At 42.1% G+C, this 72,089-nt stretch overlaps 1 protein-coding gene across 1 annotated transcript; it reads right to left on the bottom strand.

Annotated features, from left to right (window-relative positions):
* Positions 1-23,639: 23,639 nt before the first annotated feature.
* On the bottom strand, positions 23,640-70,584 carry NUAK1 (NUAK family kinase 1). Its single transcript, XM_084205339.1, has 7 exons — positions 70,233-70,584; positions 47,405-47,525; positions 36,989-37,140; positions 35,627-35,692; positions 29,269-29,388; positions 28,846-28,978; positions 23,640-27,768 (listed from the first exon to the last, which is right to left on the bottom strand). Exons 1-7 carry the CDS (start codon positions 70,530-70,532, stop codon positions 26,615-26,617), a joined length of 2,046 nt encoding a protein of 681 aa, XP_084061465.1. The 5' UTR covers positions 70,533-70,584; the 3' UTR covers positions 23,640-26,614.
* Positions 70,585-72,089: the final 1,505 nt, after the last annotated feature.

Genomic DNA, 72,089 nt, shown 5'->3' with positions numbered 1-72,089 from the left:
GTTTTGATTGGTTGACCAATTAGGTCAAAGCTGTGTTGTGACTGTAAGGGTCACGGATTTTTCTTTAGTATAATGTAGTATTAATGTAGTATGTAGTATAATATAGTATAGCTTAGTAAAGCATTTGTTCAGCCTTCTGAAATCACAGAGTCAAGGCTCTCTATTCTCCAGCCGGGGGTTGCCCTGCCTACAATATGCCTGCACCCATTTTGTTGTGCCTTTAGCTGACTTTGTACTCAGTGTTTTCTCCAGTCACCCCTTTGAACTTCCTGTTGATGCCTGAAGTGTCTGCATGTCAGGCATGTTTTCCAGCCACAGTGTCATTCTTCTTCCTGCACCTATTTTTAAACTTTCTAGCTCCTTTTGATGGTGGGCATGGCATTGTTCAGTGCAGTAATGCAATGGCAAGAGGAAGACACAGGCAAATGAAGCATCTTTGTGGTAAAGCTAAAGTAACTAAACCAGCCTGCAGTTCCTTTGCAGCAGTTGTTTCAGGTCTTCTCCTCTCCCAAAGTATTCTCAAGATAAGATGTTGACTTGGCTATTTATGTGACAGTCCCCAAAGTCCTGGTCACTAAGGGTCCATATTTGGGCTTATGCTTGGCCCTTCAGGCAGGACATCCAAGAGATGCCCAGGGAGTAATTGTATACTCCTTGCACAAGGAGCATGCATATAATTATATATTCCCAAAGTGTACAATGCTTGGTAATTATACACAGTAGACCCAAAAATATCATTTAACACATGTGCTAGTTTTTAGGGCAAAAATACTGGTGAATTTACTTTGTGATTATATGGTCCTTACCACATGGACTTTCTTCCAGTATTTGATACTTACTATGCCATGAAGTGGTCAGCAATTGCTTTGGAGGCAAAGACTGCTTGGAAAATTGTTCTCTGCAAAATTGAGCATTATTTAAAATCATTAACATTTTCCACCACAGCATTTTTCCTAAGGAAACATATACAAATCCTGCAATTCAACTTCAGCCTACATTCTTCTAGAGATGTGTTGTGTTCCTGTTATTCTGAGAAAGCATAATGATGTTGCTTTCAAACTTTCTTAATCGATGTTTCTCTCTGTCCATTTTCCTCTTTAGGTCCTTCCCTCCTAAGCTAGAAATAAAAATTGAAAGCTGATTTTAATTTTAAGCAAATAATATCCCTGTTCCTCCTGAAGCCAATGGATGTGGCATAGTTCCCACTGACTTCCTGTAGTCCAAGTTCTGTTTTAGGGATTCTTGCCATGTGGATGGAATAACTCCACCAAGGTCAACGGGTTTGCACAGAAATGCCTGGGCACAATAACAGCACAACCCATCCCAGTGATAGGAGGATCTCTGCCAGTTTCTTCTGAAGCAGCATATCTATAGATGCCTGCACACACGCCAGAGCGGTGCTTGCAGTCCACAAGCTCTCTTCATATTTGCTAGCATGGTATGTTATTTTGTTAGATTGCTGGGCTGCAGCACAGAAACCCAAATCAGCCCAACTCAGCTTGATTGAAACTTAAGGAAAATGTAGCCTGAAAGAAACAAAGAGGTAACTCTAGTCAGAATATTCTATATCAAGACCTACAGGGCTCTAACTGGAGTAATTTTTATGATGTAAGGACTAAGTTCCTATTTAGCTCTTCTGCTTTTGCTTGAGTTTTCTATTTCTTCCAAGGAGCACTGAAAATATTTAAGTGGTGATTCATAACAATATGACACCAGTTAAGTTCTGAGGCTGGAATTCACTTGTTTTCAGAAGCCCAACAGAATGGCTGTACGTTACTGCATTGTCAAAATAAAGCTCAAAGGAGGCTGGGGTAAAGCATGTACCCCATTCTGGCTGCCCACACAGGGGAGAGTTTCATCCTAGTTTGCAGATCTTTACCAGCATGGCATTCTTCAGGACAAACTGTACCCAAAAGCAATGTGACCATGGAAGACATGACTCTCTTTAGCTTCTGTGGTTGTGGGCAAACAGGATCTGTAAATTTATGATGGCTCCTTACCAAATCTTTTTTTCAGTCCTGGTGAAAGGAATGAGTGGTTTACAGAAGCCAAGACCAAACAGCTAAGGACAGCTTGGGTGGAAAAGGAAGACATGAACACAGCACCTGGGCCACAGAATTACTTGCTGGCTGGTAGGTGCAAACAAGTGATTTTAATAATGACACTGCTGGACCACATGGTACAGTTCAAATGCTAAATGTCAAACTAAAAATGTTTTGGGGACCGGATTCTTTAGCAATAATAATAATAATAATAAAGTATTTCTCCTCTGAAAGCACATGCTTTCTTTAGCCATTTTCCTTTTGAGGAAAACCACCCCTTTTCAGATGTTTCTCAGCTGACAGACTGCTACATTGCCTGCCTTAGAAAACAGATGCCTCCTGCCTGTGCATGCTTGTGTCATAAGAGTGAGTTTGAAAATAGCTATCCCTACAAGAAGGACCTTCTGATCATATGACAATGCAAAGATATTTCAGGGGTTCAAAGCAACTATACCCGTCAGACATCTTTGTTCAGGTCCAAGTAATATCATAATCATTTTCTCCTGGAACCTCTATTTTAATTGCCTGGGGACAAGCATTTTTTTGGGAACCCAGTATGGCCACAGAATTACTGCCCTCAAATGCTCGTTACCAGCTGAGATAAAACCTAGGGTTTTGGGCACCTGTATTTTATAATACTACTAAAAATACTATGTGAGTCTTTGGGATTTAGCCTTTCCCAGGTCATAACATCCTGATTCTCTCTGCTCTCCCACAGAGAACAAAGTGTACCTGTGTTTAACCAGCAAGAAAATCCAAAAAAAATCTCTGCAACCTTATCTAGCAGCAAAGCCAGTAGATCTGCTCTGAAAATAGAAGCAGCAAAAGAGAAATGGGTTATGACTCACAGCTTAGCAGTGCTCTTGTTTATAGTGGATTAAAACAAGAGTAACTCCCTTGACATTGGTGAAGTTAACACCCTTTCAAGTAGCCACACTTCTTGGGTCATTTTAGATCAATCTACACTCATTCATCATGATTCAGCTTTAATATTGGATTGACTCAACTGGTTTACAACCAGCGTAAACCAGTGAGGCTGCAATGCATCTGATCAATCAAGAGTAATGAGAGAAGCTGAGCTTATTTGTACAAGTGCAAATCATTGCTTGGGTGACACAGGCCCTGCATCATGCAGTCTATGACTTCCCTGGAGAGAAGCTCCCCTGCAGTCATTAGATGATACTAGTTTAAGACAAGTGGAAAAGAGTGGGAAGAAATCTTGGCTGAGAGATGAACGAGTGTTTGTTGGTTTCTTGCATTTCCTAGGCATTACACAATACAATTTTTGCAGACATGGCTAGATTCCTTCCTGGAGGAACTTGCTGAGTACAAGGGTGGGCTGAGGATTTTGCTTGTCTGTTTGTTTTCCTCCAAAAAGCAGGTTTCTCATTAAGAGTTTACAGGAAATGCCGTTATATAAAGGTGTTTCTGTTTTAGTGAAAATATTTACTGGGGAAAAATGTTTCTCATCTGTACTTTCAGTTCCTGAAAAGAGATAAGAAAGGTGCCTGACATCCTGTGGGAAGTCCCAAAAGAGGACAGTATCACACATGCAAAACAACCCCAAAAAAGTTCGGCAACAGACATAGGGCAATCAGAGGTACAAGAAAAGCTCTAAACAATGCCCCAGTTACTGAGCTATCTATTGTCATTGCCTATGTAAATGCTGATGGAGGTATTCTGCTGATCCAACAGTGTGTTATTCTCTGGCCAGACCCCCCACTTAGATTTCTGGGCCACCCCACTGCAAGCAAGAGAAGTTATCAGACCTTGTTGATTGTCCACTAAGGAGTGGAAATGAAAACAGCTAAACATCTGCTATTCTTCACAGCAACATTACAGCGCAGCTATGCAATCCACCTAGCTCACTTCCATGCAAACGAAATGTGGTGCCAGCATTTCCAGTATTATAAATCAAGGCTAAAATATAAGATGTTGTGAGAGATCCTATGAATAAAGATAAGTATATGTGGGGTGGGGGTAAAGATAATAAAAAAAGATCCCACATATGTGGAGATTTCTGCTAATGCTCAAACAAAGAGATAGGATTCAACAGGCACAGCTGTTCCTTGCCTGTTACTGCCTCTATCCATTCATTTTAAACAATATTCATATTAAATTGAGTAATCTCAATGATATTTTCTCAAGTGCTTTTGAAAGGTCTGTTTGGTTCATTCTCCTTGGCACCTTTATCCTCCAGCTATTCATTTCCTTATTACTAAGGACCCTATCACTCACAGGAGGTCTAGGTCTTGACCAGTCCTGCATTCAGTAGATTTTAAAGCTGACGTGGCAGCATATTATCCATTGTGACATAATGGCATTTTAAAAAGTAATTACAGCCAGCCTTTAAAGATGCATGCGAGAAGTCAATGCCTAGGTTTTGTCCCCTTTGGAGCAGCAGTCAACAGCAACCAAGCACCATGCAAGTGCTGTTCTGTGCCTGCCTCCACACCTGCTTTTGGGTTCATCTCTGTAGTAATTTGCTGACAGCAGAAAACAGCAGCTTTTGGCTTTCTCTGCATTTGGCTACTGCACTGTGGAGCTGAAGCCTAAGAAAAAGGACGTGTGGTATCTACCCAACTGTGTGCAGAGCAGACAGGAGCTGGGACAGAGCACCAGCTTGTAACCCCCAAGGAGGGCCCTTGGCGCAGGTTGCACATGCTGGATAAAGGGGGCTCAATCTAAGTCTGGGCTACATTGCACGGGTCTGCTCTGACATCCTGGAGGAGCCATAGCAGGAGAAGGAGAGCCCAATCAAATCCTCATATATCTTCATAACTTCTGGATGCTAAGCCATGCTGCTAAGCCATGCTGCTAACCCACTTTAAAATCAGATATACAGGGAGTATAAAAGGCAAAGGAAGCCAACAACATCTGGGAAATGAAGCTGTTTTTACAGTTTAGGGTTGCTTTCGTTTTTGCTAAAGCACGGTCAAGTCTGGTCTGTGATCTACCTGTAGGCATCAGGGCACATTAAGTTCTGGGGTGGGCACTGCTTCCCAGCCAGCTCTTGGGAGGGAGGAAGGTGATGGGGGACTGCTGAGATATCCCAGAAAAGAGAAAATCTGGTACCCAAGGCATGTGGTGCAGACACCCCAATGTCACTGCAAGTAATCAGCCTGGGTCATTCAAGATCAGCTCCTGGCAGGTTGCCAGCATTTGAAACTACCTGAGCCCAGCCAACAGCGGCTGGCAGACATTGCTGCCCGAAGGGCCCTGGACTGAGGAGGTTACAGAACACCAGCAAATAGGATGAATGAAGCATAAGATTAGCACAGATAAGTGCAAGAGATTGTCTAGTTCTCCTCAGAGGTGCATTGTCTGTTAAAACCAATTAAATTTTGCTCAACAGAGTGTACAGTTTCAGGACTTGTTCTGGGATAACTGAATAAATTCAAACAATGGAAAGGAATCACATAGCAGTTGCAGACAAAGTCAGCATGAAGGTAACAGACTCTTTTTATGTCTTTAGTCTTATGGCTCTTTCCATCAATTTCAAAGCAGTTATCAGCTCTTTGAAATTCAGTAGTGCTGAAGGGCATGGCCGAGCTGTGGCCAAGTAACAGGATAGAATTTTAAGGAGAATGAAGACATGAAGCAGTGGGACAGAACAGTTCAATCTGCTTTGCTTAATGCATTTCTGCAGGCAATAGAAATGGCTAATGCAGATCAGAGGTAGGGGAAACATTTAAAATCTGTAAATTAAATATTTATATTAAAATAAATATGCTTGTGTGCCATAAAGTATATAATTAAAAATTGCTTGCTAAAATGTATGGTTAGCAATACTTAGATGTAATTGCTATGGCAGGGTTATGTTCTACTAGCAATACCATTACATTCCACTTAGTTTCCCAGGGAAAACTTGGGAAATAATTTATTACTACCTAGATGAACACAGGAGAATAAATTATTTTCACAAGCTGGATGTTTTTAATTGCTCAGAACTAAATGCAGTGTCATTGACATTTGTTTAATTTTGAAATGCCACATACTAGGAAAGCATAGGAAAAGTTACCTGATAGATTTTGTGCATATCTGCAAAGGAAGACTCCTTCTCTTTTTAATGGTCTAAAAACCCCCAAACCCACTCATAATCCCAAAATGGGATTGTGCAATTAATCTAATTATGCACTAGACTCTGGAAAATCCTGAGAGTTTCCTGTTATGCTGTTTGGCTTTATCCTTCATCTCAGCTGAAACCTCTGAGCTCACTTTGAGTCTCTGTGACACCATGGATCTGATTCAGCAAAACACTTAAGTATACTCTCAGCCCAAGCACTTTGAGGACTTGCATCCTTGCTTGGCAGCACTTTTAAGCACTTACAGGATTTAAAGAGTATACTCAAGTCCCTTCAACTTCATTAAAGCATAAGATCTACTTAAGTATTTTGTTTAATGAAAATATAAGTGATTAAAACACCACCAATGCAAATGGATTTTTCTCTGGTTTGCACTGCTCACTTCTTTTTCAAGTAGCCCAGCTTATCAGACCTATTTGTTTGCACTCACTTTAAATGCAGAGCTGTGTGTGGAAACTCTACAATTAATTTCTCCAATCTGTTTGATTTTCCCCTGCAGATGGAGGGTTCCCAGCTTTTGTGGGAAGCACTGCTGCAAAGTATTTAGCACCATGCTGAAGTCAGAGCAGAGCTACAAGTCAGGTTCACTGCATGTGACAGAAGCAGATGAGCAAGCTAAGCTCTGTTTCAGCCCTCTTAGGCAAGATTTGTGCATCTTTGACTCTAATCTTGCAAGCCACATATAAAGAAATAATCTTCATCCTCTCAAATATATCCTTGAAGTTGGTGGAAGCAGTTGATGCACAGAAAGCTTGCAAGGACTGATCTTTTTTTAAGCCAAGAGAAGAGAAAACAGTGCAAACCCAATTTGAAGGGGATCATGTGCATCTGCCACTGGAGTTGGTGGCAATTCAGCACCAATTTCAGCTTCAGCAGGCACAGTGCTAAGGGCAGGGCTAGACCCTTTGCTATCTGTGCCATCCACAAAAACCAGCAAAAAGATTGCTTTTCCCACGTTATTATGGCATGATATAAATGGGCTCAGGCAAGACCATCTATAAACCTCCTTCTCTGCAGTCTCTTTTATAAGGCTGGGTAATTATATAGGAATTACCTCTCAGCCTGATTCTTCAATGCCTCCTGAAAAATACAAGGAAGGTATCTGACTCTATCAGAAAGCAAGTTTTGTACTCCAGAACTGTTGTGTTATATCCATGAGAAGAGCCCAGGCAGCACAGCCTATGTGTCAACCAATTTCCTACTAGTCCTTCCCTTCAGCAGAGGAGTCCATCCTAATTTCTCTCTGAGAAAGAGATGTAGCTTATTTCCTAAAGTTACAGGATAACATGCCAGCTGCTGGGAAATTCTGCATCTGTGATGAAGCAGGAGAAATCTTGGCACTGGCTTGTGCCCCACAGGGGACCAGTTCTGCTTGGCAGCTTGACCAGAGAGTTTTAAAGTGGGATCTTTTCTAAGGACATACTTAAAGAGAAAAGCCACCTTAGAGGAGGTAAATGCAAGTCGTAAAACTGTACCAGGTTCAATAAACTATGTTGACAGAGACATTGATCTCAGCACCAAAATGAAAAGAAGAATAATCTAGCTTTGGTGATGCTAATGCACAGGGGAATCAATTAATACAAAGGGACTGCAGAAACCCCTAAAAATTCTCACTATACAGAATTCTAGTCAGAAGGTTCTTTTCTAAAAGACCAAAACACCCAGGAAACGAGAAGCTTTTAAACAGAGAGAGGTCCACACACAGAGGTCAGCCAGAAAAAGAAATACTACTTTTTCTCTTAGCTTTGAAAAGTTTTACCCTTGAACAGAGCTGGTCAGCAATACCAAAAACAGCTGTAAGAGGAAGGGTATCTAAGCACAGGACAGGCCTCGAGGACGCACAATTTTATAACCATCATCTTAAGTAGGATCTCTTAAACCTGATTTCATCTCAGGCATCTTGAGTAATTTATCTGAAACATCCATATGAAGTGCTTTTATGGCCTATGATCCTTTCATAGTCAGGAGAGAGGGTGATTCAGCTTACCTGTTCTTCATGTGCAGACTCAGGTGATGGTCAAGGGAGTCACATCAGAGAAAGGACTTAAGCCCTGTGAATTGGGACAGGGCTGTTTGCTAGTCTTACACATTCTTCACAAAGAATAATAACTCTTGATACTACTCTCCCTTTGATTTCTTTCTATTTGATTTTGAAGATGCTTTTTTCCTGCCTGAGACTAGATAATCATAATTTTTTCATAATTACTTTTCAACCAGTGGTGGGGCAGGATGTGAAAGTCCTCGGACAGCACTTCCACAGAGTGGATAAGCTCTCCTTTCCCTGCTCCCCTCAGGAAGAGCAGGAGAGTGGCAGGGCCTGAAACCTGGCTTCCTCTCCATCCTGTCCACCCTGCCACTGACACCCCAGGGCCACCAATCACATTAAAAAAAATCTAATTTTCAGAACTGCCTGGCACCAGCAGGAGCTGCCAGCGCTCTTCACACCGGCAGGTCAAACATGAGGCCCGCAGCAGTGGTCGGCTCCAGCCTGGTGGGGTTGGAATGGCGGTGTACCAGGTAAAACCCTGAGTATCCTCCCTCCTTTCACAAGGAGAGAAAAGAGACAACCTAGGGTCCTAAAGCAAGCCTTGAAAATGCCTGTGGAGGAGCAGCACCAGCCCGGCCCAATCCCCCGGGTCGGCCTCAGCACGGCCCCTTCAGAGGAGCCACAAAACCCCTGGGCCCGCCTCCTCCTTCCACCCGCCCGCTGCCAGGTAAGGCCCCGGGGCTGAGCTTCTGCACCTCAGGCACTTCACCATGGGTGGCCATGGGCTCTCCAGGCAAGTGGAGACGCCCAGGGCTATCTAGGATCCTCCCCACTGCCACAGGTGCCCCTTGGCAGGGCGCTGTGGGGTCCCTCACGGCGTGTGGCTCCGAGCAGCCATCGTTCATCCCTGCTGAGGCAGAGTACCTTATTTAACCCTCCTGAGGGAAACACCAGCTCTTTCCCCTCTCAGCATTTGTTTTCAGTGGCTAATCCAGGAAACACACGTCCTTTCTCTTTACTTAGAAAAGAATGAATAACAACCATGTTCCTCCCTGGTTTCTTCCCCCTCTCGGGCCCTCTCCTCACTCTCCTCCCCACCTTGCTATTAAAATGGCAACCTCTGTGCTGCAGACATCCCAGGCTGCTGGAGCACTTGAGAAACGCCCTGTGAGCTGCAGCCATTTACTAGGTGCGATTGTTTCTGCGGGACCTAATAATTCTACCATTGTTATTACAACACAGTGCACTAATACAAATGAGCTTGTAAATAGGGGTCCAACTAAAATAAAACCATTATAATCACAGCCCAGGCTGTAAATCACAGACTAGTGTATTCTGCTGTGGTTTGACCCTGAGCCAGGCAATAGTCAAATAATCAAACTGCAGATGTTAGGATAGCAAATCTGCTTAAATTTAAACAGTGGCAAAGATCTAAACAACACGGAGGGGAGAAAAGAGTCCTTTTCACAATGTAGGAATTTCCCCCCCACCACCCTTCTTGTTAACTGGGTCTATAATGTAACCGGACACATTACCCAATATTAGTGCTGCTCCTTGGCAGCTTGTGCAGCCAGCCCGGGCTCACAGGAACGATGTCCTCAGAGCATCTGCAGAGGGGCTGAGAATCAGCACTATCTGCCACACTTGCAGGGACATCCCTCCTGACAGTCCAATGGCCAGTGCCAATAGTGAGATCAAGCTCTCCAAGCCTTTCCAGGGGAGAAGCCCAGGGCTACCCAATAATGTTCTGTACCACGAACTGTGTTGGAGTTACCCCAGAAATAAACGATGCAGAGTCACAGATTGACTCCCTCTAATTTCATGAGCTTCTTGGTACGAGTAAATCCTCTCCCTTCTCTGTCTTGTTCTGACGTCCCTATTCCCCCATGATAAAACCCAGCACACAACTGCAATCTGGACTCTTGCTCAGAGAGTTCACCGTGGGCACTTAGCACCCTATGCTGGGCCGAGGGCTCATCTCCCCTACCTCACAACATCCTTGGCCAGGGCACACACAGAGACCTGCCCAGAAGTGTCACGCTGAGAGTCATTTCACTGAGCAAAGCAACATGCAGGGGGCAGCAGGGACACCGTGCTGCAAATGTGGGGCAGCTGGGAAGAGGATCCATATGAGGCTGTCACGCTCTGCCAGCTGTTTCTGTTCTGTGGGAGGTGCGGTGTGGTCGCTTTTCCTCCAAGCCAGAAAGCAGGATCTGTGTCGGTAGTACTCACGGGCTGTGTGTTTTTGTCTGGAGAATACAAGAGCCTTGGCTGTTGCCCCATGACATTTAAAATGCTACTATAAGCTTCTTTAAGAAAAGTCCATGTCATTTGTTTCTCTGACAGCCCAAGGCAAACAAGTTGAATGGGTCCAGTTGCTCATCACGTTGTCACACGTGGTTGCAGGACTGTTAAATGTGACAACCTCCTTGATGTAACTTCAACTTACTAGGAAGGAATTTTTTATGCTTCTTTTTTTTTTAAATGTAATATTTAAGCTGCTACCAAGCAACAAGTCATAAGAACAATCAATCACACAAACAGATGCCATGAAAATACATCTTTTAAGCAAGTAGCTCAAGAAGTCATTGAGAGGATAAAATAGTGATCTCTCCAGGGGAAAATTAGCAAAATGAGCTCTCCAGTCTTGGATGAAGGCTGGACAGGATACAAACCAGCCATCCTCGTGAATCTGCTTCTTCTCTATGGCACTGACACAACAGCTGTGAATATTAATTTTATTTCCCTAAAACTTTTTGACTAAATTCCACTAGCAGAACAATTTGCCCTTCCTGCTCAGGAAATATTTGCTGCTAAAATGACTTGAAGGGAACATGAACCAAGCTGGGGGCACTCCAGAAGGAGATTTTGGTTATAAAAAGGTCATTCACTTTTTTGGAACATTTTCCTTAGAAATTGAGAAACCAACTTGGATGAAAGTTCTCTTTCCTCCTTTTTTTCCTCTATGATTGGTTCTTTTTAAGGGACAATCTATCTCCTGGAGGTAGCAAACCTTTCTTGGCCTCGGTCTCCTCCTGAAGTTATACAATGTTAGAAGCAGAAAAATGTGCCAGTCCAAGGACGTACTGCAAAATTAACACCTCAGTGTGCACTCCTTGAAAAGTCCAAATTTTCACAGGTTTTCCTGCTCCATTTGTCAAGGGCACCATTTTTAAAAAGTGCTATTTTTTTAGCCTTTGATTTACAGTAAGACCATTGCTCAGAGGAAGCCTGCAGAAAGAGACCAGTTTCCTTTGATGCATTCCTAAGTGTCTTGGTGAGAGGAATTGTTCTGGTGTGTGAATCAACTCTGCTTCCTCTGCCTGTCAGAAAAACAGTGCAGCCTTGTACTGCTGATATATGCCATGCTGCACAGGATGTGGTTGATCTCCTCTGCTGCTGCTGCTCTGCAGAGATCTGTTTCACAATGTGAGCAGTAACCAGATTAAAATCAATGCTGGAGGTTGTTGTGAACATTAAGCATTAAATAAACTTCAACATTGTACCATAATTCCTCATGAATGATTAGATCATCCTGCTGGGAGTGCTACCATTATACATAAGGCAAATGTCACTGGGTGCCTCATAAATTTAGTATACATATTAGGTCTGATTCACTACTGCCTAGCTTCAGTTTATCCTAGTATGAGGCAGAGGAGTTACATCGGCATAAATGTGCAGTGAAATACTGGTTCCCTTCTCATTTTAGGGGATCAGCTGTTTCCACTGACTTTCCTAACACTGATGCTAAGTAGATTCACAGTTGCTGCACTCCAGTTATGTTAAGTCTCAGCTGTGGCAGATCATACAGGGGATCCAGTCTGGGGAAAAATATAGGCTGGTATTTCTGGCATAGAAATGCAACCCCTAATAGTGAGGGCGGGTATAGATTGCAAAAAAATAATGTGCTCTGGAGCTGGGCTGACAAAATCAAATTAGCTGATTTAGAAGAAAAAAAAACAGATTCAAGGCAGATTGGCTTTTGACACAGGATAGCTGCTCAAGTGCAAGTTTTGAACAGGAGCTACATACATGATCTAAAATCCAGATTGTCTCCAATTCCATGGCACTCCAATGAGGGCACTCCTGTCAGCTGCACTGAAACTTTCCTGGGGACAGGGAAGGTTGGCACAACACTATTTCAGTGTGTTCCACTGCTCCCATTCCAAATACAGAGACTTTTCTCTTGATGTTTTAATTTTTTTCCATAAAAAGATTAATTTCCCTCAAAAAGAATTTCCCTCCATCTACTGTTTGGCAGGGAGGCTCGTGCCTCAAAAACGTTGTTGGGAAAATCTTTACAATCATATGCTATTAACAGCAGCAATAATGGAGAATCCTTTCTCACTGAAGGATTATTCCCTGCAATCCCCTTCAGTACATGTTGTCCAAGGTATTTTTTTTAATGAGGTGTTGACTAATTCCCTCGGGAAATTTTTCTGCAGTCTGACAGGTCTCATTGTTAGCATTCTACCCAGCCTAAATTTTGCTTTACCAGACTTTGTCTCAAACTATTTCCCTATTTCCTTGGTGTATTATGCATCTTTCAAATATTTGTAGGCAGTTATCATATCCCCTTTTTTAGCTGTCTGTCAGCCAAGTTAAACATAATTAGCTTTTTTAATCTTCCTCCATAAATCCAGCTTGCTTTCTTGAAATCCAGTCCCCTTCTCCTACTTATGTGTCTTTTCGGTATGATGAAGCTACATATTTTGTGGTTACTTTTCACACCCTATCACTGACCTACCAGAAGGAAGAGGCATCAGAAAATCAGACAGTAGGTCAGGGATGGTTTCTAGTCCAGGTAAATTTTTTTTGTTTTTGTAACACAGACTTAGCTCCACTGTCAAATAATTGAGGGTTTCCTTTGAATTTTTACATCAGTCAATATTCACAAAATTCAAACACTGTACTTTCAAAGCTAATTGCTGTAAGAGATTAATTAGGAATTTTGTACACATTCTATGCTTAGACTTGGAACAGTAGAACACTGCTGGAAAATAAATTTAATTGTCATGACAATGTGTTCACTGATGTGGAAAAAATTACTTTTTTTTTCCAAAAACAATTAGAAAATATTATCCAGGAATTTTTGGGGTTTTTTTGGTTTGTTTGGCACTAGTGAAACAAGTGTTCCAATGTCCCAGCACACATTTCCTAAGCATTTGCTACAGGAGGCCAAAACCCCATTTTTCAGATCTAAGTAAACAACAGAGAAGCATTTCCCATCATATGCATCACACAGGACTGTATGGAAGCTTAACCAGAGCATTGTTTTGCATTTACTGATTCTGGACACAGGCAGTCTCTATTTACTCATTCAGTCATTATTTATACATATATATATTTATGTGTGTGCATATGTATATGCATATATATGTATGTATGCAACCTTTGGGAAGAAAGAGATGGGATTAAATGCACACAGCAAATATGAACTGAGATCAAAAGACTTCAGGGACTTAATAGCATTTTAATGTCAGCTAGGCTCTGGAGGTGCACTATCAAAATGCTGAAGAAATTCCTCCATATGGAGATTTTAAAGATGAACTCCAGGTCTTGGTTTGCTCACTTCTCAAGGTGATTCTGAAAATCTCAGCTTCATGTATTAGTAATAAATGACTAAAACAATTTCCCAAGGAATGCGATTGATTCTTCATCCACTGGAATACTTGTACCAAGGCTGGTTATTTTTTAGAAAAGTTGTAATTTAAACAGACACAGGTAATACCTGGTAAATCTGTACAACTTCTGTTTAGCAAAATGAACAGATTAGAATATAAACCTTTGTCTGCCCTTAAGCATATACTAATACCTCCTTCCTCTGTTGTATTCACGCAGATTTATAGATTTTCACTTTGGCTCCCTCAAATACCATAGCTATGACAAAAAGTGTAAAGAGGCAACCTACTTGTCAGAACGCCTTCAGGGAAATTAGCAACTGAAGCAGGAAAATCCCTGCTGGAAGAAAATCCCCTGAAGCAGGGATAGAAGTATGCTCAAATGTAGGCCTCCTTCAACATTAATATCCTTCCTGAGGGCAGACATCTTTGTTCTTGGGGCCTCTTATGTAAAAATGCTCAAGTCTCCTCTAAATATAATTGCAGAATGACTGATCTGCAAGGCTGCTTGAAGTTTTTGGCATTTTGAAATTTATATTAAGTGCTCTAATTATAAATTGAAGGGAAGCTGGGAAAAATTTTCTTTTTTCAGCATCTTATAGTGATTTCACAACTTTTCCTATGAAAATGTGTCTGTACCCAAAAGTCACTGAGACAGTGATTAGGTTATGTAGGTCTCCACTTTCTCTGGTTTAGCTCACAGTAAATTCATAAGGAATTCAAGTGTGGAAAAGCTGAGAGAAAGATCCAAGTCCAAGCAAATGAAAATTAAAAGAGAGGGAGCTGCTTTTGTTAGAACAATAGCTCAAAATTTCCTGAACTGCAGATTTTGCTCACTGACAGAAGCAAAAATCCTTGCTGATTTTCATTTCTTTTGCTGATGATGGTACTTTAGCAAGATCGCCTCACAGTCATCATGAAAGTGGAACAAAAGAAAGCCACCATGAGACATCTGACATGAGTAATCATGACATCAGTGATCAGAGTTGTGCTCAGTGAAGGACTGTGGGATACATGCACATAAAAATGGCATAGCTGTGTGTGTTGTCATATATATAGAGTTAATTCATGCTATTTTTATAAATATGTGTATATAAAATATTGTAAAAATCCAGCTCATGTCTTTGACCACCCTGGCTGGGAGCAGAATACTATTTCTATTCAATTAGTTCCCGGACAACGCTAAAGATAATATCAAGTCCCTCAGCTTAAGAAAGAAGTCTTCCCAGACCATGAGCATCGACTTCCCAGGAATGCCTGAGCCTTTTACCAGGACCTGCACCTGGAGCAGATTGCATCTGTTATCTCCAATACTGGCACCACTCGGTTACATGGGAAAGAAGGCTACCCAGAGGAAGTTCAGACAGCCATACTGATGCCTGGACTGGCTTTAGCATCCGTATGGACCCAGTGATACATGTGAGAGAAGGCCATTCTGGAGAAGCTCAGACAGTCATTGGGACACCTGGACTGGCTTTGTATCTCTATGATCCAGCTCTACATGTGAAGGGACACAAAGGACATTCTGTCATTGCGGCCCCAGGTGGAATATATGGGATATAAGCTGGCTGTATGAGACAGTCGGGGTGAGCCACCAGGGAAACACTGGCACTCTGTCAGTCAGATCCAGGTTCACCCAGCGCCAAATTCTGCAGTTGATGCTGCCTTGGCTGTGGTGGGTTTCTTGAAATTATATTTTGTTATTGATCTAATAAATCTTTGTTAATTTTTTTTTTAATTTGGCTGCCGATTTGATCATTTATAACATATGTGTTGTACTCCCACAATGTATTGCAGTGTGCCCCACACAGACAGCAGCAATCAAACAGCATGGGAAATGTAGCCTGAAGTTTGATTTTTTTTTTTTAGTTCATATTTTTAAAAATAAAAATAACATTACTGGTTTTTACATATAGGAAAAAAGCTTGATGAGCAGCCAGGAGCAGACGCTCGACTGAGTGAAGTCCACCTGGATGCAGCAGGCGGGGCAGAGCCTGTGAAATCTGCAGGTTAGTGCAGGTCTGAGGTGCACAAAGTGACTCTCCCTTCTTTCTCAGGAAGCAGGAAAGATTTTGTTCATCCTGACAGGGATTCCCAGCACAGAAACCAACTGCTCTAGTCCCCCCAGCCACTCCTTCCTTCCTGCTCTTGGTTATCGACTTTTAAAGCAAATTGCCTGTGCCAGCAGAAGGTGTGAATTAGCCTTGTCTAAGGGGAAGGAACTATGGGGGGGGGGGGGGTGGGATAGCCAGTTAAGAATCAGTCTCTGATGTTGTCTCTGCAAATACACAAATCAAATTAGCTTGAACAAACTGGAGGGAAACACATGATCCAGGCACCCTGGCCCTTGAGTAGCAATGAGCAGCAGCAGGCTATGCTTCAAGGGGAAAAAACCAAAACAGTGGTGGAAGTGGGAGCAAAAACACCCTTCAGGGGATCCATGAAGTCATTCAGCTCATGGTGTGTGTAGTGCAGAGGATATTTGCAAGGGACAACACTACAGGGATCCTGGAGGTTTCCTGGGTGTGATGGCACTTTTGGAGCAAGGTGTGAGTTTGCAGGGAGGCTGCTGCTGATGTGCCCAGCCTGTGCCGGTGCTAGAAGTGCTACACAGCCCATGGGGCGTCCGGGAAACCCAGCATGAAAAGAAGTGGGGAAAGACTCCTTACAATATCCATTTGCTTTGAGCTCTGACTTTGCATCTTCTTTCCTTCAAAGACTGTTCACTTTATTCTGTCACCTAAAAAGAAATCAAGCAGGTTAAATGTCAACTTTATTATTTTTCTTGGGTTTTTAAAGAAGTTTAAACTATAGCCTAAGGAGCCTTCCTATGCCATTTGGGAAAGAAAAATCAGCACATAAAGCCAGTCATTTTAGGTATCCACTACAGCAGGGAAGATTTTATGGGCTACAAAATCAAATATAACAGTGACCCTGGATGTACTGGAACAGCCTCTTCAGTTTTTGTCTCCATTACTAAGCTTGATGATTTAATTCCTTCTGAATCCATAATTATATAAAAGAAGATCAGGGTTATCATTATTATCTTGCCAAAATGTTCATTCCTTATGCAATAACTCCTATAATGATTCTTCTAGAAATAGGGAAATACTCTTCTGGATCTAGGATAGTTTTATGAGGGGCTATCTGTAGAAAAAGAAAAATAACATCTCTAGGGGCTTTGCCAGTAACTTGAACAAGAGTAGAGCTAGGTTTATGCTGACTGTTTTTGAAAATTTCAGCTTTGATTTGTTAATGACCATTGGTATGACAGAGTACTGCAAGCCATTTATCTGCAGAAATACTCAAAGTAGAAGAAGAAAACAGGACATAGCCAGGCAAGCTGGCTTGTACCAAAGCTTCATGTTTGCAGAAAGACAAATATATAATATTGGTCAGTTTTTTCAGGAAAACCACTACTGAAGCATTTTTGCCAAACTTTTTGAGTTCACGTAAAAAAATAATACTGAAAAGTGACCTTTGGGGATTTTCCTGGGTAGCATTTCACTGTCAGATAGAAAGTCATGGCCCTGAGTCAGCAAGGAACAGGCAGACTTACCTTTAAACATGTGAAAGTTATTTATAGGAATAATTTAGTGAATCAGGGTTCATAGGAGAAAATTTCATTTTAAAGGCTAAACTAAAGGAAAGTTACATTTGAAATGTAACATAAACCCTCTTCCTACCCTCCTTTTAAAATGAATTCATTAGTTGCAGCAAAACTCTCCCTAATAAAAGTGGTAGTACTTTGCTGGAAGATGGACTTAACATGGTTGCTTACCAACATGATAGTACATTCATGTTAATGATGGAGTATGAAATCCAAGCAAAGCTTCCAGATATCAACAGAGAACAGGTTATGGAGATCTTTCCTCTGCTAACAGCTAGCTGAACTCATAGTTTCCTGAATGCTGACAGGCACCACTCAAAGAAGCAACCACCAAGACCTGCAAGGCAGAAGAGCGCCTACTTTTGCTGTGTCCTCATAGGAACCACTCATTCTCTAAAAATCAAACCTCCCCAGGGCGCCTCAAGTAGGACACTCAGGAACCATGATAGCTAAAGCTTTTATAAAACCTCTAGCCTGAAGCTACAATGAATTAGTCCAACACAAAAAGAGATATTTCGAACAAAACCTTGCCTGTTCTGATGAAAGACAGTATTTGTAATCACTGGTAAGACGACCACATTTGTTTATTTTTTCTAGTTCTTCCTCACCCCTTGAAACAAGCTGAAATGACCTTTCAACAACGGTCTGTTTCTTCTTGGATTGATCTGAACAAAGGCTTTCTATTCACATGCACGTGAAGGAGAGTATGGATGCTTTAGTGGTGAAAACCCAAATCTCTCCTTTGAGCTTTGCAAGCTTTCTACTGTCCTCTCAAAAATCAGTCAACCAAGGGTTTGTGTGTGCTGAGGACTATATACCAGGGCAGGGGGCTAAATTAATTTACAGCCTTCTGATGCTTCCAACATACTTTGATTTAGTGGGCAGTTAGTCAGTCTGGCCTCGCAGTATTTCTGGGAATTTGGCATTAGACTTGGAATGTTCATGCAGGTAGCGTGGACAAGCTTTGACTGGTCAAAACTGATGTCACTTTTGTTCCATTCCTCAGACTGACTTGAGCGTCTATAACTGGAGGACCTTGCTTCAGCTTTTGACCAAGCTTCTCCAGAAGAAAAGGTTTAAAGGGAGAAGGCAGATAAACTAATGCAGGAATTCCTGTCTCAGTAGTATCAGCTTTGGCAGAAGTAAAGCCAGATAACTTTGTGGTGGAACAGTACAGCTTTAATTAAAGTTTAGTGAGTGTGATGACAAAAAAGGCTTTTCTGCTGTTTGAAGCAATCAGGTCTGCTCTCAACACGTGTATTTTCTGAAATATTTTTAGAGATGCCCTCTATGGCTAGGGTGCTTTTACAGGTGTTTGGGAGCGTGTTGATGTCTGAGGGGAAAATATGCAAATCTTCCTTTGTTTGCATAGCAGAACTTCAACAAAAGCTGTCCCTGCTAATTAAAGTGCCTTGAGGGCTCTGATCCCTCTCTCATGTGGAAGTTGTCTTTGTCCCAGGGTTGGGGAAGGTGGGGGGGGCTCTAAGCTCTGTGGGCTCTCCCTCAGCATGTCAGCTAGCAGGATCCTATTCTCAGTGCAACTGTGATCCCACTGCAAATGGTGACAAGGAACAAATCTGCATCTCTTGTGAGCAATACTTGTACTTGCCCTGGGAAAAGAAATAAGGAAGGTCCAGTAAATCTGCCCCAATTTCAGCTTGGAGCGGTAGGAAGAAATTAATTTATTCACTTTTATCCAGTGCAAGAGAACAGATTATCCCTTTATTCTCTTACCAAGACAAAATGTTGCCCTTACCCTGCCACGTTTTCTGTAATCATCAATAGTTTTGTTTGTTCTAGAGTAACCTGCCTGTCATTGCTAGATCAGGATAATAATTTGGAACTTTTCAGAAAACAACATTCTGGCTCTAATAAAAAGCAACTGCAGTTACTTCATAGGTCAGGTGATGTTCATGTGCTTACTTATTTGGGCTTTTTGTGACTTCTCTATTAATGTCAAAAGAGGACAATTTCCATGCCCACCCAGACTAGTCTGGTGGGATACCCTGGGATAAGACCAGACTAGAAACTTGACCAAAGCATCATTTCCCCTATGAAAGGACAGATTTGTTCAACTGTAGCACTCAAGTTCTGGGCTGTTGAAAGCTTTGCAAGTGTCTTGTTTCTCCAAGGGACTGAAGCTTCCTGTCTTCTATGCAGTACTCACAGTCATACACTCCTGAGAAATGAAAAACATATTGATTTCCTAAAAAATCACCACTATTGATAAAATTCCTATTCAGCTGAAGAATTGTACAATTTCCCCAAAAGTTTACAATGCCCTGGTGTGTCAGTATTTTAAAAGACCTCAGACAGCTAAGGAAAGGCTCAAGATTTCAGAGTATCTCTGTTTTGAAATGTCCAACCTGAGGTCCAATAAGCCTTATCCTTGTAAGCACATGGGACCACAGCTCAGGCTGAAGTCACAGAGAGCAGATGGTGGCCATCAGTTTCAAAAATTCAGGTGTAGGTAGCTGAAACTGGCTTATGAGAAACAGGTATTTCTAACACTACTTTTGAAAGTATAGAGAGATCAAATCGTGAGCACGTGGGGCTGGAAGCCGTTCCTACTCAATCCTGACACAGCTTCACAATGATTGGAATTTGTTTTTTAAGGCTGGATGCTTGTCCAGGTTGGGTCACCATCAGTTTGCACCATCTGGGGATGTAGTACCTGACTGTTACCCATTGCCTCTTTCCACCCTGACACAATTTTGTCCTGGGAATGCAAGGGTCTTAACTGCCTTGGGGTTTCTAAGGGCTGGAGCTAACTGAACATTCCTTGTGGCACTGAGTTGTATGGGAATTTAGCAAAGATCTCTTCTCAGGCAGCAGATTCCTTGTCTCAAGAAATCTTCTGATTAAATCATCAAGCTGTGGGACGTGCAGCTAAAGAGAACAACAGAGTTTGAAGGAACATTTAAAGAAATATTTCTGACAATTCCCAGTGCAGCTGGGATGATGACACACTCTAGTCCTAGCATTCTTTCCTGGCAAGGGAGGGCTAGGGCTTTATATGCAAATAAAAATATATATTTACATATTTTCTAACATCTGTTATGAATTTGTTTTCCCTTAGGTTCTATTTAAAGTATGTCTTGTCCTGTTATCTCTGAGGCTGAAATTTGGAAGGGTTTCTTAATAACCAATATGTACTGCAGAGCCACAAGAAATATTCTCCCTCCTTCACAGCTTTTCAGACAGACCTACAGTTATTTTTTCCTCATATTTCTAAATGCATTAGCATCTCCCCAGCCTACGAAAGGAGAACAGTTTTCTTAGTGGATTCCTGCTGGGAAGGGTATAATCTCACCACTAACTTCCAGGGATTTTTATTGGGTCAGTCTAACCCGTTTGTCCTGGCAGCCCAGCTTTGTCATTGTCCTGCAGCTTGGTGCCTATTTCAGAGAGCTCCCTGTCCTTAGCTCAGGGTTCCATCCACAGTTTCTGCATCCTGGCAGAAAAGCCACCTGCTGCAAAGGACCAGTGGTGGAACCACCCCTGCAGAGGTAGATCTCAATGGCCTCTGAGGCCAAGCAATGCCACAGCCAGGGTCTGAGCTGCAGAAGGACCTTGGGAACAAACTTCAACCCATCGTCCTTGACAGGAAATTCATGCAGTCAATGGAGCAAAGCTAAATAGGACAGCAAGCAGGATTTGGACTATGTGAGAGAGACATGCTTTATTTGTATTAAGTAAATAGGATCAAGTGAAAGGGGAAAAGGCAAAGAAAAGGTCAAGGTGGGTTGATGCCAACATTCCCACATGGTCTCTAACAGTAAAGGCTTCGTGCAGGGTGCTCATTGTGTGACGGATTGGCCATTGATTTTCAGAGGTGCTCAGTGTCACAAAAACCCGAGTTCACACTAGCAGTCAAGATGCTTTGCTGAATGAAGAAGCTGGGTGATGTCCTGACCCAGAAGTGCACCTATAGCCTGCACCCACAGCTGATTTCCTTATTTGGATAGCAATCACCTGCCTAACTCCTTTGTGGCCCTGGGCCTGGTGCAATACTCAGTGTGAACTTGAGCTGGGATGAAGAGTCTTCTGGAGATTCTTAGAATTGTCTTGTAAAATGCTTTTCCAAGAAACAATTAAGCATCAGTGCAGATAAATATAATTTCCCTAAAACTTCAGGGCTCTGTATGGCCAGATGACACACAAATCAAAGGGGTTTCTGCATTGATAAAATTCTAGGAAATATAGGGCAGGGAGTAAGGAATAGAGAGAGATAGCCAGAAACAAAAATGCTCAGATCATCTATCCAAAAAAGTTGCTTCTCCAGCCAAATTACTCAGTCTTTTATGAGAAAGATATCTTGGTTTGGCAAGGAGGAAAAAACAGCTCCACCAGACAATTAAAAAAGGCTCCAGTTGAATTCTAAATACCAATAATGGCAGTGCAAACCCCACTTGTTCTCTGCTGTGGTAAAACTTTCAGTTAAAACCCTGAAATGAGTAACCTTTGAACAGGTACCAGAGACCTTGGGCTGATGCTAGCAAAAATCAGAGTTTCTATAACTCTGTTTCCACAAAAGCATTCCTGCAGATTTGTCTCCAGAAGCAGCTCATTAAAATGAGCTGTGAATCACTGAGATAAATGATGAATCAAACTGATAAGCTTCTTACATATACCAAATTTACATGAGTATCAGACATCTCCCTTCATTAGGCTGGTTACAACTTACCCTGTAGCTATAACTGAGGCTCTGCTGTTGCAGAGTTTTACTGTACATGCTTATGGAGTCAATAACAAATTTATCTGCCAATTCATTTGTCTGCAGTAACTAAAAATGCTCCTCTCTTGCTTCCTTGCTCCTGTCTTGCCCAAACCATAAAAACTCAATAATTTCTGAGAACCACTGGAATGCCTAGGCAGTAAACATAAAGAAGACCAGGTCTGTCTACAGATTTACTATGTGACTTCAGCTAAGGCACATTGCTCTGCACTTATCTTCTGTAATAAATACAAAAATTAAAACTCTGAGCTCCCACCCCACCCCAGAGCTGTGCACTTTCAGAGCTGTACAAACATGTACATAATTACTCCTCAGAGCTTGCCACAAATGTGCATCATGCCTAGCCATCCAGAACTTTCTAAAAGTCATTATTTTTAAAATGAAACAAGTAGTTTGTCCTCAGCTTCACTTTTTAACTAGTGTGTTGAAAAAAAAAAAAGTTGTTTCATAATTGCTGCTACAGAAGAGACTTGCAGTGTATTTTCCACCACCAGCACAATTAGACCTTATTCACCTCAGGTGCAAGAACAGGCATGCTGACTTTGACTATACACCTCATAATTCCTTATTCAATTAGCACACAGCAGATAATCATTCCATTTGCAATGTATTAACACCTGCCTACCCTTCTGCATCATTGCCTTCTTCCCTTTATTCCCACTGGGTTTTAAGTGGTTGTAATCTAGCAGCTACAGCCATGGCTTCTTGTTTTAAAAAGCTCAAGAGCGATAAAATGAATTAGAACAATTAAAGCCTTTTTCTTTTTTTCATAATATCCATCCCTTGGATCCTAATCCAAACTGCCTATAATTTCAAAAAGCAGAATATGCACCACAGGTATCTTGGCTGGCTGCATCAAGGGTGAAGCTTAATGGTGTCTTGGTCAGAGCCAATACGAAGACATTGCCAACCATTTCCTTTATTTTAGCAAGTCCCCAGCACACACAGCATACCTAACACCCAGCTTCCCTTATAATGCCCACTTGTTTTCCAAGAAAAACAATCTAAAGCCTTCTGGTGATTGTGGGGATTCCAAAAAAATGAAAACTGACTCCCCTTTTTACCCTCTCACCAGCTGATTATTCTGTCTCTTCAAAGACATCTGACCAAAATCAACACACACTCTACATCAGTCTTTTTTGATCAAATTACTGCTCAAACCCCCTAAATTTTACCAACGAAAACATTGTCAATAAACTGTCCCTTCCCAGACAGGGAGGAGTAAGGACCATGACCATCTGTCTCTGAGCTACAAATGAGTTGCACTCTCTCTGCTCAGCCAGCTCTGTCTCACCTACAGCACACCTGGCCCACAAACCTCATTTATCTTCAATAGAAAACCCCCAGCCAGTTGTTCTCTACCAAACCTTTCTAGAGCTGAAACCTCTGGGTGCTTTGCAGTGCCAAGTACTTCAGAGCAAGGGAGTCTCTGTGGCCACCCACATTATATTCAAATGCACAAATGAGCCAAGGAGGTTTGCATAAACAACTTGGAACAAAGTGCTGAGATGCTGCTGTATTTCTGCATGACAAGTTCATTACCATTTGGCATTGGCTCATGCTGATGTACAGTGAAAAAGAAAAGGGAGAGAGAGAGACTGTTCACAGTTACAGTAATTTCATTTTATTTAATAAAAAACAGTATCAGATTAAAAATACAAACACTTCTGGTGATTATCCAGCATTTTTCCCTGTGTGCCTCGCAGAGCTCAAACCAACCAAGGATTGGGACAAAAAAACCAAAAAACCCCCAAAAAATAACACCAAACAATTTTGGCCGGAGCTGTAAAATAATGTTGCACCAATTAAATTACACCAAATATATTATTATAACAACTTTGAAATGGCTTTCAGACCAATAAATTAAAAAAAAAGACAAATTCAAATAAAAAAGTTGACTTTGTATTACAAAAAAAAATTAAATAAGAATCACAACACTAATAGTAACAATGTGCAGTCAAGTTTTTTTTTCTTCTCTTCTAGGAATGATAACATGCCAGTAAACATGTAACATGCCAGTAACGTGCCAGTAAATCCCTATGTAACATTTCCAGTTTGGCAGCAAGCAGTCACTCACTCATTCACATTTGTACACAAAGAAGCAGACCTGGGCAAAAGCCTCGGAGATAGGAGCCTTCAGGGTGCTCCTCACTTCCCTGCCAGGCTGGCTGAGCTTCCTTCCCTTCGTCCTGAAACCTCTGTAACTCCACTAAAGGTTTAGTGCCAGATGCGCACGGAAGGCGTGATGCACTGGACAGCACTGCACCGGACAGCACTGACTCACACCAGCTGAGGATGCAGCTCTTACACCCCAGGGCATGAGTTAAAAGCCATGGCTGCAGGGCACATCCACCCTTTTTTCAGAAAGGCCATGGAGGCTATATTGAGTTGTTTTAAAATGCACCACAGCAAACCTGTTAAATCAACACACTGCAAAATGGGGTGCTGGTTTGGGATGGGGTAAAAGAGCACATGAAGGGCTTGTGAGAGAAGATGAGATGTCTGAATATCATACAGAGAGAGGTACACATCTGTAGAGAAGTGACCTGCAATTGCCCTTCCTGAGCAAACAACAGTGGGCTAGATTTCACTTGACCACCTGAGAGTACATCTCTCAGAGATTTCATGGTATTGATGCCGTTTATTTCAGAGTCAAATTTGGTCCAGTGTAAGTGGATAAGTAAAAGGTAAAGGTTCTCCACAGATTAACTGATTTAGGAAACTCAAGCTGGTTCATCTTTATGCTAGGTAGCCCACTTGATTTTTAGGAGAAACCAGCAGACTCAAGTACCATGACACACTGAATAAGAGGAATCTGCAAGTGAAATAGCTCCCTGTCCCATATGCCAATGATATATGGACCTATTCCCAATTCCCAAGGACTCCCCAGAGGAACTCTATTCGATTTCTGCACCATCTCTACAATTTGGGACACAGTGGATCAAACTCTGCTTTCAGTTCCAGTTACAGGGCAGGAGTGAGACCAGAACTTGCCGCATGCCCCCCTGCTCTGGGGTATGAGTGTGGATACAAGTTTTGCAGCTGTGGATCATTTGACATAATCAGCTGAAACCTGTGATTTAATCACACCAGTGCACCTCCAAGAAAGCCAGGGGCTATGTGCTCATGGAAATGAGACTGAAATGAGCCTGAAGATTCCAGTTTGCCCAGGCCTGTCAAACACACAGTGCCTTTCTGACACAGGCTTACATTCAGGTAATCCAGTAGACCCATGTGGTACCTTTATGGGAGTTGAAGCCTATGGTCTGGATAGCTGGATATGTCTGAGAACACAAATGCATATCCTTTTTTTATTAAACTGGTATCATTGCACACTCAGTACCAGCTACACTAGATAGAGGCAGGCCCACAACTTTATGCTAACTCTGTTATTAAATCTACCATTATGTCATCATTCAATTCCTTCTGCTCTGTTAACACCAACCTAGGCACATTTTCATTTGCAGAAAGGCATCTTCCCATTAACTTTCTGACCTCTATCCACTTCCTACATTCTACAGCCTTTTCCTTACCTAACATTCTGGTTGCAAACTACTGTCACTCCCAAATACTACAAGCTAGCAGCAAGGTGGCACCATTTGCTGACAGTGACTGAACTCTAGATTGGAGGGTCAGTTAACTCTAGGGACCCTTTGTCAGATTCATCTTTGTCTGGGCATTCATCTGGCTGGCCATTTTGAAAGAGTCACAGACTGAACATATGGATTCAAATGCCTTAAAAGCTCATTTAGGTGCTGATAACACCCATTCCTTCCAGTTGCCATTATCATTTCTGTGGCTCTGTTTTTGCTGGTAGCTGGAAACAATTTTAGAACTTTCTACTCACTAAAGAGCAATGGGTCTGGTCACTGTGGAAGGTCTAGATATGAATTCCTGCTCCATTGCTTGTCCACTAACACTTCATGAGGTTTTTCTGGGGCAAGTCTCTCATATTATCTTAGAACATGTTCAGAACCTCTCAGGTCATTCTGATGGAAGGGTCCATGATGACCACTTCGCCTGGTGTCTTGCACAATGCAAGCCAAAGATTCCCACTGAGCAATCACTGTGCCCAGATAAATAACTTCAGAGGGAAATAAAGCCTCTTGTTCTAAGAGGCATCTAAATCTGACTTGAAGAATTCAGCTCATCTCTTCAAAAAGCTTATCTAATATTAATTACAAACCTCTCAAAATGTGTGTCCCTCACTTCCAGTTTTAATTCTGTCTAGCTTTGACTTTGAGCCATGAAGTCTTGCTTCATGGCTTTTGTCTGCTAGCTCCTGATGTGCTTTCATCACAGATACAAAGACCAAAGGTTTTTCTCTGGTTAGGTAGGTAATATTTTGAGGACACAAAATTAGAGAAGTGTGAGATGGCTTTGGAGTAACTTTACTTGGAGTTCAGCTAAGTAGGTACAGTCAGCTCCTCTGAATCAAAACCTACCACTGTCAGCAAATCAATGACCTGGCTTACTCCATCATAAAGGTACACAAATAACTCCCTTCCCTCCCTTTTCCATCTTCCCTCCGCTAGTTGAGCTTGTTGCAGATCTCTAGGGCTTTCTTGTAGACCTGAGTCACATCATCCATGTCTGTGAGAAGAGAAAAACTGCTGTCCCCCAGACGGTTGCGGTAACGCTTTAGATACTGTGGCCGTGGGCGGTTCTGAAGTCCTTCAAAGTCTTGGATCTGGAGGAAATTTTCAGCAGAGACACAGCTCCGTATTTTCTGCCTGTTTGGCCTGTTTTCTTGCAAATCTAGCAAATCAAATGAGTCACTGGACAAAATACTGTCATCACTAATTACGCTGGAAGGGCGACTGTAACTTCGAGGTAATGCATCCCTAGACAAGACCATCTCTTCCATGGCCTCCAGCGTTGGCGTGTCAGGGCTAATCAAGGCAGGATCAGTGCTGTTGGTAGAATACTTGCCGTTATGTTTCAAGATGCCCTTACGCCTGCAGGAATGGCTGTAAGACCCATTTCTGGATGGCTCTGTGACCCCTGGAGAAGTGTCACTGTTTACTGTCTCATCATTATTGTCCAAGAGTTCAGAAGATTCACTTCTCTCTGGAGAGGAGTAATAGCCTGACTCCCTCTGCTGAGTCTTCTTTAGGATTCCTTTTTTTGGCATTAGTGAAGACTGCTTAGTGCCATATTTGCCAGCTACCTCTCCCTCTACAGCACTTTTAATGGCCACGCCAGTCCTACACAACTCTTGCTCCATCTTAAAAGCAGAGGGTAACACTGGGCTGACAACTCCTTCAATGAAACCTGCACTGTGAGAGCGATGTTCACTGTTGCTCCTTTTCTTCAGGATGCCTTTGGGTCTCTTAGAGGTCGGTTTGGTTGCATTTTCAGCTCCTCCTTCCTGGATGGACTGTGCAATGTCATTTTCCTTTTTTGATTTTTTCAGAGACCTTTGTCTCTCTAGTGTGACTTCAGGACCTTTGGGCTTAGAAAGGCACTTGATTTTGGTATCAGTCTCTGGCTGGAGGCCAGTAGAACGGTGATGCCAATCAATGAACCTTGCCAGCAGTGGGGACTCTGAGTCCCTCATGGCATCACAGTCACAGACACTGCTCTTGTAGCCCCAGTTAACCCACCAGTGGTTGGCAATGTCTTCAATGGTTGCTCGGCGTTCAGGGTTCACCATCAGCATCCACCTGATAAGACCACGAGCATCTACGGGTGAAGAATGGCACGCAACATTTTTAGAACAGGGGCATTCTTAGGTTTGTCCGTTTAAATTGAAAGCATGAAGACAATCAAATGAGCAAAAATAATGCTCCATACTACAGAGAAAGTGAAAAGGAACAAGGCTTTGACCATCAGTCAATGATGGAAAGTGCCTCTGAACTATTTTATCAGAAGAATATTATTCACTCTGGAAAATGTACTCTGGGCTATCCAATAAATTAATGTTTGTACTGTATTAGACACTGAATAGTTCCATATTACTGAAGGAAGTCACCAACCTATTGACTCTAATGACAAAACTTAGAGGACAATAAACCAAAATTGGGGTATTTAAAATTATCTACACATTATTGCTTCTGTATTTACTTTTTCCATAAACAATGTAGTCTTCTGTGTATTGTAAAGTTTTATTTCCATACAGAGAGCAAGAAGACAGAAAATTGAAAGGAATGGCAAACAACCAAAACAAGATAAATTTTTATTTAAATATAATATTTGCATAGATATTTAAGGCTGGAAGGAGTCATTTTAATCAGTGAACCAGAGTTAGCTGCTACTCTTCTGTCAGGTGACTGCTTAAGGTACTATCCTAGAAGCCAATGTGAATACAGTGGCATTAATTCAGATTTTGGCCTGCCTTCTTTAGTAAGAGACTGTGTTGCTCTGCCCATTCACCTTCTCTCTGCTTGTGGTAGCCCACAGTGTAGTGAGAGGACTGATCTGTACCAGTATGTTTTGTGAGTTTACAGCTTGTCTGAACAATTCCACTTGCAGTAGCTAACAGACCTTCCACTGCCACAGATCTCCTTAAAAGAGCCCATTACAGTTCCTCAAGGCAACAAAATCTATCTGCTACAAAACTTTAGTTTCAAAAGGGCTTTTGCAAAGTGCTGTACCAAGATGGGAATTTATAGCAGATGAACTCGGTAGCAGAATGAGATTTATTTTTTTTTGTGTACATCATTCTAAGATGACACTGTAATATGTTGGAAGGGGCCAAACAAAATGCCCCATTCTGAACTGCTGTCAGCTCAGTACATGGCTCTCCCTCCTTTTTCATACCTGAGGTCTGTGTTGGCTCACGATATTCTCCACTGCTGATCTGCCTGATGAGATTTTTGTGATCGAAGCCATCAAAGGGCATCGTTCCATAAACCAGAGTGTAAAGCAATACACCCAGGGCCCAGCTGTCAACCTGAAATACAGACACAACACATGTGAAGCCCGGGAAAGTTGATCCCTGCCCTTCTCCATGCCATTAGCACCACAAGAACAGCATCATGTCCAGCTGCACCTACTGCTGGGCAAGTCTCACTAACCACCCACGGGCAACGTAAACAGAAGTGAAGCAGTTCAAGAACTTCAAATATGGGACAGACCCAAGTGAACTCACATGTACAGTAACATCTGCATTAATACTCCCTGTCAAGAACATTATCATCAAAGACATCCCCATACCACCACAGAAAAACTGACCCTTCTTACCTCTGGGCCTCTGTAAGGCCGTCCATTAACTATTTCAGGGGAAGCATACAGTGGGCTTCCACAAAAGGTCTGCAGAAACTTGTCTTTATGATAAAGGTTGGAGAGTCCAAAATCAGCAATCTGTAAATAGAATTGCATAAGGCATTTGTAGTATTAATGATTTCTTAAAGTAACAAAAAATCCTTTATCAGGAAAGACTTAGCTGTATTTGTCTCTGCCATAGGGAAAACTCGATGTGGATTTTACTTTTCTCTCTAAAGATCCCTCAGAGAAGAAGGGTTCCCAGATTAAGTCCTCCTGATTAGGAACAAGGGTGCTTTGGGTCCATTCACAGAGAGGCCACCAACTGCATAACCATCAGCTGGTAATTTTATCCTGGATGAATTGCATATGCTTGCAAAGACAATCTCATGCTGGGAAGCCTGCTGTCCGCTGACTGCTCTTCATCATCTTGTATAGTCATTAAAACCAGGGGTAAGCAAGCAGAAAGTACCACCCTTCTTATCACACACATGCAAGCCAAAAGCCATGACCTTTAAATTTAACAGGAGGAGGGAGGCAGGAGTGTTGCAGGAAGCTCAGCATTACTGAAGAAAGTGATTTTTTAAATCATCTGGAATGTAGCAACGCCTGAACTGAGGGGCAAAGCGAGGCAGTCACTCATTCCTCCAGATTCAGGGACCCGGGGCTGAGGAATCTGAGCTGTTAAGCCCAGGAGATGTCTATCACGAGATAATAAACACAAGTCTGGTTCCTAACTGGAAACAATGGGCTCAAATCCGGCTTGCCCAACACAAACAAAACTTCCCTTGGGACTGTTGGGAATATTGCCAAATATTCCAGAAATATTCCAGAAAATTGCAGGATCAGGTCCAAATATTTTGTTTACTTCAATTCTCTGTTCTTGTTCTTACAAAACAAAGGCTGAGGACAGCAACACTAAATACTCCCACAACAACCTCTGCATTTTCCTGGTTTCTCTAGCACTGTCACTGCCATATTTTCTGAAAAATCTCTTTGCCCAGAATTTTCTCCTGGGAAGCTAAGAAGCCTCAGAGAAAAATGAAAGCAATAATCGTCTGATTTCCTTCTCCTGTGTTTTGCTGCTTTGGAATGTTTTTTTGACACCGTTTACCAACAGGTGGTTGTTTCATTGGTTTCATGTGAATTGTTTTTACTTAATGACCAATCAGTGCCAAGCTGTGTTGGGACTCTGGAAGGCGTCACGAGTATTCATTAGTATCTTTTAGCCTTCTGGCTGTATCTTTTCTGTATTCTTTAGTATAGTTTAGTATTCTTTAATATATTATATCATAAAATAATATAATATATTATAAAATATTACGTCATAAAATAATAAATTAGCCTTCTAAGAACATGGAGTCAGATTCATCATTCCTTCCCTTGTCAGGGGTCCCTGAAAATACAACATAGCACAAGGCAACACATCTCATTTTCATCATCATTAAAGACATAAAGAACAGGCATTAAAAAGGTATTGTAGATATAAAAGACGGGAGTTTTCTCTGAGTTTTCTTCACCTTATTAATGTCTTTTCTACCAGAAAGAAATTTAATCCCAGGAATATTCACCAGAGAAAATTCAAGAAAACACAAAGTGAGTGGGAAAGAAAAGGACTCGCCAGCACCATCATTCACTCTTGGCTTTCTAAAATGTATCATAGATGCCTCTAATACCTGTTGAATTACAATGTTCAGTGAACTCTTGGAAAAAGTAAAGTCCCTGTCTCTACTACCTCGACTAGTACAGTTACACTGAAAAATGACACAGTTGAGACCAAAACAGGAACACATATATGCTTTATGAACAGACAGAAATAGATATATAGTTGATAGATACTTTCATGTTAGAAATACAGACTTTTTCTATATCCTTTTTACACAATTTTTAAAATCACAAGTCAGATATGAGATTTCATGTTTCACTCTTTCCTATTTTGATGATCTGCTTGTGCAGGTGTTTCACTGACAATTTGTATTCATCCTGCTCAAAGAGCAGCTGATTTCTGTTCCTTAATTTTAATTCATCTCAACATGTTCATTCATAGATTGAATTCACTCAGTCCCTCAGACAGCGTATTATCAACCAACAGCAGAAAATTCAACCCTTAAATACATGTGGTTTGTAAAATCTTCATTGTATGGTTGGAATGTCATTGAAAACAGCTGGTGTAGAATTGCAGTCTGCAAACATATTCTCATGGCTCAGATTGCACTTAATACCCTTAAATTCCACTTTCTTATCAAGTCACCCTGCCTGACTTGCAGGAAGTTGGTTTTAAGCCTTATGAAGTGTGCCCTGTCAATCAGGGGAAGAATGGGATCATTTCAGTGTAAAAAATTCGTGCTGGTCATTGATTTTTATTTTAGTTCAGAGTGCAGCTAAGACAAGGATAAACACTGCACAGTGTGATTCCTTATGAAAATACATTCCCTTAACACCATGGAATGTATAAAATGCATGTTGGTGTGCATTAATATATATATATATACACACACACATACAGGGATACATGCCATTGTTCACTCTAAGAAACTCTCAGACTTGGGCATTCATGTTTTCATTTTGACCATTCAGGAAAAGAGTATTTATGTTACAATCCACTCCCATGCTCACAGACTGATGTTTATCAGCTTTTCCCATTAAAATTGTCATGCCCCCCAAAACAAGATTAATAGAAGCCAACATTACTTCATGTTCTTGGCACTTAAATGGAACTAAGTCAAAAAAGTCAAAAAAACTTCCTAAATTGGGAGGAGCAGAAAAGTAGATTTCCAGTCCTCTTGCTTCAGGAGTATATATTTCATATTTATTGTTAGCTATGTTAAACCAGATGTAAGTTATTGTTGAAGTGTGGAATATAAATTCCACAAAGTTCACACTCATGGAAATTGTCAGCTTTATTCCACTTAAGAATCTGTCTCTCTGTAGTGCAGATAGAGAAATAATTACATCTCTTAAAGCAAATGAAATATATGTGCAGCTGGTGAGACTTCCAGCAAAGTAAATCCTAATTCCATACATTAAGTCTGTATATACAAAACCCTCGTGGGTTTTTAGTGGTTAGTCTGATTGGTGTCCCCTTACCAGCCCAAAAGAATGAGCAGTTAGCAGGATTATGTTACTGTTACACTTGCATTGTTCTACTCTTCTGTCACTTTGGGGTTGGTCATACCGTTATGTCAGCCTCTGCTAGACATCTCTTTTAGCTGCAATTCCCAGCACAGGAACCGTTCTCATCCCTACTGTGAACAAGGATGTTCAGTCTCACAAGTGTTTAAAGCTCATTTGATCCATTTATGTCTGCTGCATATAGTAGTTTTCAGTAAAAGTCTGCAGAAAATAGTACTACATTCAAGTGCTTAAAAAACCTAGTAATACACCACAGGTTGGATCACCTTTTTCCTCTCATTGCACTCCACCTCTGGCCTGTGGATATGCAAAACTCTTCAAAATGTGTACTTTTTGTTGCTTCCAGACACTGGTGTTTCCTTGTTACTGTATCTAACACGACTCTGCTTCCAGAGATTTTTTACTCACCATCACAACTCTTAAAACAAAGCAAACCCCTTCTTATGTCTCCACACTCCTTTATGACCTTCATTTAATTATCTAAAGCTTAAGAATGGTTTCCAAGTTAGTGTAGTAACAAGTAAAATAGCCTGGGGCCCTTTTAGGTTGGATAATAATTTCTCATCGGTTACTTGTCCTCTTTACTCCCTGTTTTAAAAATATTATTTAAGCTGCTATACAGGGATCCATTTTTACAACATCATATTTTTTCTTCACATTATTATGACATGTAAATCATAATGCATAGATCATTGGCTTCATCAGAAACATGTATTTAATTGCACATTGCACCCAAGAACAAAGAGATTAATTTAATATTCTCATTCTTAAAATCAAGCTGCCAATTTTGTGTTTGCAATCCACTGAATGAAATATAAATACTAGGAAAGTACAGATAAGACTGTCAATCCATTTCTAGAAAATGCCTTCCCCTGAGTATTTGAAGCCTTCAGTCAAGACCAAACCCCTGCACTTTTTTCTGCCTGAACAAACCACATGTAAATACTCTCAGAATGCAGACCTGATAAATTTACTCCTAATAAATACTTTACAGTTCCATATGTGTTTCCTTGCCAACAGTTACTGTTTAGTGAAACAAAGAAAAAGTGGGAAGTAAAATTCTGTGCAAGTAACACAGAAACCACAGCAACCTATTCAAAACCTCAGCATCAGTGAGATAGTGGCTGTATGTCTACCATCAAGTATTCAAAACTGACCTGAGTCACAAGGTTTAGAAAAAGAGAACAGAGAGAAAAAGAAAAACCATATCAGAAGTCACCTCTTGAAGCAATCCAAATTCAAACACTACTGACTGTAAGATGTATGAAATACCAATACCGTCCCAAGTTCAGTCTGTTTTTCAGTTTCATGAGACCCTTTGCACAAGCAGTGACTAGGGGACAGCCAAGAAGCCACTTCCCCATGCCAAGGCAGCCTTGCCTGCTCAGAGACCTGCTCAGAGACATGGAAGAGATGTAGCTGAGGAAAGGCTGGAAATATGAAAAATACCTACAGCAGTTTAAATACAATGCAAGTCAGGAAAGGGAAACCTTCAAGAAAAGCACGTCCAAATGACTGGAAGGTATGTGAGGAGGCAGAGCCACCTGAATTTCTTCCACAGCAGTGCCACTTGCTATGGCAGCTGAAATGCATCTGTGGTTCTGAAGCCCTTGGGCCAGCTCCATGTGTGGACCAGACAAAGCCACCTGTCCTTGCCCCATCCTTCCACTCTACTCGCAGGAGAACAACTCCCATAAAGGACAGAGGGGCAGGAGCAGAACTGTCTGACAAAGCTCAGCTCCCCAGAGGCTTGAGGAAGTGATTGGTTTTGCATATGAGGACCACAGTGCAGAGACCCAGCCCTCCACAGCTAGCAAATTCCACAAATTCCTCTTTTCTCTCAAGAATTCTCTGATTAGCTGGGAAGATAGTTTGGTGTGTAATGTGGAAAGAAAGGTCATCCTGCCTGCGGAAGCCTGATTCGTATACAATGTCCTAGAAAGGCTACTTTTTGTTTCCAGCACTGCTGAGAACAGCTCTGGCTGCTGCAGACAGCGTCCCTGCAGGAACAGGAGAGGGGAGGTCTGCTCCAACGCTGGATGCTAACAGCAAAACATCCAAATATTGCATTGGGTGGGCCTTCTGTAAAACACTATTTTTGGAAACCACATATTTATGTGCCTTTAATCCACTAGCTGATCCAAGTTAGCTGCTGTCATCAGCGTTACACAGATGGCAGCTACCACATGTTACTTTCCACTTCCATTGCACATCAGTTTGAAATGAATACAATCTCTCCACTGTGAAGTACAGAAAGCAGTGCCTCCAGCCCCAGGGCTTTCAGAGGAGACAAAAGGAAGACCCCAGGCTATTTAGGTACTGGGCTACGCAAGTAGCTCCTTGATTACTTTTTTAATTAAATAAAGATGCTCAAGCTTCAGCAGAAACTCCCTGGTGTTCCTCCCTCTGCTTGTTTGTCCATGGATGAGCACATCCAGCCACCCTTACTTACATCCAGTTACCCAAGGAGGAACAAAGTTGCAAGTGTAACAGGTTCAGCCACCTGGAAATTACACTGATTTTATAGAGGAATATAGATAGGATATATATAGGAAATCGCTCTGGAAATTAAATCCCTGCATTATTTAACTTTGTGCTACAGCTATAAACAATAGAAGAAAAAGACAGGAAAAAAGGTAATTCTCATGCTTTCACTGGGGAGAAATGGCATGGAAATGACATCACTGACATCACTATTCCAAAGTATACGTTTGTGTCTGAAGTTCCAAGGCCATTTCCTAAGGAAGCACATGTACTTTACTAGGTTTGTTTTGAAACTCTATTTGCTTATTTTCCAGCCATGATCAAAAGAACATTCAGACTGTTCTGTAGGAGGCACTTGAACCCTGTAGACCAGAACAGTTTTTTCCTAGCCCCAGAAGCAGCCAGCAATAATATCATTTGTACAATAAGCCCAATTGCACAAAATGCTCTGTCATTTTCTACCAGTGGGTAGATACTGCATTGGGAATCTTGCCCTTTGTGTGGCAGGACAGGGCTTTCACCTATAAAGTATGCAAAGCTTCATTTAGTGTGTACTATTGGCAATCAGTGGTGTGTTCTCCCAACCTCCAAACCTCTGAGCCTCTTGCCAGATGCTGTTGCTTAGTAGCTGTTACCATAACAATGGCTCTTCTAATGCCTTGGGTAAAAATGTTATAAAACATGCAAATCCATTCTGAGAAACCGGGAAAAGGAATCTTACCTTAATATTAAAATTGTCATCAAGAAGAATGTTTTCCAATTTTAGGTCCCTGTGGACAACACCATTCTGAAACAAGGAAGAAAAAAATGAGGAAGAGCATGAGAAAATACTGGAAAAATTAAAGGTGAGCTGGCAGGGTGGTCTTTGCATTACATTTCAGGGCTGATTTCACTGTCATTAACACTCATGGCCCAGTGACTAGCGGCAGGCGCTGTATTAGTCACTTGGTGTGTGGTTAAGGGAAGAATGACTGGAATCTGTCCTCCCACAGACACTCTGAAACAGCAGGGGGTGGGAGGTCAGAGGGCTGGGGGGTGTCTTTTCAAAACTTAATTTCATCCTGGATCCTGCCCCCACTGTGTGAAAGCAGGATATTCTTCCCAGACACCAGAAACCAATATCTGTCAATGACGTTAGCCCCTACAAAAGCCCACATTCCTCCAATGAGCAGCCATGTGGATCAGGGGAGTTATAATCCCAAAGGACAGAAAATGTTAGAGATGGAAGCAAACAGACAGGGTCTAGGTCAGAGCCTTCTTTACAGAAACTTGGGAAAACTAAATGCATCAGGAATGGCACTGCAGCTTTTCAGCACTATGTAGTGAGGACTTTGAGAAATCCCATTTTTTATCAGAATTCAAGTAGAGACTTAAGTGTTTTAAGAATTCAAATTAAAATTGTGTTAGCTACTCATTGCCTTTAGCCTCATACAAGTTTTGGCTCTATGCAGTTGTTTCATAAACAGGGATAAAACGTCCCTGATGGCAGCCAGTCAGCTACCTTGGGTTTAATTACTTGATTTGTTATTCCAAGTGGGTACCATGATGGGTAAGGTCACTAGGAAATGGTATCTTTCCTGCTACATCTGGTAAAGTTACTTTTACCTATCCAGAATGAGTATGTACTAAAGCTCATGCATGAAGCACATAGTTTTCTCTTGGCTTTTTTTTTTTCATATATTATATCTCCTATTCTAAAGTTGTTTACTAGTGTATTCAAATTGCAAACTAACATTTGTTTGAATGCATTAGTATTAATGCTGTAGAGGTTATATGGGATGCCTTCTTTAGTTGATGTTGTAATTTCTGAGTTTTTAAATGTCAGGAGAAATATTTTAAAGGCAAAAATGCAAGGTTGGCCTAAAGTAAGGGTGTGTCTGGTATCTGTCTAGCACAGGAAAACATCATTAGTCTTTAAAAAGTCACTAGTTCAGTGTAGTGCTTTTAATGAAGATCTCCTGGTGTACTGATAAAATCATGTACTACGATACTTAATGAATGCTGTTGCCTCAGACATGCTTTGAAATATATGCCAGTAATCAGCCTTGAAACAGCATTTTCTACCATGATTTCCTTTGCTCACCTTGTGGCAGTAATGCACAGCAGAGACTATCTGTCGGAAGAAGTGTCTTGTCTCTCTTTCGCTTAATCGCCGCCTCTCACTGATGTAATCGTACAACTCTCCTTGACTTGCATACTCCATGATGATCACAATCTTATCTTTATTTTCAAACACTGCACAGAAGAAAAGAAAAAACACCACAGTTGATTCAATATATTTGAAAAGTGACACTTGAAAGAGTGAGGAAGACTCAGGATGTCTGATCACATCCTAGACCACCACTGCGGCCTGGAAAGATGTACTAGCAAATCCCACTGCAAAAAGCAAGTTCCAAAGCTACTTTTTACCAGAGGAAGATTACAACATCTCAGACCAAGAGAAGGAAGTTGAGTTTATCCTCTCTTTCATATGGCTACACGAACTTCTTTGTCTCAAATAATATGGGGTCACAAGGTGGCAAAGCCAACTTACCCTAGTGAGGTGAGACGGACACTTGTGCCAGTAACACATGAATACCAACTCCTGCTCCAGCACAGAAATCCTTGTACAAGTAGCCCACTTGAGGCCAGAGGATAGAAGCAGACAGGAAAGGGTTTGGAAAGGGATCATAGAAGGCATAATAAATTCTTGTCTTCAGTAACTGATACAGGATTGCTGTGTGGCTTACAATGACTGTTGGCTGGCTTTCACCTACTGCCAAAATCCAACAAGTATCCAACTGATGGATGTGCCCTCCTCCATCCCAACTCTGTGTGACAGCACAGCGGGCATCATGGACACCTGAGCTTGCTGTGGCTGCAGCACCTCCAGAGCAGCACAGCTCTTGTCAGTGTGGCTCTGTACCCTGTCTCATGCAACCAACTCTTCCTCAAGCTTCCTCATCTCCTGCCCCTACCATGTGTCCCACTGCATGTCACAGACTGCACGCTGTAATCCTCCCCTTGCTTGTGCAGAGCCGGCAGCAATGCACAATGCCAGCGTAAGCACAGCAAGGAAAATCATCTCATACATGTCACAGCCCAACTCTTCTTCGGGGTTGAGAGGATGCTGCGTCACATGCTGTTAAGGACTTTGCTGTGAGTGGCAGATAACTAATATTTAATCTAGTAGAGCATGCTGTTAATAGTCTGGAATTGCTGTAATGTCCTGGCTGCTAAATAGCTCTTCGCTTTTGTCACTGAAAATCTATTGCAACCCACTGGAAACTTCCTGCACCTGCCATAAGTAACCACTGCTACATGAAAACATGGTGATTTTCCTTTTCTTTTTATCTGTGGCAGTCCTGGTCACACTGGCAGCAAGGCATATACAAATTAATGAGGTTAAAAGATTTATTACAAACAGATGCTAGTTTTGACCAGCCCTACTGTAATGATGCTTTCCTATATTTCTTTATCAAAGCTCAGCCAGTAGTCTTTGGTGATTTAAAAAAAAACAGAATTAAACTTCAGCTTTTGCAGTGAAATGTAAAGCTGCCTCTCAACACACAGATATTTACCTCTCTTAGGCCTTGTCTCATGTCCTCTCACACCCTGTCACTCAAATCTACAAGCCAAAGCCTCTGCAGTTCACTCTAACACTCCTGAATCCCAGCCAAACAGCTCTGATAAAAGAGAGAGCAAACAGCCAGATAAAATTGGCTGCTTACTTGTCTGCTGGCCTCACTGTACCCCGAAGCAGAGGCCTCTGCCAGCGATTACATCCTATGTGCATCCTCATTAGCAATAAACTTCGGAAACTGGGAAAGCCGTCTCTGGATGGATTATACATACGGTATCCTCTCCAAGAATGACAGACTGATACTGTCTGGGAAAAACTGAACATGCCCCGTGTCATACAGGGAAGTGCTGTGATGCGTTACCAATAAAACAGTAACGCGCATACTCGCTTCTCTAAGCTTGGAAAGGCTTGTCAGGTACAGTCTTGTTTGAGAAGGCAAAAAGAAATAGTAAGCTGAGACAAATCACTGAAAATGCTCTCATATAAGAGATATAATTTAAACAAACACATAAACCACACAACAACAACAAAATTCCCCTGAAACCCCAGCTGATTCTACGAGTTAGGGGTTACTGTATCATGCACATATAGGTGAAGTTGCCACATGGCAGAGAAGATCTCAGCGTACTTTCATGGAAATGCATATCCCGAGCAGTTTCAACTGAGGACCGCCCTCAACTCAGAGGCACATTTGCCCTTGGCTCTTCTTGCCCCACTCCCCCAAAAGCTGATGCCCCACCAGGTGTTCAGTGCTGCTGATGACAGTAACAGCAATAACAGCCCTCCCACAAAAAGAGCATTCTTCCAGGATGTGTTTTTATGAAAGTTGTGCCTTCATTACTCAGTCCTAAGAATTTTCTCAAATCATCCTTGATGTTCTTAAGTTTTAAATCCTAAAATGTAATTCCTTTGTAGTCAAATTTGCCATATTAATACAAGTCCTGATCCAGATGTATTTTCCAACATTTCTACAGAAATGAGGTGGAAAGCTTTTGGTTTGGAGGAATGTGCATTCAAAGGCACTTTCCATTTCAAATTTTCTCTTACACCCTCTAGGAAACTAAGATAATACCATCAAGCTTAATTTAGGAAAGCATAAATCCCTCTTCCAAATTTCAAATTTTTGTCACAAAGCCACACTAGAATAAATGGAAACAGAATCATTCCATAAACTCGTATTTGGCTTTCAGTTTACTGGTACACTTTTCTTCATGAGGGAGAATTTTGAGGGGGAAAATATCCTTGAACTTAGGTGAAATTAATTCTGCAATTGTTCAGCTATGATGATGGTGAGGGCTCCTCACCATCATCAAAGCTGAACAATTACAGAATTAAACAGCAAGCTGTTTCTCCCCCCAGGAGCAGAGGTGAATAGGGAAGTATTTTTTTATAACTGTGTCATTTCATATCAGAGCACCTCTACAGTATCAGCTGAATCTCAAGAGGTGGGCATGCAGCTATTTCCTGCAGAGAGGGAACTGATCAGCAGACAAAAAAAATCTAAAATGAGAGCTGCAGCTGAAGGAAGAGGAGGTTGAAAGGCAGTGGGATTTATGTCTATACACACACAGCCTTAAAGAGGAATTTAGTGGTCAAGACTATCAGGCAGATGAGAAGGTGGTATGCTGGCAAGTCTCATCAGCCAAGTACATCGTGAATTTTCACAGTAGTATTTAGGATGTCAGGCAGGTTTCACCAGGCACTTCTGAATTTCCCTTCTGAGCACAGCATGTAGTTTTATAAACATATGCTCAAGAAAGTCTTATGGGCAATGGCTGGAGGAAGAGAAGAGGGCATTACTTAAAGCCTGGATTGACTTACTGCAAAGAATAATGAGATAATAAATATACTGCCCTGTTAGCACCTGGGCTGTAACTTGTGGGCTGATGATGGACGGGTTGCCTCCATATAGCTTTGGGGACTGCTTGATTCACTCTTTGTTTTTGCTGCAGATGATTTATTACCTGCCATCCTACTGCATATACATTCTGAAACTCACTCCCACCCAGAAGTGTGCCTGAACCCTGGCTGCACCTACTGCCAACAGAGAAGCATGGCTTTGGCAGGCTGAACTCCAGGAACTTCCCAAATCTTGCTACTTCTGGGACAGCCATGTCAAATAAGCCTGCTCCTCAGCCCTGAGCAAGGTCAAGGGATGGAGACCATGTATGAGTAAGGTGGGGCTGCTTTAGCTTCTTTCAAACCATCAATACTCTGTAAATGGCTAGGCAAATTAGATAAGTAGAGAACTGTCAGTACCAACACCCATACATGGATAGCAGGGGAGATGGCCTGTCAATTAAGAATCAAGAGAGGGGGTTGCTTAGATACAAGGCACAAGCTTCACCTGTTAAAGGGGACAGCAGTAGGAGAAATGCTTGCTACCAGCTGAGTGTCCTCTATTTCTGAGCCACTGTGTTTATTTTCACCACTCTGCAAGATGAGTTACTCTGAGAGCTGCTGTGGTGGGAGGGCTGCTGCACTGCCTCAGCCATGGTGGTCAAGTGCTGCTGCAGAGTAGTGCTTGCAAATCACTACTGCTCCTTCGCAGAGAGAGCCTGCTGGCTGAAGGACTGACTGTGGAGACGACTGCACTTTATATGGCCGCAGGGGAGGAAACAGGGACAGCAGCATGAGAGCACATCAGGAACCAGGAACAGGAACAGCATGAACCTCATGGTGCAAGGAACAACGTGATCGTATCCCCAGGAGATGAGCAAAGGACTAAGACACTGGCCACAGCAACATGGAGAAACAGCATTTTCCAGAGGGCTACAAGTTTGCTTGGGCTTGGTCTAGTCAAAACCACTTGGTTTTGGTTTCCAAAAGCCTTGGGAACCCAAGCAGCAAAGGGTGCTTAATATACAGCGGTCAAAGATTTCTTACTTTTCTTTAAATCCCACCCTTTACTCTAACATGTTTGTTTCTTTTTTAAAAGTGACAGAGAAAAAAGTCTATACCTCCAGGCTCATAATTGAAACCAAATCTGCTGACTTCAAAGTTCCTTGAAGAACATAAATGTGAAATTGGGAAAGAATTTAACTTTTTGCTATCAAAGAGATATCAGAGACAAAGTACATTTTGTAACATGAACAATCCATCCCTCTACCACAGGCTGTTCTACTATAGTAAGAGCTCTTGCATAAAATCTCTCCACCTATTTATAGTTAGAGGCTGTGAAATTATAAACTCAGCTTCTATCTACCGCCTTCCATTTTCCAAATAGCACTGGCTGACCTCTTGCTCATCAGCACTCTTCTTTTCAACCCTACTGCCAAATTCGTCCCTCTAGCCACACCAAAGTCACCTCCCCTGAAACTCATGGGACAAGTCTGACACCACATGAACACACTCACTATATCTCTTCTCTGCTAAGATGTGCTTCACCATAAAATAGTTGAAAGCCCAGATGGGCACGGTTTTGCAAACATCAGTCAGAAAGGTTTAATGGTACACTGTACACCTCCCTATTAGGACAGTTCATTTGGACTGACTTACTACCAAAATAAAAAAAAGGCAGGAGGCTTCTGCCCTTCCTCCAAGCTCATAGAATACTAAAGTCAGAATGAGTGCTGAGGGTGGTGGATTCCTCCCCCCCACCAAAGGACTATCTCCATGTGGGCTGCTTCCATTTGGTTTACATGTAACCCTGGGGTAAGGATTTTAGTTTGTTAAGTTTAAGAGAGGCAGCCAATCTCTTTGCACTGGAACCATTTGAATTCTCCTCATGCCTTTGCTCTCTATCAGAGCAATCTCCTAAATTAGTTCCAGTATGTTGACATTCCTTCCATCTGGTGTCTTTCCATTCAGTGGTATTTTTATTACTCTCCTAACAGCCGCAGACAGAAGTACCTTTCCACTGCTACAAAATGCTCTTTTATTAAAGGTCAGCCAAATCAAAAGAACAAGAGAGTTTGTTCTTAATTTTGGAGATGCAGACTAGAATAACCTTTTCATTCAGAAAATTCATGTACGACCCGCTTACCTCACTTGTGTAATAAGCCTTGAATTATTCTTCAAAAAGTCATGCAAGCACTGAAAACTGTCTTTTACCTTAGAAATTCAGCCTGATTCAGCTTTTGTGGTTTTGACTGTTTTACAGCCCCCTGGCATAATTTTTATTTAGCTGTTTTTTTAGTAGCAGTATTATTACTGTTTTTAACACAGCATATAGCAGACATGAAAATATCCCAGGTCCAATGAAAAAACCACGTATATGCACACACATAAATTTATGCATATGTTCTACTATAATTGAAGATATCAAGATATAAAGTATGTGTTTTAATGCTAAACTTGTGTTAAATTGTTTTCCTGAATTATGGCCTTATTCAGCCAAATTGCATCTCCTTTTAAATTAAAGGAATGTAGTTAAGATCCTGCAATAATCTTTTTAAATCAGACAGCATGCTATAATTTACTCCCCAGTGAGGAGATTAAATCAGAATGGGAACTATTATCCTTGGTGAAGTTTTGTCTCACAGCGCAAGACTGAGGATATGCAGATTATCATGCTTTCCTCTTTAGAAGGAAGGAAAAAGGACAGTTGCTAATTTGGCCACAATAACATGTTACACTAATTGTCTTTGTTTCAGCAAAGAATATAAGCACTAACTCCCCTTTATTTAAATATTATTTAAACTCTCGAGGAACTTCAGAGTAGCAAATATTTACATTACTGTGGTAGGACTGTGTAAATGGGAAGATGGAAATAAATTTCATCACTGCTGGCAATCAGTTTGACATTTAAACAGGACCTGCCCGTGATCTCGCACATTTGAGTTTATATCATGTCCGATGAAGTCTGTTTAGGTGATCACCCTGAATGGCAGGAAATTCATAAAGCTGGGGTATGGTTACTAAAGAGTTAAGTTTGTTTATTCTTGTTTCATTAATATCTCCAGACACTTGAAATATTACTTGATGTTCTTGGATGTTATAAACTGAAAACAATGACAATAAAGCACTCCAAACTCAAAAGCCTACATAATTAAAGGAAATCAATTAGAAATGTGGTTAAACAGTATCACTACTGAAGTACTTTCTCTTGGCCAAAAAAAAGAATAATTTCAGCTTTCCAACTTCCAACATTCTTGATTAAAGCCCAGTCATCCACGTGATGTTTAAAGGGACTCGTGGCTTTTTCAGAAGGGGTGGGGTCATTAGTCAACAAAGTTTGTTTTGATTATGTCTAAAAACCAGGAGATAGCAAAGGCTTGGACAAAGGCTGGGATTGCTCTGAACTGTCACAGCCTGAGAGGTGACTGTTTTGCCACCCTCACCCCTGGCTGCTGCCCCACCCTGAGGTCCACATAGAGCTGTTGGCAGGAGATACTTGTCTGAGCCAGCGCTACCGCCGGGACGCAGCTCCTCAGCAATGGCTGAAGGAACCTTTAACAGCTGCCACACACCTTCAACAGCTGCCATACAGGCAGATTTCTGACAATGCAGCTGGTTTTCCTGATGATATGGTGACTCAACTGACACAGCTTCCCACACTGGAGACAGGCCTATGTGCCTGTGAAACACCAAGTGTGTCTATGAAATCTGGCACAAAATGGGACATTGAACATGTATTTGACAAGTGCAGTGAGTATTCTGGAATACTATGCCACTGCTGTTACACCCTGTCAGATTATCTCCTATTGCCTTTGGGCTTTGAAAGTAGAGCTGAACCTGTCTCCTGATTAAGCAGGCAACCCAGCTCAAGCCACTGTGAACTGGCAGACACATGAGGGAGAATCTCTCTGCTTTTTCTTAAGAGTACCAAAAATGCAACCTAGGAAAAAAATGGAGTGCATCTTACTTGGGAGATCCATATTTTGTGCCTTGTTAATGCAAAGTGTGCAGCACTCTTATAAGCATCCTGGCCCCAATTCAGCAGAGCATTTCAGCAGACACTTTCCTTCAGTTACTCGTTTACATAAATGCCATCATGTTCCACGAGCACCAAATTTTGATCCTAATGTTTATTCATTCTCCAGGGAAGATTTTCAGTAAACTATTTCTACAAACATGTTAGCTAATAGTCTGTTCACCTTTGAGTACACTTTGCAAAAGGGCAGACTTTTCTGTATGGTTATGCTGACCAAGGACAACTCTTTCAGCACAGAAGCAGTCATGCAGACAACTGTACTTTACACTACAAAGACTCAAGACCTCACTCCTAAACATATCAAGTGTAACTTCACCCTCATGATTGGCCCAACACGTGTTTAAATGTTCGCAGAATGTTCCTTCCCTGGTTTAACTTTTATAAAGTATTGCCAGATGAGGCAGATTTTGCACTCAAGCTACCCCTGGAAAAATATGTTAGCTCTCAAAGGCTTTATATAAAATCCTGGAGTTTTCAAGGCAAAAAAGCAATAGGGCAAAGGAAGGGCGAGTGGCAGGGGAGAGACAGACAGATGAATGGACAGAGGCATCATTCTATAAACTAAAATTTATGTGCTGAAATCAGAACACTACCAGCAAAGCTGACTTAGTTTCTCCAGTCCCTTTCAAGGAGTTTCAAGTCACTTAGAGGAGCACTTCCCTCACAGCCACACTCGATAGATTGCCGATTACAGCCCTGCTGAGAGGATGGAATTTCTTCAGTCACAACTGTACATCTGCCCTGGCAGTAATGGGCAAGGTACATACCTTATGATAAGGTTACAAAGAAGCATCCCTAAACTGGAAAGCTTGGTTTCCACACATCTGAATTTGCTTGGTATCAATAAAAAAAGATAAGGTTGTGTTTACATCAAGTAGACAAATTCAGAGGTTAATTGCTATTAGCAGGAAGGTCAAAAGGATAGCTAAACAAGATCCTACTTAAGGAAAACACATGTTAGTAAATGCAGTACAAAGAGCTTTCAAAGGTTATTACAGGGATATCCAGCATTGTCCATGGTACGTACATCTGTGCAACCTGGCACCTACAGGGAGAGTTGTCAGACGTGCAGTGGCAGTCTGGAAACCTGCAGTAAAAATTTGTGAGATAGGAGTAAAATATCTCTAGGGTGGCTTCAGTCTCAAAGTTAATCTGATCTAAGTTAGTCAGCTAGACTCCAAAAGGAGCCTCCAGTATGTCATTTATCCCACTTATCTGAAAAAAGGTCTCTCAGGAGGGAGCCTGGGAAGATGCTGAACTCTCTTGACTAGAGAGGGACACTAGACTTGTAGCCTATGCCAACTGCAGAAATGCTGGATTGCTTAATTTTAGTGAGATTAAGCCCATCTCTTAGGATTTAGTGACTTCAACATTTTGTGTCAGGGGATAGCAATATTATCACTCTTTATGGATTACTCAAGAGGAAAATCTATGTGTTTAAAGTCCAACTTTGAGAGGATACAAATACTTCAGCCTTTGATGGACTAGTCCCTTAACTTCACAAGAAGTACTCTTCAGCTTCAAGAGAAGCACACACTCAAGGGCCCCTGAGGTCACACCCTCACCTCTGGGCAGCTCCTGAGGGTTCAGCTGCACAACCACACATCTTCCCAGTGCTACCATATCTTAGTTACAGCACTGGCTGCTACAGGCCAAATACTGACTCTGACTGCTTGGAAAACACACCAGAACCTGATATAGGTGCTGACCCTCCTCAGACAAGACAAATTCTCCCTCATGGAGCTCAACTGGCTTTGCTGCAAAAGCATTGCTCCTCCCTCCACAGGGCCAGAGAGGGAAGTCTTACTCCCACAGGAGTTAGCGTCTGCTTCCTAAAAATGCTGTAATCTTTTTCACTTTTACAAATATTTTAACTCAGTAAAAACTATTTTAAGTAAGAATGAGAAGGGCAACTGGTCAAAAAACCACAGCATGCTTAATATTTTTTCTTCCTGAGTTCCCATCCATATTTGAAGTAACTTTTGTTCTATTTGCAACCCACATGCTGACACAGCATCCCTCCCCTTTTCTGTTCCCAGATACTTTTATGAGTTTATTCAATAAAAAGACAGATACTCATCTCTTTTCAAGTACAAGAACATGCTTTTGAATAACTCAATATGTGATAGTGGAACAGTATGCCAAGACAGCCCTTGTTTTAATCAGTCCTATCAATTCTCAGAGCAGAGCTGCCATACACACCTCATCACCTTCTTCATTTACCTCACAGCTATGGAATTGTGTAGGGCTACATTCAGGCTTCCTGTTCTTCACAGAGGAAAAAGGGTGATCCCCAGGGATAAGACCACCTGACCCAGGTCCCTCTGAACCTCTGGAATCTACATTCCACATCCAACATGCAGCCTCCCTCCCTGCAGCAACAGGCCTTTTGAATGGCACCCTTTAGCATGCACATAGTGTGACCTGCCAAGCTAATGCTGGGACATATACAAACTGGCAAATCTTCCTAGCTGTGTCCCAGGAAGAAAGGAGGTAGAGGAGGAAGACAGGATAAGGAAACAGGAATGATAAGTAGCCACCAGACTGACAGGCACATGTGCAGAGGTGGAAAGGAAGTGGATGCTGGGATTCAGGGGGAAAAGCTGCAATGACAGAAGTAGCAACTTGAACTGGCTGGTAAGGGAGGACCAAAGTCCTAGAGGAGGTAAGAGCTGCCCTGTGCTGTCCAGGGGAAATGAAGCAAACAAGGACTGGTCTAGGGGCTGGGAACAGAAACAGACATCAGGCTGGTTCATGAGTGAGGGTGCGATTAAACTGAACTGTACAGCAGGAGCAAGGACACGAGGTGATACATGCAACCATCTCCCACCTGCTACTGACACACTCAACTCACAGGAGAAGAAGCTCTTCCTAGCAAAGGTCTGTGCATCTGTGAAACACTGGTACATCAGAGGGAAGACAGTGCTCAAGGCAGTCTCTTTAGTAAGGGATGGGTTACACAAAGAGTAAGGGTTGGTTTGGTGCATGATCTCAAGAAACATGAACATCAGGTCTCCAAGGACATAACAGAGCAGTCAGGGAGGAAAATCACATTCACTAACCTTCATATATGGTGATGATGTGAGGGTGGTTGAGGGATGACATGATCTCAATCTCCCGTCTGATGTGAACCATATCTTGTTCATCCTTAATTTTGTCCTTACGAATGGATTTTATTGCAACCTATAAATGCAGGAAATCAAGCATTATTCTTGGAGCTAAAAAGATGCATCTAATCCACTTAGAAGAGTTAAAAAATAAATACAGATGTTAGATGTTGGCAGAATGTGGAATGACCAAAACAAACCTTTAAAATACAAACCACCTCCATGCTCCAGCTCCCTCACTGTTTAACAATAAATACACTCTCATTACAGTGTAATGGATGACATGAAGTTTTGGGCTCTTCAGGTCTTAGGACTTTACTGAGGGGGAACACAGCATCTTTCAGAAAGATTTCTGTGCTAGCCTAAGCACTCTCCTTATGCAAATGGCAAAACTCCCCAAGAGATTTTGATGGGAAGCACATTTGCTGAGACATGATTGCATCTGACAATTTAAAAAAAAAACTTTTGAGACAATTTCTTTGAAAAAATGTTGAGATGTCTGATGGAACAGAAGTAGGGAATCCAGGGTGCCGATTATGTATTGATATTCATGTTAATAAATAAAGGATCCCATTAACACAGGTTAGATTAGTCCATGGTGCTCTAAAGCAGGCAAACTGTTCAGGAGTTATGACTTATTCAAAAATCAGAATAAATAAATCTTTAAAAGTCACATCTAAACTCATCCCCATATAAACCCAAGCCTTCAGGTCCTACACAACACTTATGCAGTCACTGCAAAACCATATCCTTCCTGCATCCTTCCTCAATCAGCAAGCTTTTTTACAAGCATATCATGTGACTGGATGTCTTTCCAAAAGGCAGGGTGGGAACAGAGGAAGTGATAGCTGAACTTGCAGTATGAATTCAAATTATAACAGTCCTTGTGAGTGTGTGTATGTGTGTTGCCTGTGAAAAAAAGGGGCTTATCTGAATGCCCCCATAAATAATCGTGGAGGTCATCTCATGCCCTATGAGAAATGAAGAAAGCAACAATGCAGAGAAGCTGGTGGGAGAGGGAAGGTGAGGGCACTGTGCTTACTGAATGGCAGCACGGCCTTTATTATACTCAATATTTACCCTGCATTGTTTTTTTAAGCTAGAGTTCAGGGAATAAATTATCAGCTAGCTTAAAATCAACAATAAGTCTTTGAAAAACATCAATGACCCACTGAGATGACCACCCTTGTATGGGTAAACCAAACTTGTGTCATTCTTTGCAGCCAACTAATGTGGGCTTCTCCTGGGAAAACATTTGTAAATCTATGATTTACGTTATTTCCTCAGATACTCTAGAAAAAAAAAAAAATCACTGCCTACTTCAGTAATTGCAAGTGGCATGACCAGTATTGTTTTCATTATATGATGTAACATTGAGGATATTGAAGAAAGAAGAGAAAAACTTACAATATTATAAAATTGAAATGTACATAAACAGGAGCCAGTTTAAAGGATCAGGTTTCCTACACCTCTGAAAAGCAACATTGTTCAAAAAAGCATTAAGCACATGCCCCATCCCCTTGAATTCCCAAAGACTGTTCATGTGCTTAAAATTAAGCTCTTGCTCAAGTGCTCCCCTACTTTGGGACAGCAGAACAATAAGAAGTCAAGGGACAAAACGATTTGCATGTTAAACCCGAAACAATTTTTTTTCCTCTTGACCCAAGCATTTGGAATAGATACTTTAAAAGTAACAACATAGCTATAGCCTTCTTCACATGGCACATATTTCTAGAAAAGGTAATACAACAGATCTTAATTAAATGAGTGACCAAGATAGCCTCCGAGTAATTCTAGAGATGGAAAAGGCAACCAACTCTAAAGATGACAATGGAATTTTCCCCTTCCCACGTTTGCACTGGGACTGACTGCAAATGCAAATACTCCCTGTATACAGAAGGATGTGGGTGGCTCTTGGAGCAATATGTGCATTCCTCAAAGAAATAAATATAGACATGGGTAAAAACACATTTTTTATTAAAAGACAGCCTTGTACTTGGCTCTGAGGAAGAATTTAAGAAGGGTTTCTTGTCAAATATACAACGGGGAGCAAATTCTTCCCCATTCACAGCTGGTAAAGTAATAACAGCAGCCCAGAGGACATGCCAATCTCCTGATAACTTGACTGCGTGCTTCACAGACAGGACTTTTGCACATCTACCCACTGGCCTCTGTAGAATAATTGTATATAAGAAAACATATTCTTAGATACAAAAATGCAAACATAATTGAAAAGTGTGGTACCACTTTGTAAGTATAGGTTTGGATCAATATTCTAATGCAAACAGATGTGTTGCCTGGGAACATATTTTTTAATAGGACCAGAGAGTTTACAGTCTCACAACCCATGCTGAAAATTAAGGCACCTTAATTTATAAAGGCTATTCCTAAAAGTTTACCCAAATTTCAAAGATGGTACTTAAGCTCTCCTGAAAGCATCACTTCCCAGTTGCAGGGGTAGAATTCAACAGCCCAGCCAAAGTACTTGGGATTTTGTCAGTGACATCCAGGCTGCAATGTCTCATCCCAAATATAAGGAAAGAATACATGCTGAACATATCCCTAGGGTTTTAACATTCAAGACTTTCTCTTCCCTCACTCGGCACTTGGAAACAAGGAAAGACAATTAGCAGGTGTGAAATATCTTTACTTCAGTGGTGTCAGTGGAGCCAGGGCAGCTCTGAGCATCCACCTGACCATGGTCAGCCCGTCCCCTGCAATCCCAACACACACCAAGAGCGCTGCGTGGGAGGCAGTGCCCCTTGTACCTTAGCAGAACAAGCACTCGCTTTTCAAGAGAGGTGTACTCACATGCTAACAAAGCAGTATCACTGTCTATTTGCACAGCACATAAGCTGTAGCCATTTTTTAGTTAAACCTTGATAAGCAAGTGGTGAAACAGCACAATTTATCCACTTTCAGAAGATGAGGAAATCGAAACAGAAAGGTGACATAACTCCTAAAGAAAACAAGGACAGTAAAGAAACAAGGACAGTATCATCTCAGAAATTGCTGCCTGCCTCTTCCTCCCAAACTGTGCAACACACCACAGAAGTGCCTTATTCAACAAACCATCTAGTTATTTAAGGATGATTTCTGATACCTTTCCCCATGTTCAATTGCTATTTCTCTCCTCAAAAAGGGTGTCAGGAAAGTGAAAAGTTCAAAGGCACCTCAAAAAATACTTTTCCCCCCATGCCATCTGCCTGGTGGCCTGCACAATCCTTAAGTAGATAGGTTCCACACTTCAAAGGCTACCAGCCATGCACAGCCTTGCTGGTGACCTGGTTTGAAAGGCCAAACAGTGAGTAATCGGTGTCAGCAGACTGTCACTGTCAGAGGTGCCATCCCAGAGCAGGATTAGTGGAGCAGGACAGCATTCATTCCAGCTCTTCCCTTCTAAGAAACAGTTTTTTGCCAGTCAAGTCTTTCACCAGTCAAGTTACACCAGTCTGCTCAGACCATGTCAGCAAGAATACTTGGGCTCAAGTCTACTGATGTGAAAAAAACAACACAAACAAGAAAGCAGCCCAGTTGGGTTTTATTCAGTATTTCATGGAAACATTACAAATCACAATCACATTCCAGGTATTTATGACATGTTTCATTGTTTTCATATCTCTGAGCAAAATAAGACCCCTACCCGTATGTTATGGTATCGGACTGTAAAACAAGCCTCCCTTCCAGGTATTCTAAAGCATCAATAATACAACTTCTCTCATGAAATTTATTTCTTTCAGAAATATATTCCAGAAAATACATTTTCAAAGAGCACTTATGCTTTTAACACCAGACAGAGCTGGCTCAATTTTTCTAAACCCCACTTACAGGACTGCTGCATGATGGACTTGAATAACTTCAGCATAATAGGAAATAATGTCAACTGAAAAATACCTTATGAAAGAACTTGTTTGTTCATTCTTAAGGCTCCTTTCTTTCTTTCTAGCCTGCTTTCTTGCTTTCTCTGAAAGCAGCTTCACTGTGAGCAACATCAACATTTATTAAGGGTCACAGCCTATGAATCAAGAGTACAGAAAAAGCAGCACGCTTTTTACATCAGCTACATTAACTACTCCAAATATTCGAGCTCAGTATCTGCCGAGAAAGTGCTGTTAGTCCCTTTGGTACTCTCAAAACACTGTACTTATACCTCTACCACACTTTTCAATATATTTTACTGGGTTTAAGACTTAGATAATTTAATTATAGTATTTTTAGTAACATTACTAGTGGAGGAATTTGTATTTTTCCTAGCTTCTTGTCTTAATGAGAATTTCAGATAACTCCAAGACCTTGCACTCAGAGAGAGTAACATATCAGATTCGTAATCATGAAATCTAAAGCCTCTCACCCCAACAAAACAGGTTCAAGTTCACCCAAAGCCCCTATAGACACAGTATCCGATCTGGCAAAACACTTTAGCACATGCCTAACTTCACACATGTGAGCAGGTCATTGACTTTTGTGGGACAGCTCACACATGCAAAGTTAAATACATGCATGAGCACCAAGGTCACATCTCAAAACTAGGCCATGTGAAGTTTCCGTCTGGGGATCATTACCGGCTGCGTGCACCAAAACCATCCCCAGTATATTCTGCAGCTCTGATGGCTGCATGGTCCCACACATGGCTCAGGGGGAGAGAAAGACCATCGGAGATGGGATGAAACTGCCTCCACCTGCACGGCCCGTTCTGGTACCAGTCTCTGCTCAGAAGGAGGTAAAGACAATACCCTCTCCAAAATCTATGGTACAGGCAGGGGGTGTGAACCTCTAACACAGCTAGGCACCTCCAAACTGCTCTGCACAAGCACGGCCCCAGCTTCGCTGCTGCTCTGCCTTCCAGAAGCAGATAGAAAAGAGGGAGCAGAACTCTTGGCTTCCCATCCCTCCATGAGTCAGCTTGCAGAGTGTGCTGGGCAGGAAGTGTAGAGAAATAAATTGCTTTCTTCAAGGCTGCAATAAATTACTGGTTTCCATTTGCTGGAAAGAGGATTTATACTCACTCCCTGAACTGGTGTAGAGAGATTATAAAGTATTTTCCAGCACACTTCATGCTTCTTTGCTTTTGTTTCATACAAATAACTGGAATTGAACTATAAATACTTCAAAAAGTATGATGGTTACAAAGGTTTCTGTACATTCAGTCATATCTGTGAGAGAAATGTCTTTCTTCCTTTTCAAGCTTCTTGGATGCTTAGCAGAGAAAAATGGGTAGAATTTATTTTTACAGATCCTGATCAAGACCACTGTGTACAAAAAAGTATCTCCAGGTCTTAACATCTAGTTGCATAAAGGGCATGGCAGTAGGTGCCCATTTCCATATCAAATCTGCATGTCTGCTGAGTCTCTGCTGGTATCATCATTTACAGCTGAGCAAAAAAAAAGCTGTGTTTTCATCAAAGTGAAAATCTGTTTCACTTGATTTGAGGAAGTTGGTTCATGTGTTTGTTTTCGTCTAATGAACCTAAGTTAGCCTCATTTCCAGCTGAGTTGCATGAATATAAATTAAGGTAGAACTAGCCACAGTACAGAGTCACAGATTTTTAAGTCAGTGAGTGCTGTAGCTGAGCCTGACTACTTAAATGCCACAAACCACTGACCCTTCCCCAGCAATTTCTGCATGCAGTACATTCAGACCCACTGAAAACAATCTTCCACTCTCTATTATCTACCAAGGCTATTTTTAGGACCATAGTGAGATATGAACTGTTTTTTTCCACCGAGGGACAGTATGACTTTTAAGCTGGTTCCAGCACTTGTACATACCACCCATGCTCTAACAAATTCCAATGGGCTCGAGCAATACTATTATGGAGAGTCAAAAAACCTCCCTCAGGACAGAGAGCGAAGTTCCCTGAGAAAGGGAAACCAGCTTGTTGCCACTGAGCAATATGTCAGAAAAGAAAATTATGAAAAAACATTTTCTTTGGGTGAAGAGGGAGGGGAAGGTTAAATACACATAAAACTCTCCTTTCTGAAAGCTGTGAACTGAATCCATCCCCACCCAGCAATGGGAAGTGGGTGAGCCCAGCCAGTTTCACAGCTCTGCTTCCTTTCTTTGAGATTCGAAGGTGGGAAGTGCAATGTGCCAAGTACCAACGGGGGTGTGGAGGTAAAGAATAAGTTGATCAACCAGGGGAGGAAGAGAAAGGGAGAGCAGAGGATGTTCGGGGGTGGGGAGAGAAAAGGTACATTGTTCTTTCTCCAGCTCCACAGAGCCAAGTAAGAAAGAATAGTCTTACAGTCTGGCACCATATAATGTTTTTTCCAGGGGAGTCTCTGCCTATGGCTCTTGGCCCAGACATCACCAACCCAAGAGGAAAAAAAACAAAGCTACAAAATTATGTGGTCCCTGAGGTGGCTGCAATCAAATGATAAGGAGGCGAATTGCTGATAATGCAGTTGCATTGAAACGGCACTTCCAGAGGTTGCATAAAGGAGAAAAAGGAAAGGCAGGGGGGCAGGCTGAATAACTGTCTAATTGGCCTCTGGACCTTCCAGGTAGGAAGAAGGATCCATGGGCAGATATTCTTGTGGGGAAATGACGCATCCAAAGGGTTCTGAAAAGGTACGCATATGAGGACTTGTTTTTCTAAGCCTCCTACCACATGATTATACTTTTGCTGTGTCCATTTGCTGAAAAAACGTTATCTTGAAATTCCAGCCCTGGGCCAGATGCAGTACTAAAGAGCATCATGCAGGACCTGTAATTCTAAGAACAAGCTTCTGCATGGTCATAGAAAACATTTCATGCAGTCACTGAAAAGTTGACAAAAGGCCACTGTGAGTGTAAGCAAAATTAGTGCCTGGCGTTGTGCAATCTGCTAACACATCTCTCAGAGCTCTCCCTTTCAGGGAAAGAGTAAGGTTGACACAATGCCATTGTTTCAGAGATTGTTAGTTTTCACATCCTAAAAGCCAGATCATCTCCATGGTGATACTGCCTGGGAGACAAGCATTCAACAAAATCCTTATTAATTATTTATCAGCAGCCCAACTCTATTGTTTGATATGCTGGCAAACTATGCAGTAATCGGGAAAGTTGCTCAAAGCAGCAACCGGTGCCATCTGCACCCAAGTGAGCCTTTGCTGATTTAAATCTCAACTTCTGCTCATTACTTTGTTCCATCACATGTTTGTTCCTGTCATGGATGTTACCAAGAACAAAACATTGTTATTGTTGTTGCCGGCCAGCAGCTGCACACATAAAGGGCAATGATGCACGTGCCTCGATGCATCTCTCAGGTCCATGTGCTGGTGAGACATAAAGGTATTTTTTACAGCTGCCTCACTCTGCATGGTAACAGCATACAGCGAACATCAGCATCTCCCTGTTCCATTCCCCTCTTCACAATGTACCAGACAGATTATATTTCTAAAACCAAAGCTGATGTCACTACTTGCAGAGAAACTCACTCTTGTGCCAAGGCACTAGAAGTCCCGAGTCAGTGTGATAAACGTTAAATAAAAATTCTATTTGCATAAGCTGAGGCACAATGTGCCACTGTCTCTGGGAGAATGAAGGTATGATTACCTCAGGTTTAATTTTCCTTTTCTGGTTCTGCTGGATATAGTTGCTGCTATCATATCATAAACGATGATTCACCTAGTGGAGAAGAGGAATTAGCTATTCACAAACACTCAGTAAGGGGATTACATATTCTTTCTAGTTCCCCCCTTATTCACAGAGAAAGATGTTTGTGGAATCAAGTTTTTATGAACAGTAGAAGATATCAGATGAACACATTTATACTATTCATATATAAAGTGGGTGCCAGGAGGAACATACAACACTGTTCCTCCCCTTCTTTCCTCACCCCTGCCTATGGTGCTTGTTATCAGGATTTGTGAGCACATTTCCTGAGTAACTACTGCCTAACTGGAAAATTTGCATCCCTTCATTGTCTGGTACCCACTATCCTCAGCTATGTCTAAAAAGCCTGGCACGTTTACACCATGCATTCTCTGACAAATTTCCCTGGCAGACCTTTCTTCATTTAATGCTGAGAATCCTTGCCTCAAGTAATGTATGTCGGAAATATACCAAAAAACCTCTCCCTTCCCAAAAGATTTTTACACCACATTACTGAAGTACTAAGTCACAGGACTGTTCAGTTCTAGAAGAAAGATCCTACAAATAACCACCACCCCTAGCAATAATGATGTGTTTCCCTTAGTGATGCCTCAAGTTGCCCCTTCTCACCCCTCCTCACTGTCCCAATAGCATGCTACCACAAATCTGCATTCACTTCAATCCTCCCTAACCCACAGTACAACAAATTTGCTGTGGTAGGAGCAGAGATTGCAGAAGATTTGTTGAAAAGCAGAGATCTTACATGAGCAGGTTATTAAAGATGTTTGCAGCTGTGTCCTGTCAGGACTGGAGCCCAAGGCTGGTCTGGCATCCTGGGAGAGTCCCTATCATGTGCAGACTTTACCCTCCTGGAGAAAAGAGTGGGACTGCTTACATTTTCTCTAATACACTTCTAAATGTAACTCCATATCATGCACAGATTGATGGAAGCACCATCTCCCTTCCAATGTCTACTAACTTACAAATATGCCATCCAACTACTTTCAAACTTTCAAGAAAAGTTCATGCTTTTGCACATAAGAAATTAGGTCTGGAAAGAAACTGGGGTAGGGGATTTCCCCAAGGCAATGGATGTTCATAACTGTAATTAAAAAAGGAAAAAAAAAACGCTTTACAGCCTCAACTATGATCATTCTCCTTAATAGATGTTAACCAGCACCAAATGCCACATTCACTCAAAAGATGAAAACTGCATTTACAGTTAACTTCTAGTGAAATTGCCAAGCAGATGTTTATTTTTGGCTTCCACATTTACCAAAGCCAAATGCTACACTGAGTTGGGATTTCACAAAGTCTAATTGCTTTTCTTCCAGGTTACAATTTTGTTGGAACCAAAAAGGGGGAAAAAAGGAGGAGGAAAAAAACAGAAAAAAAAAAGCTGACTTCACTTTTAAGTAGGAAAAAACATGGTAGCATCCGTTTCTATCATGTCTGTTTATATCACAGTTTAAATGAGGTTAGAATTGTGCAATCATTATTGATCAACTTCCAAACACAGCATAGCTCCATCCAGCACATAAGCAAAAGAGGAAAAGTCACTGAAAGAGAATCCTGTATCAGTCCATCTTTTAACTTCTGCAAGTCTGTGTGCAGACTGTTTAGCACTAATTAAATTACTGGCAAGTCAGGATAAAGAGGACTGAAAGAATTCACAAGCCCCAAGTTCACTGTTCTCAATGTTACATGGGTATTACAGATCCACCCTCCAAAAGCTGGAAGATAGATTTCACATTAATTTTGAGGCTTGCTCTCACAGCTACCACAGCAGCTGATGTAATGCAAAATGCTAACCTGAGGCAGCAGAGAGGAACTTTAATTCAATGTTGTTTTTTCATTGTGAATAAGCAGTGAACCACACTGAAGTAATCCTCCAAAGTAGGAGTGCACACTGTTCAAGGCATCAATTTGGAGATGAAACATAAAATCAAGATCTTGGCTAGGTCATTATAAAAAAAGCCCTTTATGACTTTGTTAAGAAGACAGGTATAAAGCCCTAGTTCCAGTTTGAAAATGACTCCTGTAATTCCTCCAATCATTTAAATTGGAAATGGGGTTATTCACACCCTCTAAGCAACTGCTGCAAACTGTTACAATGTGCTGCTAAAGAATGGTAACCTCAGCAGTTATCAGAGTCTCTAAAGTGATTTTACAGGTTTAGGCAAAAGTACTAAATGAGTGCAAGGCTGTAATTCACATTAAACAAGGAAGAGGGTTAGACATTGCTTGAACTCTTAGAACCAGTTTTTTTCCCAAGAAGCCACCTCACAGCACATTTTCATTTATTGGTACATTATGCTTGAGAAAGTTGTGGATAAAAAAATGTAGCTTGGATTATTCTCTTTTTTTCACTGAAGCATCTGTGAGTTCAGAGAAACCTCAGAACCACTGAGAGCTTTGCACATCTTTACAATGCCTCTTCCACCACAAATGTGAAGTCAGCTGGTATTGTGGGGATCTTTTGATTTTGCTCTCCAGTCCTACAGTCCTTCAGAGAAAAAAGGGAAGTGCTGTTTCACCACGAGAATTACAATGGTACAAGGAAAAAACTTGGGAAGAGTCCTTTTTAAAAGAAATGTTTGTGTTTTCATGCACCACAGCACTCATTAAAACCAAAAACCATATAGTTTGACCACCTGAATTAACAGAAAGGAATTTTTAAGTGTGAAAAAAAAGCTGAATTTATAGACTTTAGTCTTTTTGATTTACATTGATGAACAAGGATTCATTGTGCAAACATGGTGGGACACAGAAATTATATGATGGAGGGTGCACAGATGTGTTTAAACAGCACAGTTGGAAGAGTTAATGACACGGAACTATCGAAGCACCTGTATCTAGTATACTTTCCTAAACTGATCTAAAGTGGATCAAAATATAAACACCACTTCCTGGTGGGAATCTAACAAACCATAAACCCATATCCTATCTGGAAAATACTCTTGAAATACAAAAAGATTGGCAATCACATATCAAAGCCTCACACAGATTATTTTGCTCCAGGGCTTACAGATCGCTTTGCAATATTAAATTTGTTTTTGTTAACACACTGCTTCAGTATTACATTGTTCTGCCTGGACATTACCTATTTAATGGTCCCTTCTGGGAACAGATTGTCTTAGAATTTATGATGGAATGTGGTGGAATTACTACAGTGGGAGGAAAGGAGTTTGCTAAGATTTCTTCCCCATTCATCTCTGATTTCTGAGAAATATTTACACCCCTGAAGGTAGAGGAACCTCCTGTTGTTCCCTTCTATTTATTGAAAGTAAATTACCAAGGCCACCCTAATGGCTCAGGAGAGAGAGTAAAAAAGGAAGAGGAACATTCTTGCTCCCTGCAGCCGGTTGGGCTTGGAATGGATGTGAGAGGATGAGGAATGAATTACACTTTCCTACAATTAAGTGGCTGGCAATTCTGCAGCCTTAAATGCATAATTCCAGCTCTCCCTGATAGAAGAGGAGTTCACAACTGCAGGCAGTTGTTCTAAGCAGTTATGCAGAGACATAACTTTGGAGGGGAAAAAGCACAATGCAATTATTTTTCAGGATGGAAAGCTTTGGCCTAAGAACTCCCCCAGACCCTGTGAGCTCCAGGACTGTTGCCTCCTTCTTCAACATGCACAAATAACTTTTTTGGCATCTGTTTTGGCTGGAGTCGGTTGAACAAGACAGAGTTAAAACTCATGTTTCTGGGATCCCCTTGCCAGAAGCTAAGCTGTTAGGTAGTGTAACAACAGCAGCCCAGGCTTCCCACTTCCCCCTGCCAAGTGACCTTCGCACACACTTGGACATACCCCCTTCCTCAGAGTGAGCAGCAATTCCCTTTCATGCTGCTCGGTCCAGAAACTCATCTCAGCAAATACCACAAATCATGTCAGACAAAGCAGGACTATTAAAGCAGTGCTGCACAATGTGAATTGCTGTCCACAAGGGATCGGACCAAGAGACTGCCTAACCCAATTTGTTTAACTTTTTAGTTAAACTATCCTGAAAGGGGAAGCTGCATTGCTGCTCTGGAAATTACAACTTTAATCTCACTTGAACCACGCATTCCTCAGTTAAACTGCAGAAATAATTTAAGAACCAACTCCCAAATAAGATATTTTTCTACATTTCCTAGAAATATATTATTTCCAATGCTGTGAAATAAAAGCAGACTTATTAATTTACCCAGGTTAAAGTTCTTCCAGTAGCCCTAATAAACTCTAATGTCAGGCTAATTAAATGCATTTCACCAGTTTTGCATATTTACATTGCTCAAAGCAACACCACACAACACCAGTGGAACACTGATTGTTTCCAACTCAGCCCCACAAACCATTTGCACATACTGCATTCACCCACGGCAGAAATCCATAGTGCTTCCCTGGACATAGAGCAAGCTTCAATTCCCCTCCTTGGGCATGCTTTAATACAGCTCTAAGGTGCCAGTTTTTACTGGGTTATTTAAATACCGTCTAGAGTTTTGCTGGGCAGATAAGAAGAATAACTTGGGTGTGCAGTAAAACAAAGATACAGCTGTTTGTGCCAAACATTCAGTTTATGGCAATACTTCATAGGAATTATTCCCCATAACAACTGAACTGTCATATCCTACAACTACATCCCAGGCAACCTCCCAGATGAACTCACTACGGCTGCTGTCTGATGTGCTCTACATACAAACATCCAGAACTAACCAGATGTTCTCTATGTAAAACATTTGGTTTGAAACATTCTTCTTTCCAAAAATCCATTACGTTTGTTTAATGGACTTGCACAGTTCAACTAAAATATCCTGGAGCAGACATTTGACTGCAACTCTACTCTGCAAGCCCCATCTGCAAAAATAAAAAAAGAGAAAGAAAGAAAAGGCAAATGAGAATGCTTTACATGATTTATGCTGTCTTTATGATCAGCCAGTTCATAAAATACAAGCTCTGCTCTACAGACAATAACACAAATCACTTTCAAGTGTATTGTTTAGTCCTTGCCTGTATTAAACAAATATTTCAATTGAAACAAAGGGCCGAACTCTACTCTTCAGCTTACAAGTGTTAACGCAACTGAGAGCAGCATTTTACCCACGTACATCACAGGGGATGCAGTTTTTTTGGTTTATGCTCTGAGTGAGTGAGTAATGACATCCAATAATGATAACCAGTTACATTCACAGTTGCAGAGTTTTCCTTTCATCCAAGAAAGGCTTGAAGGAGGTTGAAGTACAGCATGAAATCCTTCTCTCTGAGGAATTCCTTGTGAGCAATGCATAACCCAAAACGAGGCCTATCACAGGTTCTCTTAGACCACATCTACATAATAAAATGCCAGACAGAATGGAGGAATACTTTGTTTTACTGAAACAATGGTAGAAAACCCTCAAACTGTACACAAAAAAAACCCCTGTAGTTGAAAAGGATGGCCAGTCTCTGGCCTGGGTGCAGTGCACAGTCCAGCCTAAAGGCCCTCATTCCTCCCAGGCTGTGCTGACACGACGGCGACCACATTGTCTCAGGTGGTGATCAACAGTGATGAGCTGTCTCCAAGGCACAAGAGATGGTGGGCTTTTGAAAAATTGGCACCATCCCTTCAAAGTGTGACTGAAGCCGTGGAAGAGGACATTCATTTTAAGAGCCATTTTCCTTAGATGGTTATACCCACACAAGGAATGGCTCAGCACAGTGCTGGAGCTATGGTCGACCTCAGCTCTCTCCCCATGGCTCTACCACAGACTTTCTGGATGAACCTCAGGGAAACCACTCCTGGAAGCCCAAAGCATGACTGTAACAGCTGGCTCCTACAAGAATTGGAGCTTAAACCCACAGATCACCATTTAATTGTTTCACCCCATTTTGGTGCCCTGAAGCGAATAAAAACATGACAAAGGAAGTAGCATGAAGGATGCTATTGCTCATGTATAGTCCTGATTAAAAAGGTGTCTTCCCAAGAGGCCAATGCGAACATCTCTCAGTTACATCCCCACACAAGTCAGCTAAGCCTGCATTGCCTCCAGCAGGTATTTACAGGAATTTTCCAGGTTCCAGGCCACATGGCATTAGAGCACATACCAAATGGGAAGGCTGCACTCTCCCCTCTTCTCCTCTCAAAGGCTATTTTATTTCCTCACACCAAAACAACAGCCCTCACCTCTGCCCTGCAGAATCCACTGTGCCAGCTGTCCCCAGGCAGTTCCAGGCACCTTTTCTCCTCCTTCTTGAGCTGCACTCTGCTGGGGAAGCCAAAATGTTTGATTTGTGCAGAGTGGCAAAAATATGCAAATAAGTGACAGCTCTAACACGTGCCTTGGAAGCTATTTCTTTAACAAATGCTTTGCTGTCTCCCATTATCAGACTTGTGTGCAAAGGACTTAACTTTTTTTGTGTCGACAACAAAGCACCGTTTAACAAAAAGAAACATTTGCTTAGTTACCACACAGCTCAAAAAGGTATTTCTACCCCACACTTATTTGTGATTAAAAAAATATTCACACTTGTTTTTAAAGTAACACTTGTACCTCAAATAAAAGGAGGTATCTTTCACCATCAGGCATTTAATAGAGATTAGAAATACCATCAGAGATCAAATGCCTTATTGTGTACAGGAAACATGATATGAAGGCTGTGAGATCTCTATCAACAGCAGGACCCCAATTTTTCTGATCTACCAAGGAATACCTAAATTTAGTCCCTGAACTTAGTATCTTTTCACAGGAACAATAAATTATTATTTTTTTAAGCCTAATGTCCCTTAACTAGCATCTTTATTCTGAAGCAGTGCTGCTCAAGGCCAAACACACTGACTCAGCTCCACGGCCCAGCCAGACATTAAGATAATTGCAAGTCCCTCAAGCTGCCAGACCTCAGAACAAAGACACTGCTCCAGTCTTAAGTCGTCCCACATGTGGCTGCTACGCCAGAGTCGCCAAGGGGCTCTGGGATCCCCAGTGCTCCCCAGGAAGGTGCGGCAACGGGGGAAGCACAGCCTGCCAAACACCTCTGTGCTTCATCGCAGAGGTGCAGCAGACCCTCCCCATCACCAGGCTGGTATCTGAAGGACCCAGCAGCAAATGCTCTCAGGCACCATGCTGAAGATGTGGTGAGGTGAAGTGGGAAATGCTGACAGTGAAAAAAGAAGGCTGAGGAGGAATCCAGAAATTAACAGTTACATTAGGAGCATGTTAAGGTCAGCAATCTCAGCTGCAGTTTTCTTAATACTTATAAAAAACAACACCTGCATTTATTTCGTGATTTTCGCATTCACCTACAATTGGCCAGGGTGGTTTCACACAGGCCAGCCATGCTGACCCCTTGTCCCACAGCTGCTCTGTGACTGGGTTTTTTTCATGTGAAAGGAACCACCCATTAAAGTATTTTATTATCTCCTGCATTGGTAGGCATAGAGCCTGGAAAAGTCCATAGTTGAGCAAGACCCAGGACTTCCATCACATCATGGACCAATGGCAGCTTTAAGGACTGATGGCTCATAAATCATCAGAGCTAAGGAAGTTCCATCCATCTTTGCAGAGCTGAGGGGCACAATGAGCTTACACCATGCAATAGTTTAACAGACTGAATTGAGGATTGGCCCATGGTCTGTAGTTGAAAATAGAGAAATTACAGAGCTCAAATAACAGTACAAGAACCATGGAAAATCGAGGGATGGTTACAACCTTGCCCCCTCCATGCTTTGCAGCACACGGCAAAGGTTACAGGAGGGCCTCTACATCTACTCAACATCTGGCACTTTTGGTGCGGGTCCAGGATGTTTGAGGGTATGGCAGACACAGTACACACACGGAGTACCTCACCCAGCCTTCCAGTGTTCAAAGGTCTAGGATCCCCTAATTTATACAACGTACTATGCTGCCTGTGAAGACACAGTGATAAAATACATTCTGTTTAAAAGCAGATACTTCTCAAATCATAACTTGCAGATGCTCAAAGTCTTTCATGTGGGTAAGACAAATGAGAGCCACAGAGACTGATTTTGTAGCCAGGGAGTACAGGAAGCAACAGCAGGAGAACACTATTGAAAGCCTGGATACACTTATGGCTTTAATGAATTGGTCATCAAATATAAAAACACACATATGCAGTTTTTACCTTGCTTTGTAGTTTGCTCCCCGCCCTCCCCAGCTATTCCCCATATATCTAGCAAAGTGGAAATTACTTTGAGTTTAGTTTATTAAATGGACACACATGGTACTCAAATCTGCTGGAAGATATTTGAGGGAAACACTGACAAATATAATTTACATATTTAGTTGGAGACCTTTTTATCTGAGACATTTCCTCTGACATATCAACTATCCTAAGTACATCGACTCATCAGTGCTAATGACAAGAGGTTTTTCTATAAAGTGTCTGGTGCACATCTGGGCAATTTAGGGACAAATCCTAACTTATGGAGGAGGCAAGAAGGACATGCTCTTGTAGGTCAGAGAGTCCCACGCCAACGTGCCCATCACTGGTGGTGTGCAAATCGTCAACAGAGAACACACGAGATGGGCACTGGTTGCAGCCTCCAGCCTAACCCAGGTCAGGAGCTGCTAAGGCTCTGGCCAGCATACTAAGGAGCCACCAATGGCTTTTGCCATCCATGCTGTGAGCTCCTATCCCACCCCAAGCCTGGAGGCAAACCTGCACCTCTGGCTTCAGAGAATCGTTCAGAGCTGTGGCAGAAAACATTGTTTTGTCCCACTTTTTAGAGGAAAACATGCAAGACGTCAGTAAGGAGAACAGTGTCCTGCTGAGAGGAGCGCAGTTGCAAGCAAGAGGAGGTGCTTTGACATCAGCATCCCAGTTCATGTAGATAGACAGTACATTAGTGCATACAGGAGGGAGAGACTAGAACTAGGCAGATGCCCATGTCAAACCAAAGGTCATCAACCAGTTTCCAAATGCTTGGTATGCAGCTTTTGAAAATGTGTCCCATAGGCTCTACATTTGGATAATCATGGCTATACAGATGTTCACCTGCTGGTGTTCAGGGCTGATATATCCAGAGCTGGTTTTCAACCCACACATTTGTCGTTCTTCCTTGGCACAGCTGTGGCCACCATGTGCCTCCTCCCAGTTCCCCACTCCAGCAGAGACTCTCCAGTTACTTATTTACCAGACAAAACACAGACTAACTACAATTACAGTTCTGTAAAGAATAAACAATTGTTCACAAGAACTGCACATTCCAGTTTTATTCAACATGTATGACCCCGAACTACAATATATACAATAACTGTCTCCACATGTCAAATCCACACTGTGGTTCCTAAAAAAATAATAATAATTTTTAGAACACATGCCACTTAAAAATGCAGTACATTTTAGCAATATCTAATGAAAGACTTTGTACAAGCAATTTCCATTCTCTTGTGTTATCTAGCACGTGGTGCTGTGAAACCATTTGTAAAAACACTTAGACATTTTATAGTGTTTTTAGCTGAAAGCTGCATTAAAAACATTGGCTCAAATTCTGTTGTGAAATTTCACATGAAGAGGGAATCACACTATCTATGCATCAAGCCAAAATGTGCCCTGTTCATTAGTCTAACTTTCCCATATTAACCCTTCCAGAAAGGAATACACTGAGACACAGGGAAGTTAATTATCGGCCCAAAATTGCTCCATCCAATGCAGGAGAAAAAAATAAGACAACAGTCTCTTGGAAACTTTTAATTTCTTCACTTGTAAGGAAATACAACATCATTGAGAAAATATCACTTGATCTTTACTCAAAGCTCAAAGAACATGCTGTTCTTTAATTTAGTAAAAGACTTGACAAATGAATATATTCAGACCCCTTAATGGCTAGTCATTAATTCAGAATTTCATACCACTGACCCACACTTCCCTGAACAAATCCGCTTCTCCAACAGAAATTCTTAGTGCAGAAAACTAGTAATCTGTTCTAGTGCCTTTCTCCTGATGAACTTCATGCTGTAATCAGTTATTTCTGTCTGCACCCCTTAATGTTAAGGTCTTCTTTGGCATTTCAATTATCCAAGTGTTTATACGAAGACTGCAGCAATTTGATACAAGCAGGTAGTAACTCCTATGGTAATAAAGCCCACAATATGCACTGTGAATTACATTAGAATAATTCCAGTGGTATTCTTTCCATTTGCTGCTTTTTTTTAAACCACAATCTCGGAACACATCTAATAGTTAAGGGTGGAACAAATAACAAATTAACAGTAAAACTATTTTCAAGCCCATATACTCTTTCCAGCTTCTAGTCATTCCAGATCTAGAATTTCCATGCATGCAGAGGATGACCTGAGTTTCACTAACACGCCTTCAGCACCATGAAAACACTGTCCAGATTTAGTCACATTACGAGTCCCAAAAGGAACTCACAGGAAACATCTTAAATAAATAAATAAATAAATAAATAAATAAGTTTTAGGTTGCATGTTTTGCAAGAATCCCTTTTTGCCCTGAAGAACCTCTGACCCCATGTGAGTGTGGCAGGAGAGGTGCCCGCAGCAGCCACCACAGGCTGCACAGATCCTGCTGGCAGCTGCCAGCTTGGGAGCAGGGAGCAGAGCTGCACACCCTGCGCGGGTCATCGCGCTGGCACACACAACAAAGAGGGAGGCAGTGGAGGACAAAAGGGCCACGAATGGAGACCGAAGCTGGATGTCACACAAGGACAAAAGCCCCGGGTAAAGAGAGAGGCCAGGAGGCAGCACAGGCTGAGTGCTGCAAGAGGAAGGTGTCATCCACAGGACCCTGATGTCACATGTCTGGATAAATGAGCTACTTGGATGTGCACTCAAAACTAGCCGAAACTTCTGCTGATTTTGGCTTTAATTGGCAAGTTTTTCATTTCTCATGTATAAAATGGGGTAGTAATACAAGCTATTGTTACTATAATTGAAGTGTATTATTAGAGCTGTGGAAGGCACATTCACAAATCGGGAACCTGCTAAGCAAAGTACTGTACAGACACTTCACATCACATCAACATTGTGTAGATACTTATTCCTGTGTCTGCCACAAAGGAAGATGTCTTAGTAAGAGCAACAAAGAACCTCAAAAGAAATAAACAGATTCTGTGTCAGATTTGGACATTATCCTGCAGAAGATGCACACCAAGCAATCAAGATAAAATCAATACGAAGCAGTGACCCAAGTGCTAATTGAAGAAATTCTCAGGGGAAAAATGAAAATGTATTATTAAAGATAAAAAAAATCACATGCATCAGAGGGATACTCCCATTTTCTGTGATACTGGCAGCACAGGTGAGAGAACAAATGTTCTACCTGGCTTTCACTGTCCTCAGTGACCCACGAGCACACTTTTATCCTGTTATAAGGAACCCTTAAAAACCACACTCCAAAGAAAACAGTTGTGTGGCCAACAAGGCCTTAATTACTCACATGACAGAGCCATCATTGTTGATATTCACGTTTTGGTTTTGTCATGATATGGAAAAATACAATCAGCAAAGCAAAAATCCTCCTTTCACATAATCTGTTGCTGTTCCAGGTTTCAAAGACCCCATGCAACCCTTCAAACTCATCAAGAAGCAGACCTATCCCAAAGAAAAGATTTGCACTGAAGTTGTAAATAAAAAATTTGGTTGCTTTAAAGTTTGACAGTTTTTACAAGATTTTGATCCAGAAACCAATTTCACTAGGCAACATCCTACTACCTGCACTTATTATGTAAAAGAGATAAATAACACACGGCAGCCACCACACATAACATGCCTGTCCAAATATGCACTATGTGCTGGGCTGCTGCTTGTCATCAATTCCCAAAATAATTAACTTTCTGGAAGAACAGCTGGAGGAGAATAGTGCTTCCTCCACCTGCTGGTGAGGAGGAAGAAAAGATGTCATGGCTCAGGCAGAAAGAGGGAGATGAAGGAGGAGGGGAAGCAGGCTTCTGCAGCTACTCCCCATCACCTCCCAAGTGCAACCTAGGGAGAGAAAGGGAGACAAGCTTCCTGGCTTTTGCAAACAGCAAACAGAAAACACTTATCTGTTATCTAAATTTGCATTCTAATGACTATTTACTCAAAGAAGAATCCAGCAGCATTTCCCATCTTCATGCACCATGCACAGAATCAGCCAAAGGTGGTCAATACATACCTTAAATAAGGCTGAAATAAGCGTAACTGTGGATTTCTTGGCTAACAAACATTGAATACATAACACTAACAAAAGTTCTGTTCTTTGGTTTAACATGTGCAAGATGACAAGTGGAAAAAACACCCACAGAAACATGAGTGCTACTTCACAGTCTTGAGATATCATCTCTTCATCCTTACACTTGCTAACAGGTGCCTTAATTTAAAATGCTGTAAGTTACAACTGTGTATATGGAGACAGCACTAATGAAGAAACCTTGCTGGCAAAATTAGGCACCTCATATGTCATATACTGGGCAATATTTTAACTGCTCCATGCAGCTTGCAATACTGTCTGTAGTTACTGTGGTAACTAATGCACAAATTCGCCTAAGTTGTTTCCAATAACAAACCAAATGTATCATACAATCTACCCTGGAGCTTTATGGCAGGAAACTTTATGATCACGTCCCACTGCATTACAAGGAAAAACAACAAAGTTAAAGTTAAGAGGAATAACAATTTGAATAAACCTGTAACCTACTAACACGTGCCAAATACTGCTTTCATTTAAGTCAACAGAAATCCTGCTATTGATTTCCAATGGCATAGCATTAAAGCACATCTGCACTTTGCACTAAACTGTCTTCTCACCTTGGTTCTACTTTATTTACCCAAACCTGACAGTTTATTTCATTTCTGAGCTCTGTTTATACAGATGACAACAAATCCAAAGTATGTGCTTCATATTAAAAGCCTGGCTAATCATGCAAACCTCTTTATTGAATTCCATACAGCTAAAGAAATTCTTGACAGACAAGAGAAGTGGAAAGGCTAAACAGGAGAATTGCTTGAACAAGACTGATGAATGGGAACACAAGGTCCAGCTTTGCAATCTGTTACCATTCAGCTTCAAATACCTGCTTACCACTGAGTAAAGAAAGTGATGATCGGCTAAACCAGTAACAGAGTAGGAAGCAAACAGCTCAGACAAGAGCACCCTTAGGACTCTTGCTGCTGGATTGGCATCAGATGTGATGCAACAGACAGTGCCGGCCACATCGCATCCCCTACTGGACACGCCAGCATCTGGTCCAACCTGCTCATGGATAATGCAAACACTGCCCCTAATAAAACTGAAAAGAGGAAAGGGAAGAGAAAGAGGGGTGGAAAAAGCAAAGAAAAACTGCCCCTCTCTGATCAGTCATCTTATCTCACCCATGGAAAGGAACCAGTGTTCACAGTAATCAGTAACAGCCAGACAGGGGAACTGTCAGAAAACAAGAGGCGTTTTCCATTCACAGAGATCTGGCTGGATTCCTGATGACTAGCTTTTATTCTGCAAGCAGACAAACTGTGGATATTTTACATACACTCACAGATGTTACAGTTCAAATGGACACGTTACACCAGAGCTCGCCTGCAGACTAGTTAATAATTACGAAGTGCCACACGCCAAGGCTTGCATTACTCCAGTAAAAAATTCACACCCTGGTAAGGACTTGTTCAGCTTCTACATACCAGCTGATACAGCGAATGTTATATTTTTATTGCATTTAAAATTGCATAGGTATTCTGATTTTCACTCTCTCCATTTCAAGATGGCATTAGCCATATAAATTCAGTTCAGACCATAACATCAAAGCATCCTTTAACTGTGCAGCTGAAGAGCTTGACAGTTAGCAAAATATGGAAAGAACTAGCATGTTGTTAAGTTGGATGAGACACACATCTATCTACTCTACATCCCTTCCTCTGAGAGCTCTTTCCAAAGCCAAATCTCATGGTACATTGCTGCCACCCTTTTTTTGTTAATTTCTCAACTCCTTGAAAAGAGATGTTTTCAACTTATTTACTGCACTTTATAATGCAACTCAAAACTAATCTACTTTAAAAAATCCTAGTTAGCATATAACATAGCCCTGATGCTTTTGTTAGCCTGAAATCGTAAAACAGCCGGGACAGCAAACGTTAAAAATCATGGACGTAGAGTGAGCATGTGCAGAGATGTCCATCTCTGGCTTCTCTTTAGCCAGCCTCCAAATGAGCTAATAAAATGAAAGCATATATGATATGACGCTACAACTTGGCTGGAACTCTGATTTTCACTGTCGACACAAAGATATTCAGTTGCAAAGTGTTTCTTATTAAAGTCATAGCATCTGAAATTTCATTTTCTGTTTTACAGATCCTTCTGCCTCTGGGTGCATGCTGAGCTCCCCAGCAACCGAAAGGGAAAGGTAAATGTAACATCACCAGGGAAATGCCTCGCTTTTAGATGAAGTCTAGTGAAAACTCATATAGTGTACTTCACGACAAAGACTTCTGTAGAAAACCCCCTATTTCTTTATCACAACAATGCCCATCTCTATAGTTACATATTTCTGGGAAGGAAAAATGACAATAATTCTGACTAACGTGTACATTGCTTCAATTGCATTTCTGTGCCCGACTGGAGCGCTGCACCAGTGAGGAAATGCTGAAACTGAGTTATTGCTGGACAATCCCCTGGCTGCTTGAAGTCTCAAGCCAGCCGGCATCACAGAGCAGTGAAATGGATCATAAAAACCAATGGGGTGGGCTGCAGTCCCTGCAATTTTTTTAGGTGTCAGCAAAGTTCAGCTCACAAAAGTATGAGCGAATCATAGCATTTTCAACCAGAGAAGCAAACGTTTTCCCTTCTGACAGTACTTTGTGAGCAGTGCTGGTTAGCCAGGGGATATGACAGGTTTCCCCAAAACATGAATTTCCACTGGGCAAAAAACTATTCACAGTGGACGTGAGTGTGAAAAAAAAAAAAATCCGAAAAAAAAGTCACTCTAATTTTCCAATAATAACACATCCCTCCAAAATGTACCAATGCGCTACTACAGTGTCTCTACCAGCCCTCTCAGATGAAAGTCTCTCTGCAGGATTGGCACTCTGAACAAAGCCGCGGACCGCAGGCACGGGTGGGATGCTGAGCGGGTCCCCGCCTCGGCACCACTCGCCAGCCCCGTACACAGCACGGGGCTCCTAAGGGGATGCAACCAGCCGGCCCTGTTCCGAGATCGGCGTTGGAATATGATCTTATATATACCTGTATATATGAGTAAATATAAGAGGCAGAGAGAAGCCGCTCTGTTGCCTTACCACTCTGCCAGAGAACCTCTCGATGGCCCGCTTGACTTTGCCATAGGTGCCTTTGCCCAAGGTCTCCTGCAGCTCGTAGCGATGCTTCAGGTTGTGCTTGTGGTGATGCCGTTTCACTCCCTGCTGCTTCCTCGCCGCCGTTACCTCCGGGGACGGAGCCGCCCGGACCGGCTCCTCCATGGCCGCCGCCGCTGCCGCCTCGCCGCCGGGAGGGCCGGGGCCGCAGGAGGAGCAGCGGGGCTGCGTGAGGCTGGGGCTGGGACTGCTGCTGCCGCGGGCGGCCGCCTCGGCGCCCTCCATGCCCGGCGGCGGCGGGCGCGGTAAGAGCGCCCCGCCGGCCTCGCCGCCTCTGCCTCGGCCCCGCGCCCGCGCCGGCACCATGGGGCGCGGCGGGCGGGGCGGGCCGGGGGGCGGTGGCGGCGCCCCCGCTCTCCGCCCCTTCCCCGCCGCCCGCCCCGGCGGCGGCACAGGCGTGGGGCGGCCCCTTCGCCCGGCCCACCCCGCCCCGAGAGCCGCGAGTGGGGCGGGGGTGGCGGCGGTGAGGGTTGCTGCTGCGGCGCTGCTTTGTGCGCCGGGAGCACGGAGGATCCGCCGCGGCTCTCCCGGGCCGCTGGAAGGCGCCTGAGCGGGGCCGAGCCCCGGGCTGAGCCCCCGGGCCCCGCGGGGCCGCGCTGAGGCGAGGCGAACACCGGCCGCGGCCCCGCGGGTCTGGTGTGTGCACCTGCAGGGACCACGGGCAGGGGCTCGAGAAAGCCTACACCAAATACAGGTCTGGAAAGTTTTTCCAGAAAACCTCTAATTTTCCCCATTCACCAGGCGGGCGAGGGTTTCCTGTAGGGTTTCCATGTTGGTGGAGCTGGCAGAAAAACTCGGGCACACCCAGGTGCCGCCTGTCTTTGGCATGAGCAGGCAGTGTTTGCCTGCTCCACAAGGTTTTTGCCGGTGAGAAACCTTCCTGGGCCCAGTCCTGCTGTGGTTCACTCGTAAATCTGTGCCAAGAGCTGAGGAACACTTCGTGTCTGCTTTCGGGATCTTTGAAATACAAAGAACGTGTCGGTTTTACCCTTTCTTCATTTTAAAGTAAGGGTTATTTCTTTCAAAGACAGCTTGAAAACTTAAACCAACGCAGATATACAAATTTTACCAAGGTTAAGATGAATCAGACGTTCCCTTTAGAAAAGAAGCCATGCCCAAGTGCATGGCCAGAGAAGACAGATTGTCGCTTGTAGCAGAAATGGGAAATTTACATGGGGTGGAATCATTCTGGAATTCTCCACTATGGCCAGTTTTCTGGAACAAAACAAAGGCTTTCAAGTGCGAGCCCTAGTTGAGTGTCTCCTCCCCAATGACTGTTCTTAAGGCACAGATTACAGCTGGGGTTGTCTGCTCTGCAAAGATAACACACAGATTTTTTGAAACCTTGGCTTCCACTTTGTGGTCATAGCAATATCAAGACACAGAATTTCAGGAGTCAGTAGCCCCATCCCTCTGGTTTGCTGGAGGAGTGTTAGCACAGAAGCTGATCCATGTGCTCAGACAGTTTTACTGGCTGGCTCCTGCAAAGGCTCAGGTCTGTCAAAGGCAACTAACTCTGGGGTGTCAAGGTGATGGGGTGATACCCAGGCACTGGCTTTGGTGAGGATGCTTGTTTGGCTTCTCTAACTCACTGGGCCTGTGTGTAAAGCTGGATTTCTGCAAGGTTTCTTTCTGAGACCATGAACACTCTATCCTGAGGTTATGGCCTTAGCTTCTCTGACTTGAATTTGAAAACAGAAGTTTCTCTGTAATTACATCACTACACCTTCATTTTAGGATCAGCAAAAATGTCCAGCTGGCTCAAGGCAAATCTGCCTAGTG

This window comes from Fringilla coelebs (assembly GCF_963513975.1).
Source record: "Fringilla coelebs genome assembly, chromosome: 5".
In the NCBI taxonomy this organism is placed as follows: Eukaryota; Metazoa; Chordata; class Aves; order Passeriformes; family Fringillidae; genus Fringilla; species Fringilla coelebs.
The sequence above is the reverse complement of the archived record's forward strand: the minus strand, read 5'-3'. Positions and strand labels throughout refer to the sequence as shown.

Excerpts from the sequence above, each read along its gene's own strand:
- NUAK1 (XM_084205339.1), bottom strand. The coding sequence starts at position 70,532 with ATGGAGGGCGCCGAGGCGGCCGCCCGCGGCAGCAGCAGTCCCAGCCCC. Across the intron at positions 47,526-70,232 it reads AGAGGTTCTCTGGCAGAGTG|GTTGCAATAAAATCCATTCG; the intron begins GTAAGGCAACAG and ends CTGCATTTATAG. Across the intron at positions 29,389-35,626 it reads ATGACAATTTTAATATTAAG|ATTGCTGATTTTGGACTCTC; the intron begins GTAAGATTCCTT and ends TTCTATTTACAG.